General features: G+C 50.9%; 3 protein-coding genes across 4 annotated transcripts; 1 reads left to right on the top strand and 2 right to left on the bottom strand.

Moving 5' to 3' along the window:
• Window positions 1-38,423: 38,423 nt before the first annotated feature.
• On the bottom strand, window positions 38,424-40,899 carry MRPL46 (mitochondrial ribosomal protein L46). Its single transcript, XM_084213740.1, has 4 exons — window positions 40,682-40,899; window positions 40,148-40,340; window positions 39,449-39,622; window positions 38,424-38,864 (listed from the first exon to the last, which is right to left on the bottom strand). The coding sequence occupies exons 1-4, from the start codon at window positions 40,874-40,876 to the stop codon at window positions 38,614-38,616; spliced, it is 813 nt and encodes a 270-aa protein (XP_084069866.1). The 5' UTR covers window positions 40,877-40,899; the 3' UTR covers window positions 38,424-38,613.
• Window positions 40,876-44,591, top strand: MRPS11 (mitochondrial ribosomal protein S11). Its single transcript, XM_084213741.1, has 6 exons — window positions 40,876-40,988; window positions 41,130-41,240; window positions 41,477-41,566; window positions 42,259-42,388; window positions 43,734-43,799; window positions 44,232-44,591. The coding sequence occupies exons 1-6, from the start codon at window positions 40,954-40,956 to the stop codon at window positions 44,337-44,339; spliced, it is 540 nt and encodes a 179-aa protein (XP_084069867.1). The 5' UTR covers window positions 40,876-40,953; the 3' UTR covers window positions 44,340-44,591.
• Window positions 44,592-51,305: 6,714 nt separating this feature from the next.
• DET1 (DET1 partner of COP1 E3 ubiquitin ligase) lies at window positions 51,306-64,602 on the bottom strand. 2 transcript variants are annotated; one of them, XM_084213721.1, is made up of 5 exons: window positions 64,548-64,602; window positions 62,779-63,887; window positions 59,551-59,741; window positions 57,744-57,935; window positions 51,306-54,026 (listed from the first exon to the last, which is right to left on the bottom strand). In XM_084213721.1, the coding sequence occupies exons 2-5, from the start codon at window positions 63,859-63,861 to the stop codon at window positions 53,837-53,839; spliced, it is 1,656 nt and encodes a 551-aa protein (XP_084069847.1). In that variant the 5' UTR covers window positions 63,862-63,887; window positions 64,548-64,602; the 3' UTR covers window positions 51,306-53,836. The 2 variants fall into 2 exon arrangements, with proteins under 2 accessions (XP_084069847.1, XP_084069848.1); XM_084213722.1 differs by having other exon boundaries at window positions 64,350-64,593.
• Window positions 64,603-69,802: the final 5,200 nt, after the last annotated feature.

Raw genomic sequence — 69,802 nt, 5'->3', positions numbered from 1 at the left:
GACATTTAATAACTTCTGCCTAATAGTCTCCATATTTGTGTGGGAATCTGTGACACATGGAGGACTGGACATGGTTTCTCAGCACACGCAGCGTGGTTGCCCCATATGTCGTGCATCTTCCAAAGAAAGGAGGGGGACAAACAAACAGCATTCTGGAAAAAAAAATAATGTGAATTTTAATTAAATTTCATGTTGCTGATAAAATTAGGGCTGACAGCTCTGGAGATCAGGGTCTTCTCATTCTACAGTGGATATAAACAGCAGATGCTCATGGTTATGGTCAAATCCTGGCCTGGAGGGTCTGAGAGGACTTTCCTACGTGTTCATGGCAACTTCATTGCTCAGCCAGTGCAGTAACCAGGAGCAGGCTGGGGTTACCTGAGGATGCTCAGCTCTTGAGGGCTGTGCTTTGGCCATGCTGAAGCCACATGTGTGGTCTGCTCCGTGTACAGACAATAAACATCATCAGGAGCCAATGTGCATCCCAAGAGGGACAGCCAGAAGACACCCTGCGAGTCTGCTGAGTCTGCTGAGCAGTTAACAAGCTGGATGGCCCCCAAACCATGTCCTGTGCTCAGGAAGACACAGAGGGGTGTCTGCAGACAGCCCCAGAGGGGTTTGCCTCCACAAGGATGGAAGTCCTTGATGTCTCCCAAGGCGAGCACTGAAGGGCTGCTGGAGCTTCTCTGCCAGGTGCCCAGGCTGGATGGGGAAGGGAGGGGTTTGCCTCCACAAGGATGGAAGTCCTTGATGTCTCCCAAGGCGAGCACTGAAGGGCTGCTGGAGCTTCTCTGCCAGGTGCCCAGGCTGGATGGGGAAGGAGTCTCCTGAGAGGGTGTCAGGTGGAGACAGTGGAGGGGAAAAGCTGCTGGAAAGGTGCCCCCATGGCAGAGCCACGGGTTTCTCCTCCTTGAGCTCTTTACCATTTGCAGCCTTGCTCCTCTCAGCTGGAGTTCCAGCATGGGTTATACTTCTGGCTCTGCTCACCAAGTAATTAAAAACACTCACTTAAAACTAACAAAAACAAGCAAACTAGAAATCATTCAAACCTCATCGCTCAAGACTGCTCTGAAGCAACCAACTACAGCCACAGAGAGGCTTTGATGCACAGCCCACCACCTTGGCTTTGGCATGGGGGAAAAATCATCTTCCCCATGTAGGAGGCTGCTATTACAATTATTTTGAGCCAAAAATCTTTTCTGGGTGGAGCCACAGAAATCCCAGAGCACCTTTTGTTGTTGACAAGAAGGAGACACAACCCAAAGTGACTCATGGACTCCCAGGGTCTGGAGGAAGCCACCCCTCCAAACCATGCTGCCCACCCAGCCCTAATGATCCTGAGGACAACTGTGTCACATAAACTCCACACACGATGTTCCAACCACTGAAAACTCCTTCCTGTACCGTAAGTAGGTGAGGCTAGAAATAGTGGGGGTAGAAATGGTGATGTTGCTGAGAGAGGCTCAGATCTGATGATTCAGAGGTCTTCCTACAAAATCTTTCTAATTGGGCATCTGCCTAAGCTGCATTCCCTGCCACACAAAGCCGTTGCTTAAAACAGACATACAGTGAGGCAATTGCCTTTTTATTTTACTGGTTATTATTCCTCACTGCAAAAGGGGGAGGGGGAAAAAAGCTATCACTCTGTGGTTTTTATCAGGTTTCATCCACTCTGCCTGATGTTCAATAAAAGAAAACCTATCTCTGTTAGAGATGAGTAGCCCTTTACAGAACAGTCATTGCCTGCAAAGTAACCTTTAAGCACCCGGCTGTCTCTTAAGTTAATGCAGGCAGAGAGGATGGAGAGGAAGTTACAGTCACTCCTGTACGTTTGAAAATGCAGCTATTTCTCTTAAAATTCAGCAGCCAGCCACACATGCTTTGATTGCTTTCGTTGATGTTGTTGTTTGCAGTTTTCCTGAAATCACTACCTGCCACCTTTCCCCTACCCAGCTGTGCCACGTGAGTCCCCGGAGAGGAGAGGAGAGGAGAGGAGAGGAGAGGAGAGGAGAGGAGAGGAGAGGAGAGGAGAGGAGAGGAGAGGAGAGGAGAGGAGAGGAGAGGAGAGGAGAGGAGAGGAGAGGAGTCAGCCCACACCTGGGGACCAGTGTCGTGTCCCCTTGCCACCACTGATGCTCAGAGTGGAAACCCTTAAACCTTCCCTTTCAGCAGCTCCTTCAGGAGAGTGCAGAAGGAGCCAGGACTGAGGGTCTGGGCAGAAACAGGGGCTGCTGGAGGGGCTGGTGCTGCTCTCCAAGCCCTTGGTGTGCTGGTGTTCACCATCACAGCAGCTCGTGCCGAGTCACTCGTGCCCCTGCACATCTCTGTGTGTGACTGTGGCACTCAGGAGTGGCCTTGGGGTGACAAACCATCCCCTGGTGCTGCACACAGCACCTGGCTGGCAATCCCATCCCACCAGGAGGCTGGGATCTCTGAGTGCCTGCACCTCCAAACTCATCACACACTTTTCCTAGGGCATGCCATGACCGTCAGCTCTCGCAGCAAGGGCAGTTCACAGCCAGGCTGCCAAGATGGGCAGGGTTGGAGTGAGTCCTTCTGGTGGGGCCATGTTAGAGCCTTTGGAGGTCTTTGGCATGCAGGTATCCCTGTCCATGGAAGGGGGCTGGAACTAAATGGTCCTTAAAGTCCCTTCCAACCCAAACTAGTCTGTGATTCATCCCTTTGGCAACAGAGCTGGTTCCTGCTGTGCCACCCTCCTTCAGGGACCACCTCCAAACCCAGGAAGGAGAGAATTCAGCATAAGGGGCTGCAGGGTGGCCAAGAAAGAAGGACACATGTGTGTCACCCACTGCCTCCTTCCAGGCACATCCACCCACTCATGCTCTGAGCCTCATCAGCAGGAAGAAACCCCCCAGCTCCATGGAGAGGGGTGGCAGAGCCCAGCTAACAAATACACACGTGCCAGAGGAAACCTGAGACCTCCCCACAGGACTTGTGGCACGGCTGCATCCTGTTTTAGGAGATTGAGGATTTAGGGCACCCCTGGCACCCACTGCATAAGTGACAAGCAGCTGTCAGCAGCTTACGGGGGTCTCCAGCTGCCTGCAAATTCTGCATTAAAGCTGTACGCTCTCATGCCTCACTTGGGAGCAATAAAACGGGATAGGGTAGAGGCTGTCGTGATAAATGGGGCATAAATCACCTCCCCCTGCTTTTCCCCTTCCTTGGGGGGAGGTGGTGCTGCCAGAGCCTTTACCAGCCCTGCTTCAACGTGCTCAGACCAGTCCTCTTCTGCCTGTGCAGTCAATTAGAACTTCATCAGAAATCAATTTGTGAGGCCCAGCTGAGATGTACCTATAGATCAGGCGATGCCAAGTGATTATTACACTAATGGAATATTCCATTGATTAATTGAATATTTAAGTCCTGAAATGTAAGCCCCACTGTCTTATCTGTGGCTTGTTACGGAACTGAGCAAGAGAGATGTTGCACCAGTGCGAGAGGCCAACCTTGAGTCTCACTCTTTTGGGGCAAAAGGCAGAGGGTTTGGTCCTGGTCACAGAGGAAATATTTCTACCTCTTTGGTAGACTCCTCAGCCACACAGAGACACTCCTCTTTCTTGTGGCAGCAAAAATAATGTCCTATCTTTTCAAATGCTGAGGGCTTGGGAAATTCTCTGACTTGGGTGTTGTGCAAAACTGTGTGCAGTGGGAGATGGGTGAGGATGTCCATGGGGAATGAGAAACACCTACAAAAAGCATCTGGAGGAGCTAAGGGAGTTGAGAAGTGTGGGGACCACTATCTGGGCTGCTTCCCAGGGCTCTCCAGCTGCCCACCACGGCCAGGCAGCGCCCATCACTCCCACCTCTCCCTCCTGTGCAGAGCTTTGAAAAGTTCAGCCTTTTCCCAGCAGCTCCAGCTTGGATGGCCCAGCCCTGTCCCAGGTCTGCACTGCTCCCATTCCCCAAGCCCAGGGAGGAAATCCTCGGTGATTTATTTCATTTTTTACACACAAGCAGATGTCAGGACTGCAGATCACAGTTGGTGGGTCACCTAAGGGCTTTCCAAGCTGCTCTACCCACAGCCCAAGAGCTTTTCCATGCCAAAAAAAGCCCCAGGTGTCCAGAGGGCAAAGGTGGCTTCCAGATCCACCACATGGAGAGAGCCAGGTCACTTGTTCCCTGGAACACCTGGTTAAGTGCTTTGTTGGATAGAGGCCATAACCACCAAGAGAGAGCAACAAGGCAGAGGTGGGGGAGAAGGGAGGGGTGGGAGTGCCCAGTGAAGGGGGTGGGCTGCAGCTGCAGTGATCACCACCAAAGGGCCCAGCGGTGGGTTAAGGAGCATTATTCCCAAATGGCATTGTGTGAATAACTCAACAGAGAGCCATTAACTAAATGAGCAAGGGAGGGCTCCAGTTCTCTGCAGAGACACTGAGGTCTGCTTTCCCACCTCAAAGAGCACTGGATGCCCATGGCCAAACCATGCTGGGTTGCTGTAGGAAGAAGGAGCCATCCAAACCGGAACAGTGACCTCCATGGCACATGTCCAAAGGCTTGGAGAGCCATTTGCTTTCCTCCCATTTGGGTTCCAGGCATCTCCTTGAAGGCTACAACAGTGGTCACTATTTTCAGAGAAATCATTGCAAGGGTGAAACTGGATCCTTGTTCCTACCTGCTGCCTCTCTTCAAGGCCTAAAGCAATGGCTCTCATAAAACCACGGAAAGCAAGACAGGCTTCCCATCCTTCCCACCTTCCCTTCTCCCTGTGCACAGCATCTTCCTGCCCCAGGACTCAGAAAGGGCCCCAGAGCCAGCCAGGCTGAAGGGAGCACACAAAGGACAAGGAACATGCCTCACTTCTGGCTGGAAAAGATCAGATGTCCCCTCTGCACCCCAGCTTCACCCCAGCCTTTGCCCTGGCCCTGGTCAGCACTGCTCTCCAGTATTGTCCCCAAGGCGTGCTGAGGTCTTTGTTCTGGCCACTGGCAGAAAGAAGAAGCTGCTTAGCTGCTGACAAGGGAAGCAGCATTCTTTCCTCTCTTTGTGCATATTTTTCTGAACAGGAAGGTAAAAGTAAATGGAGAGGAAAAACAAGTATTGATGGAACAGCTAGAAGGAAGAAGAGAGGTTTTCGTCTCTCTGAGAGATCTGACCTTTCAGTGGTAGCTTCAAGAAACCTCAAGCAAATGTGCTTTGCTGGCATTTGCTGCAGGTGAATCATAGGGAGTTTTCATTCCCTCTCTCAGGGGATAACGTCCAGACATTTATTAACTTGCAGGTTCTGGGTGTCTCAGAGACCTGAGGAGTCTAGAAACCTGAAGTCATGGTCCTCAGTGTTTTCTCGAGCAGTGGATCCCTATGGAACCAGCATTTTCCCTGCTCAGCAGCCCCTCTCACCCTCAGCAGGGACCTGCAGTGGGACGTGGTTCTGCAGCAGCCTCGTGCACTGCTCCTGGTCTTCATGCCTTAGCTGCAAAACCCAGCAGACTTGTAAAAGCAGCACGGAGAGATGGGGCAGAAATGAAACACATTCCACTGAGTTTGGGGTTGTGCTTGCAAAAGAGAAGAGGAAAGTTCATTTGTGCTGGTGTAAAACCGTGCAGCTCCTCCCCTCCCATAGCCATGAGGAGCAAAGTATCCTCATCAGAGAAGGCAGGGTTCCAAGGCATGCTGCTGATGCCAGGGGCCAGGGGATGCTGGAGATCAGGCAGCAAATGGGGCTGTGCTGTTCTCACAGTGATGGAGAGCCCATTTATCCTTTTGGCCTTGAGTTGCCCTGGCCTCTCCTTGGCCAGAGGGATGGGGGAGGCCCATGGCAAAGGCATTACAGCAGGAGTGTCTAAAGAGCCATTTGTCCAGACATGTTCTCCATGTCCTGCTGTGCCAGGAGCAGGAATGTCTTTGGCAAGCCCCAGAACACAGCCCTGGGGCAAAGGGCAGCAGGAGCAGCCTGGAGCTGGCAGCACAGCATAGCTTGTGCAGGGTATCACAGCTGGTTAAAAGAGCAGCCACTGCTGGCCTGGGGAGAACAGAGAGCACCACCAGAGTGGGGTTTGCTGCCCCACAGCAGAGACCCTCCTCCTGTCCAGGGAACCTCAGCTACAAACCTCAGCTAGAAAATGGGAAGAAAAAATGGAAGTATGAAACTATGGCATGAATCGCAGGGAGATTTCAGACTGATAAATATTTCAGGCTGACAACTATTCCTGTCCTTGAAAGTTCATCCATCAAACTCTCAGCAAGGCCTTCACATCCCAGGACCATAAATACTAGGACCTATTTTAACAGCTGCTTTCATCATGGCCAATACCAAAGGATTGAAACCAGTTACAGATCAACCCATATCCTCATGTGCTGTGGTATAATTTACTGCACCTATAAAGACTGTATTCAAATATACTTCTTTAATTATAGTCCCTGGCTGTGCAGGATCCATTTCTGAGCTGATTTTACCTTGTTTAAGTCTGACTCCACACAATGATGACAATTCAGAAACAATGGCAGCATCAGTGATGCAAACAGCCTTGGTCTTATGTGCAGAAAGAGTTTTACTGTCTGTCTGTGGAAGGAAAATTTGATCAAAAACTAAGAAAACCTGTTTGCTGTCAGGAGAATAGAAATGCTGGTAATTTGGAGCTGTGATTCTCTCCCCTTCTTGGCTGTGACATAGCTTCTAAGTGATGCTGCAGCTGCATCTGGCCCCTGAAATGGGTATCACAAACTCCAGTAGGCAGACATAGGGCCTACACTGGTTTTTCTAGAAGTTCCAGACCCACAAGAGACTAGAGGGACTAGTTTTAGGAGGGAGGGGGGTGGATATTTGACAGTCTTCTCCTCAAAAGCCCTGAATTTTTGGGTTGCCCAGATGGTCCCTGCAGGATGGAGCAGAGCCAGGAGCCTCTTGCTCACACTATGAGGGAAGCACAGAGCCCCTCACTGTGCCACATCCCTGTTAGCAATGGCCCACAAGGATAAAGGGGGGAACTTGCTCTGCTCCTTTCAGCCCCAAACAGAAATTTCATCCCCAGATCCTTGCAGCAGCCCCAGGCTTGGCCATGCTGAGTAGCTGAGCAGCTGCTGGGACTCTCAGCTCCCAGCCCAGAGCACCATCCTGACGAGGAGCTCTTCGGGCAGAGCCCTTGCCTACTGGGCGCTCTTAAGCCCATTTCATTCATGAATTAAGTCCCTGACAGGCCATATCTCTATGATCAATATGTTTGTTTATTAGCAGCAGCTGCTGTGTTTTAGCAAAACTGGAGGACTCCAGCAGGAGCAGCGCGCTCTAACCGCAGAGCAGGGCTTGGGATGGGGAGGAGAAGGACCTCCTGCTGGCAAATGGGAGCTGGGCTGGATAAGATTTCACACTAATGACCCTTTAATTGAAATCAGTGCTCAGGACAGATTGCTGGGCTCAGGGAGAGCTGCACTGATGGCTCCTGGTTTGGCCACTCCTGAGATGAGTCCATTAAGTCGGCAGTGGTGAACAAAAGCAAGAGAAAGGGACAGCGAGGGGTCATCCATCCCCAGCAGAGCTGATCTGCACATCCAAGGAAGCCCAAAACAGCAGCTGGTGTAAATGGAGACCTGCACAAAGGGAGGAGAGGGGGTGCACTCACTGGAACTTGTGCTTCTGCTGCTCTATCTGCTGAGCCCAGGTGGATATGGCCCCGTCTCCTTCACTAGACAGCATTGTCCCTGTATGTTGGGCTGGTGCCTAGCAAGGGAAATCAGAACATTGGGGTGTCATCTTCAGCTCATGGTGTGACCTCAGCCTCCACTTGGCATCCACACCACCTTCTCTCTCAGTCTCACTACGTGGATGTTGCAAGGCAATAATATCTGCCTACCCCAACACACAGTAGGCAGGAAGAGGACACAGCAGAACAGGAGCTGGAGGAAAAGGAAAATCCTAAACTCCTGTCTCCTTGTACAAGTGGCAAAGTACCCTGAGATCCCTTTTCATTTTGCCTTCCCCTGCCGTAGCCTCAAGGCCAGCACTGCCCAGAAGCACAGGCACAGGTGGGGCTGGTCCTGGCTGGACTGGCAGCACAGTCCAGCAGCTCAGGACAAGGTGAGCTGTCCCCAGGTTCACCCCACCCATCTGAACATGGACCTATGCCCTGTAAAACTGGAAACCCTTCCCCACTCCCAGGGAAGGGCAGAACATGGCTCTCCTCCCCACAGATCCTGGGGAGCCATGATACAAAACTCAGGATTGGCAGAAAGTCCTGGGGAGACACGGAGGTGCTGCACAGGCATAGCTCCTGCTCTGTACATCAGCCTCATTCCCAGTCAGGAGGGAACACCCCTGTCCATGGGGAACCTTTGTATCACAAGGTTTATCATGGGACAGAGAGTGCTAATGAAGCCCAGGCTCGTTAGATGCAGGCAGATCTTTTGGGCCTGTTTTGTAAGTGGAAATGTTGATGTGTGTCTCTTGCAATGTGAAGAGATGTCTGAGTGCACAGAAAGGAGGGTTATGAACCTGCTTTGAATGCATTTATTATTCCCATTAATTACTATGCCTGCTAAAGAGGACCAGCTGTTCTAGGAGGCTGTGGTACCAATTTATCAGGAGAAGATTCCAACAGAAGTCGTAGAGAGTTTTCCTCTGAACTTGGGAGGATGGAAGATGGAGGGTTTTTAATTAGAACTTGTTATTAATGGGAACGTAGCAAATTAAAAATAGTCTCCCTCCCCCCATTCCTATTATACGAAGCTCTGATCTCAATTAGAAAGATCAGGGACTAACCATTGAATGGGAATTACTGAGATGAAAACTGATTGAAAGACAAAAAGTCACAGACAGACACATCACAGGGAGAGAATGGAGATGGGGAGAGGACCAGGGAACAATGAGCAGAGGCTGGCGGAGGCTGCCTGCAGCTGCCGGGCACCAGGACAAGAGCTGCCGGCTGTCTGCCTTCCCCTGCCGTGAGGACACCCTGCCAGGGCTGCTGCCAGCAGGGCTGTCCCTCCTAGAGCCATGGCAGCTCACCTCTGTTTGAGCAGTGCCCTGAATGCTGGCCATCGATGGTACCCCGGCTTTGTGGACTCGGCAGAGTGGGGCCGCAGGGTCTCTCCTACATGGGCACCGCTGTAGGAAGGGCAGGACACCTGGGGCCATCTGGGGTGTTTCTGGTGGGTACAGGCTCCTGTCTGCTTGTCATTGCACCTGCAGAAGTTTCCCTTCTCATCTTGCCTCATTTCCTTAACCCTCATCCTATCTCACCCCACCATCCCCAGATGCCCCTAGTACGTGGTTCTTCACCACAGGCTCTGCCCTTGTGCAGGCTATGAACAAGGCTACATCCCAGCCCCAGCTCTCTGGTCTTCTCCTGCTGGTCCCCAAACCCAGCAGCATTGAGGATGCCCTGAAGCTGCTGAGTTCTCAGCAAGGAATGATCAAATTGGTCCCCAGGCTCCCCACACCAGGAGCTGTAGCTCCGCTCTGCAGGCATGGAGTGCAGGGTCAGTCCCTGCCACCTCTGGGTGGGCAAAACCAGGTGGGTTGGGAAGAGGCTTTGTGCTCCATTTTGGCTTTACCAATCGGTTTGGGGAACAGGAGATCAGGACTAAAACCTGGGGTGATGCAAAGCGATGTCTGGGTCTGACCAAAACCATCTCCTGCCTCCCAGTGTTGATAAAACTTGGTTCATGATGACTTAATGAGAATCTCATCTGCTCCTTTCTCTGGTCACCTGTGGATCAGAGCCCCTGTCTTCCTTCCAGCAGATAATCCATGCCATATTCCAGGGCAGACAGGGACCTTAGGCTGAAATTACAGCCTTGCTTACTAATTGCTGCATGTTCTCTCTCCGTAGGTATATCATTGCCAGCAATTAGCACAAAATCCTTTCCCACTCTTGTTAAGTTCCTGTGCTGCAGTTAAATACTCCCAGATCCCATTTAAATGATTTCAAATGCAATTCATTCTGGCTCGTTAAATAATTCCACAGCAGTGTTTGTCGTTTTCTCTCTCTGTTTTCCAACAGACACTTTCTCCCAAGAAGAATACAACGACTGAAGAAGGGAGAAGGAGGGGGAAGGGGAAGTGATATGAAAGCTGAGAAATTTGGGGTCCATCATCTATGCCCATATTTTCTCTTCTTTTTTTTCCTTCTTCTTAGCCTGAGACTTCTCTTGGTAGCTGGATTTTGAGATCTAATGGCCCAGGGAGAACAGGACTCTGCCGGTGGCATGCTGCACCACGTAACCAACCACAGGGAGCTGCCTTGCTTTTCCTGCTGGATTTCCCCAGTCCAGGACAGTGGATCAGCAGGAATGAGGGTCAGTGAGACAACAAGCAGGTGCTCAGGTCCAACTCAGGCTGTGTTGGGGACAACCTGCCTGTTCCACGTGTGTTTCTCCCACTTCCAAGCCTTATCCCTTCTTCCCTCACCTTCTCTTCCTTCCTGCACCATCCACCTTCTGTCCTACATCTCCTTGCTGATGGTCCAGCACCCTACAGCACTGCCCACCTCTCCTAGAAGACGTGATCTGTACCTTGACTCCCGTGGTAGGAGCAGGGGTAGTGGACCCCCCAAACACAATCCCCATGCTGTCCTTCCCACCGTGGCTGGATGGCATCATCTTTGGGTTTTGTCATTGGTGGCATTGCCAAGTTTCCCACACACACACTGCACACTTCCCAATACTGGATACTTCCCTTAAAGCCCCAGTTCATGGAGACAAGTGATTCAGCAAGACTCTCAGCTTTTGGCTTACACTGAGAAAAAAAAAGATTTAAAAAGGAAAAGTCCTAGTTCTTGTGGTTGGGGAAAAATAAATAAAAGCTGTGAGTGCTATTTGAGTGCAACCTAATGGTTACAGGGCCAGAAGGCAAGTGAAAAGAAAACAGCACTTAATATCTTTGTTTGAATTTGGAGACCAGACTGGCAAACTCTGAGTGTCTGGGGTCAGCAGTGCAGCATCTGTTGTGCCTCTGTGCTGGAGAGCAGGTGAAGGACTCAGCTCATCTCCTCAGGCAGATCTTTGTGTCTCCCAGCCAAGACTCTGCTCACTACAAGGATGGATGCTGTAACAGCACAGAGTCCATCAGGAATATCCAAAGTCCCACGGCAATTTTAGTAGCTTTCTTATTCCCTCCTGTATCTGCATGAAATGGTGCTGCTAAATTTGATGGCTAGCCTATTCCCACCTGGAGACATTACCTGATTTGAACTCCATGTGCTGCCTGGTAAGTCAGAGGCTTGCAATCCGTGGTCCTTGAGACCCAGAGGTCCAGTGACTGCAGGGGTTTGTGAAAAGGTTGCAAAGAAAAGTAATTTCCTCTCTGACATTCAACAGTCCACGTCTGTGTTGCTGCCAGAATACTTGTAGTGGCCCTTAAGCTAACGAAGCTGAAAGCCACGGTGCTAAATGCATTAGGGATCCTGTGGGATGGAAGGTGGAGGAACAAGAGAGAGCCCTGTCAACAGGCTGGGAGCTGCCAGACTGCCTGTCAGGGAAGGAGGAGAAGGATATGTGAAGCAGGAAGCCAGAGGGTTCAAAACTTGACTCTGTGTTTATTCCTGCGGGCTTTTGTTTGTTTATGCCAGAATGAGTTTCAAGCGAGGTGTGTGGATGATCTCCTCAAGCCTTTCCAGAGTGGGAGCAGGAAACAAGGAGTGCTCACAGTTAACAGTCCTCCTGAAAGGCTTGGATGGAAAATGTGAGTTGGGTCAGAAGGGAATTACACTGAAAGGGGTGAAAGCAAACCAAAAATGTCACAGCAGTGTTCATGCAGTAAAGTTTCCTCCTGAAAATCAATTTGGCTAGCCACGAGCCTCAGACTGGGATGCCAGCTTACTCCCAGGCAGGCATGGCATTGCAAGGATGGTACTGAAAAACACCCTCTGAAATAAACGGGGCAATGTAAGGGAAATCTCTGCTTGAAAAATGTGTGTCCCCATCTGTTAAACAATATTCAGGTGCTCCTGCATTTACGCTTCCTCCAGATTTATGCAGCGATGGCTTTAAAGGCAGATTGTCAATGAGAAGAACAGATGGAGGGAACAATCCTCCCATCCAAGCTTTGCACCAGAACTGAAGAAGTTTGTAATCTGGTTCTTGTTTACAGAGCCAAGGCTTCAAATTAAGCCCCCTCTGGTCTGACTGAGTAGCTCAGGGAGCTGTGGAGCTGAGATACTCATGGTTTTACTTACTTTTTTCTGCTGGTTTCCCATTAAGGGATATTTTATAAAAGCAGCAACGGTGTCAAGGATTTTTTCTTCACAGGCACTCACTGAACATGGGCCAAAGATTATGGGGCAGCAGACCCAAAATTTCCTTCTTTCCCATAGATATGGCAGGAAATTTTCCAGATGTCTGAGCCAGCTTCCCAAGCTTCAAGGCCAACTAGTGAGCAAAGTCTCTCCACTACCCTGAATCTTTCATCAGCACAAAATCTGCTGTAAAATGAGAAAAGTTATTTCATGGAAGCAAAATAATACTCAGTCATATCGGCACCTCAGCTCCAAATCTCTGCTTTCTGTATCTCCGTCGATATTCAAAGGAAAACAATGAGATTGTTAATTACAAACTGTTTTGAATGCATGAAAGAAACTGTTTCAGAGCTGGAGCCTGCCGGAGGCAGGCAAGCTGAGAATATGATGTGTGCTGAGCTGCTTTAAAGGGCAGAAAGTCCCTTTGTAATTAAAGCTGATGCAATCATTGTAACAGACACAAGGTGGAAACATTACTTTGCTCAGCTTTCCACTTGTCTCCTCTCTGCCTGTTGGGTTTTGCTTTGGACTAGGTGGAAAATGCTGAAATATCAAGGGAGTGCTTTGCATTTCAAAGAAGTTAATGCATAAGTGATGTTGTGATTCATTGGTCATCTATGGATGTATTGGTGTTCCAGGGTCCACAGCCCTTACTGAAAGCTGGTGTTGCCCTCTGTTCATCTGTCCTGGCAAGCTGGAGGTGCTCAGGAAATAAAAGGCCAGCTGGAACCTGGCAACTAAACCCTGGTGGGAGATAAAACAGAGCTGGAGTTTGGTGCAACAGCTAATCCTCAAAACACAGTTTCTTTCCCCCACTCTAGACGATCTTTTTAATCCCACCATGATCCAGCCCAGCATGGGGAAAGTAATCCCAACAACCTGATGATGTACAGGATGAAAGCAAAGCTCACAGCTGTAAGCAGAGAAGTCCAGATGTAGTGCATGACTAAGGTAAAATAGAAATAGGCACAGAGTGAGGTGAGCAGAGTGTCCCAGTGAACGCTGGGCTAGGCAGGAATAGGCTCTGATGCACACACACACACAGGGTTCTCAGACCCCTGCAACTGCCTTGCTTTGCCCCTGTCCTGCTTTCTCACCCACATCACTAAGCCAAACCCCACTGGGGTGCTCTGCTTTTCCCTTTCCAGTCCATCTCCTCCAGTTTTATCCATCTGTCCTAATGATCACTCAAACCTAGCTCCTCCTCCCCAAAAAGGAATGCCCAGAAATGTGTTGGTGCCATTGCAGGCAAACACTTCTGTGAATCTGCCCCTCTCTGGACCTAATTCCAGACACACATCAGCATGACCTAGTCCTTCCCTCCTGGCCAGCTGCAATGCTCCCAGTGTGCTTTTTCTGCTCCATAGGAGCCGTGTCAGCATCGGTGCCCTGTAACAGCCTACTCAGAGTCCCCAGCCAGGCCGCTCCCGGTCCCTCCGGCTCCTGACACAAGGAGCAGGACAGTCAGCAGTGACAGGTTCCAAGGCAGTGGCTGTCGCTAGGACCGTGCACATTGTGGCTCCGCTCCTCCTCCGGTGCTGCCGAGCCTCCTCCCACGGGCGCGGTGAGTAATGCCGGCGGCCGCGCTGTCCCCGCACGCATCGCCGCGGCTCGTGGGAGTGCGAGGGTGCGGAGAGCGCTCGGAGCGGGGGCAGCGCCTTGGCCGGAGTGTCAGACGAGCTGCGGGAGCCTGCCTGGGACACTGGGAGGCGGGGACAGCCCGGGGACCGGCAGGGCATCCAGGTCGCCTCTCCGGGCGCGCTAAGAGCTGGGGATGCAAAGGGATGTCCAGGTGGGATGTTGCTCACCCAGAGCCAGTGAGGGCACAGACCTGGAGGAGCTGGAAGCGCCAGGCACGTTGGGAAGATGGGGATTCTCTTACAGGAGAAAACAGCAGCAGGCCAGGCAGAGCAGCTGAGACATTTCTGGGATCTGCTCTCCCCTCGGGCTGGCGTCTCATATCATTTCTGGTACTGGGGGCTCGTCGCACATCTGCCCGCTTTCGCCCATCCTGCCATGCTCCTGCCACCCGCACGCGGCCAGGACAGTCCTTGTCCCCTCCTGTCACTCCCACACACCTCCCTGTCACCCAGCCGGCTGCTGGGAGGCTGTCCCGAGGGGGGCAGGCAGTCCCTTAACCAGCCCGGCGAAGCATCCCTCTGTTTTCCAGGCACGTGGCTGATTTTTACAAACCCACTTAAGAGTGGAGGAAGGGGCGAGCTGCCAAGGGCATCCCGGCGAGCCCGCAGGAATGGGCTGAGGAGCGGCGGGAGAGCCGGAGCAGCCCGGGAAGGAGAGCCGAGCCGAGCCGAGCCGAGCCGGCTGCGAGCGCTGCGCTCCTCCCCCCGCCAGAGCCTAGCCCACAGCGGGAGCCCGGGAGGTCTGGTTTTCTCTCTTCCCCAAGGAGACCACACTCCCTGAGACCCCGATGGGGATGGAGGATCAGGATCAGGCCAGGGAAAGCCCATCCCACCCTGCATCCCACCGGTGGCTGCTCCAGCAGAGCTGTTCACTTCCCTGCCCTTGCCCTGCTGGCTGCACCCGAGCCACACTCGGGGACACAACGTCCTGCAGTAGTGAGGAGGGCAGCAGGATCAGGCCTCCTCAGCCAGTTTGGAGGCTGGGAACCATTTAATTGACCGAGGATTTAATTACCTGTGCACTGGATAGAGCCCATAGGGAAAAGAGTGATAGGCAGGCAGCTGGACCGGCAGGTACAGAACAGGGAAGGTCATTGCTGAAGGTGTTGAGAGCAATATTATAGAGCAAGTGTCACTGAAATGCACCTAACACGGGCCATGCTGCACACTGGGCATCCACAGGCAGGTATGAGCCATCCAATGGGACCCTCTTGCACCTTTCCTCCTGCAAACCTCACCAGGCAGACCCTACAAGGGGCTGGAAGCACCACCTCATCCTGGCAGGTTTTCTGAGCCTTTGAAGACTGAATGGGGATGCTGGAAGGCACAGCTCACTGACAGGTGACTTGGGCTGGAGAGGAGGAACCACTTGTGGTTGTTTGGAAGGGAATGGAAGTGGCAGCTGTTGGCAACTAAGGGCAGGAAGATGTGTAGGTGTAGTGTTCAGGGACATGGTTTACTGGGGGACTTGGCAGCTGGACTTGAAGGTCTTGGAGGCCTTTTTTAACCTAAACAATTCTATAATTCATGTCCATGCTAGTAGGATGGTGGGTTCAGTGGTAGCAGCCCTCCCATTTATTAGAGAAGTCTTGTCTTCATAGGGAATGGGGATGGGGAGGGATCCAGAGCACAGAGGGCAGAGACAGAAATTCCTCCCCCAAATCCTGCCCAGATCTCACCAGAAATGTGTTATGGGACAACAGGGACAAATTTAGGGATGCTGAAGGTGTTCAAGCCTATGTTTGCAAAGATTGAAGGCGTAACAATCAGCAAATGTCAAGGCTGCAGAGCAGCACCCATGTTGACTAAGAGGATTTCTTGAGGTCTAAAGAATCTCTTCAAAAGCCCCCAGACTTCAAACCCCATCACTGACACCAGGGGTAGCAGTGGCAGGTGTCACTACCTGGCAGCAGTGGTGATTTGTCACATCAACCTCATCCATTAGGAGCAGGATGGAGTCCCAAACAGGAGTTTTTACAGAGGGCTCTAAGCAGGTTTTGACATCCGCTTTCTGGACCAGAAACACAGTCCTCACAGGCAGCTCCAGCCATAAAAATGGGTGGGAGAAGCAATCAGTGTTGCTCAGACTTTGCCATAAAAGCACAGATAGAGGAAGAATGCAGAGGAAGAATCCCTCAGCCCAGCTGGCAAGGACAGAGCATCCACTGGACCCTCCAGCACAGCTCCCTGGGCTCAGCACAGCCCGTGCCCTCAGCCTCACCCCCCACCCATCCCAGCAAGGACACATTTCCCAGGCAGCCCTCATCTGCAAGGACCTCCAGCTCTTTGGCAGCTGCTGCAGCAGGGAGCATTTTCCTCCTGTGTGAAGTCTCCACTCCAGCAGAGCGCACAGAGAGCGGCAGCGGTTTCGGCGTCGGGGCAGACGCGCGCTGGAAGGCGCCGCCTGCCAATCCAGCACTGTGAGAGCCTCAGAGGGGGCTGCTGCAGGCACAGAGCTGGCCAAGTCCTGCTTATCTGATGGGATCTACCAACATCCCTGCTTGCAGCAGTACCACTTCAGGTTTTTCTGTCAGCTGATGATATGAGGCTGAAATGATGATAAATGAGAGTAAAAGAAGAAGAGAAATCCCTCCTCAAGAAACATTTGAATGCAGGATAAAAAGCAACCCAGTGACAAGGACTTCTTTTTTTCTTCTCCCCAAACTTTGGGAACTCGGATGTGGGTGTGAATATCACTTTAAGGATTTATAAAATGACACATGGCCTCACCTGTCAGCATGCCAAAATCTGAATGTCGGTTTTAATTACACCGAATATTTTACTTTCTTATGCAGAGGCATAATCAATTATCTTATTTAAAGGCATTACGATAATGTGTGTGTAAAATGGAGCCATTCCCTGTATTGCATTAGATTCTCTAATTATAGGAGAATGTTTGGAGCTAAAATGTCAGCCTGTCATCTGGCGGGTGTGTAATTCATGATCTGCATTTGCCGGCACGGATGGAGCTGACAAAAAATTGTATTCATTCTCTTCCACTGCTTTGGCCTCAAATTTGCCTGGCCTGGAGGTGACAAATCCCACCCTGTCTCCCTTCTGGAGCACAGTGAATCCATCCCACCCTGTGCCGGGGGGATGATGCTGTGAGGAGCTGAGTTTGACAAAGCGTTTTCTGTCGGTGGGTGTTTCTTAGTTAGACCTCGATGAGCCTAGAGAGTGAGTGTGGGGTTACAAATCAAGCTCTTGGGCAGTGGGGAGCTGTTTGGATGTGATCATAAGCTCAGCAAATGCTTCCTCATGTCCCACATGGCGGGAGGAGACTGAGGCGTGAGCAGAGCTGGAGGCAGAAGACAGAACCCACCAGGGACTTTTCAAAACAGCCTCATCTGAATTACGAATAATGAAAGCCCTCCAACTCTCAGTTATTAAAGCAGAGGGATTAGATAAAAATAGTGTGCTTGTTTCTTGGGATCTTAGTCTTTTCTCTAAGCATTACCCAAGTGAAAGCAGCCTGGATGATTTCGGTGCCTGTTTTGCAGGACAGTTCCTGATTGCATCCAGGATGTCACTTCTAGGTGGGCAACCACACAGAGGGAAGAGAGAAACCTCTTTTTCTTGGGGCAGGGGAAAAGGGGAGATTGTGGTTTGGGAAATTATGAAACTTTATCAGGAAATGGGAAACACTGCAGGGAGATTGCTGTGAGAGCACTGAAACAGAGACCACAATCCCTGGGGGTGAGGGGCAGCAAGAAGCATCACCTGGAGGTGACGCCCTAGCAGCAGCAACCCAAAAGGAAGGTCCTGATGAAGGAAATGCAGCTGGTGGCTGTGGCATTAACCAAAGGGACAAATCACAGAGGGCAGTGCCATTGCTGTGTCCAGCTCCAGGTGATGCTGCTTGACCTCCCAGTCAACCAAAAGCAGATGCTGTTGGACCAGACATGCCACCCTGTGCTGTGCCATGGGCTGTGGGCAGTGCAATCTCCTGGCCTGTCCTTGTGCCCCAGATTTCAGAGCAGACCCACCCTCTGGATTTCCTGGAGTGACCTGGATCGATGCAGCAGGGCAGGACCTGGGTCACCCCAGTGTTCCCCACGTCACTCACGCCTCCCCAGCCCTCACTGCCAGCCCTGCCTTCCCTGCATGCAGGTATCCTAACACAGCCTCATCCCCAGGCTGCCAAGGATGTGCACGATGCCATTAAGAGGCTTATTAAAAAGTGATGCTCCAATTTAACACCTATTAGCCAGCACGGTGCCCTTTAACGGCACGGGGGAACCTGCAAATGGAACCCCCAGCTCCCAGCAGAACCCTAAGAGGCTGAGTTTAACTTTATGGCTCCAATTAGAGCAACACTAAAGCAGCACCGACGCTGTGGATTTATTAACACTGAGCCCATCCCAGAGGGCTGCTGGCCAATGCCAACAGCAGGCACAGGCAGCGCTTTGCCAGCTGTGTTCAGGCCACCACAACGCCCCATCCCCCCCAAAGGGGAGATTTTGGGGAGTTTCTAGGGAAGGGATGGTGTCAAACAAAGGGGGATGAGGGAGAAAACAGGTTCAACCCATCCCTGGTCATTGCTGCAATTTGAGTTTCCTATTTTAGGGGATGTCACCAGCTGGTAGGATGCTAAGGCAAAGCAGGGGAATGTGTCTCTGGGTGTCAAACCTTCCTTTGGTCTGGATGAGCAGGGCCAGAGTGGGAGGGAGAGCAGCTGCCTGCACACAGGGGTTGGAGATGTTTAAAGCACTTGGTTATTCCGGGAGGTTTATAGGGTGCCTTTGCCTAATAAAGTCATTTTTTAGCATCCTGCGTCACCCTAGTCACTTGTGACAATAACGAGGCACAGCCCTCGTGTGCTGTGCTCCCTGGCCCAGGCAGGGGCAGCAGAGCCGGCGGGACAGACAGCAGGATGCACCAGCCTGCAGGGAGGGTGGAGACTCGGCGTCACTCATCCCCACCCTCAGCCCCTGAGGTCATTTCCCCACGCACCTGCTGGTTCCCATTTCCTCATGCTGCTCCCCAAAGCAACGCACAAATGCCTCGGGAGGGCCCCCCTTGCCGGGGTTGTGCTGCTGGAGGGAGCCTCTGCCAGCTGCAGGGATGGGAGCAGTGTTTCAGCAGTGCTTCAGGACCATAAATATCCCCTCCCTGGGACAGAGAGATGTTCCCAGCCCTGAGCCACTAGTGCTTATTAAGGACAGCTGGGGAAAGGCAGGACAGCAGGAGCAGGTCCTGTTTTGGATCTTCCAGCAGCACATTTTTCTCCATGCAAACCACCCATGGAGCTGCAGCCATGCCACAGCAGCTCCTACGTGCCCCAGGGAGCAGTCACTGCCCACATCCCTGCCTGCACTGGCAGAGGAGGCAGCCCAGCTCTCTCTGAAACTTTCTCCCACCCTACTCAGGCTGCTGTGAAAGCCCAGGAAGGATCTCATTGCTGCAATTTTCTCCCTGTGCCCATCACTGTCTCAGCACCCAGCATGCCCCCACCAGCACAGGCTGTCATTTCCTCACCATGAACCTCTAACAGCTCTTTTTTACTCTTCATTCAGACAAACAAACAAACAAACAAATCATTCCAAGCCTTTGTAATGAGAGGAAAATTAGTAGCAGGTGAAAGCAGATTTTAATGAGACAAAACTGTTCCCAGCATAGCCTAGGAACAGCAATTCCTTCCCTGCCCTTTTGCTCTTCCCTGGTTTGAGGGGGTAAAGAGCAAATTAGCATGGGGAAGGCACAAGGTTTTCCTGAGCAAAGTACAGGTCTAACAGAGAGCTTGCCCCAAGTCCCCACTTGCCCCCTGCATGGATTCTCCCATCATCCATCCTCTGTCTGTTCTCCAGGGACTGAATCCAGTCCTTCTTCCTGTGCAATGCTCACAAAGTGAGAACTTTTCAGGCTGAAGATCAAACAAACTCATTCTCGTTCAACATGAAATGTTTGATTTCATTCTCACATTACTTGTTTCTTATGCTAAAGAAAGAAAAAAAAAAAAAGAAAGGAAAAAAAAAAGAAAGAAAGAAGGAAGAACAATAGCAAGCACCAAAACCCCAGCATTTGGGAACAAAGAGTCTCAAGTTTGGGTTCTGGAGAGGCCTGGATGTGGTCACAGGCTGCCCAAGAAATGCCTCAACTTTGAGCCAAAGCAGGGTGTTTGACTTGAATTCATTAGTTCCTTTTGTTCCTCTTACCACTATTTTCTCTGCATTTGTTTACATGAAGAAAATCCCCCCCTTCCCATTCCCCAGCTCTCCTCACATATTAGAGGAACATTATAGGATATTTATAGCTCAGCTGAGCTTGCTAAATGCCTTCTTCTAGGAAAATAGTTAATCAAAGTGTCTATTTTGACTCTTTGTTTATTCTCCCTTTCCCATCTGTTCCTACTTCCATCACTGGGAGCTGGGCACCACCTGAGAGAGAGCGGGCAGGGGTGCAGGGCTCAGTGTGGGGAGGTCACCTGGCTTAGGCAGGAGCAGCAAGTGTGAGCACCAGCTCTGCCACTGCCTTTGTGGACATCCCTTCAGTGCCACTAAAACGTCCTCGATGCCACCACACACCTGGGTACAGCAGGGAGCTAAACCAGGCTCCAGCCAAGCCAGGACTAGCTGAGCTGAGCGCCCCAGCGATGGGGCAGCTCAGACGGGAATAAAGGGACTTGCAAAGAGGTTTCCAAAGGAAATCCCAGTCACGTGGAGCAGGCCTGGCTGGAGGACAGACAATGCACTCTCCCTGTGAGAGGGACAGCAATGTTTTAGCTGACTGCACCCATTTATCACACAGTGGGCAGTGCAGAGAGGGGAGCCCCCGGGCACTCAGGGCAACGTGCCGCTGCCACCCTGCCTGGGAGAGAGCATCCCCTGGCACGGAGCACTTCACTGCATGGCTCTTCTTTCATGGGAAGGCTGGCAAACTTGACAAACTTTGAAGAAAAATCCTCATGCCCTCAGGCTGCAGAGACAGCTGTAGTGTTTGCAGAGCAGGAAGGGGGGATGCCTCTGAGAATCCCACAGAGACACAGCGGGAACAACACGATGTGGGAAGCCTCCACTTTTTACCACCAGAGATTATTCAGACAATTTCAGAAAGGTGACAGGAGTACCAGCCTGCTCCCAGCTCCTTGCTGTCCCCAGGGCAGCTCTGGAGCCACATCTGTACCAGCACATCTGGCAGGTGTCCCTCAGAGCAAAAGCTGAGCTCATCACCCAAGCACAGACTGGGGCATCCCACCAGTCCCTCTGCACCCCCACCTTTGGCCACATGGCCAACATCTCCTCTGCTCCCCTTTCTCTTAATATATAGAAGGAAAACATCTGAGATCACTGCAGTTTTATTGTCAGATTTGGCAGCCTTTTCATATTTGCTTGGATTGAGATATAAATTGAATTTGGTTTTCTCCCGCTGACTCAGTTATTTGTTATAGGAATAAGCATGTGGTAATGGATTAGACAGGGGAAAGAGATTTCTCTTTCAGGCGTGTGCACAAGGTGGGATTTGCCATGCCCTGTCCCACGTTTTCCTGGTGTGGCTTTGCATCATCAATGACTTTGCAAGCACCTGCCCCTCATTGTCTGGCCACAGCTGGATGTGGGATCCTTTTCATGGCAGACTTGTGCTTCTTTTCCCAAATCCTGCAATGTTTTAGTGCAGAATAAAATTTAACCAATGGTGAAGTCATTTGCTAGGTCTGCTCCCCACCCATATCCTTCCCTCTTCCCTAGTCCCCATCACTCACTTTGCTGGAAACAGTGCAAAGAATTTCTGCAGCTCCTCAGCTGTGCCTGCAGCAACCTCCCTGCCTGAGGAGCTGTCAAGCTCGCTTTGTCCTTCCATCTTCCATTTGTGCAGGCCAGGAATGGCACAGGAAGATCTCTGCACCCCAGCCACATCCTTCCCACCTCCCCGCTGGCAGCAGGGCCATGCTGCACCCCCAGCAACCCTGCAGGGACAGTGGCAGGGAGCAGGGCAGCATATGTGGCATTTTCCCTGGATTTGCCCACCAGCTTTGGCATTTCTACATTTCCCATCCCAGTATTGCAGTTTCATCTATGGTATGGCACCCCTGGTCTTCCTCCAGCACCGCCTGCCCACCTGGGGGCAAACAGAGCCCCCCAAATCCCAAGCATGTTGCAGGCAGCAGAGCCCGGCTCTGGCTCCTCAGCATCCCTCCTCCATGGCATCTGTGGGAAGCTGTCGTGGCAAACACACAGGAACTGCTGTCCCTGGCACCTGACAGGGATGCAGGTCACTGCAGCATCCCTGAAGCCACAGCACACTCTGCAGGCACTCCCACCACAGCACCGACCCCAAACCCTCCGCCTGGTCCCTCCCCACAAGCACCACAGCCTCAAGCCCCCCACACTCCAGCTGTCCCCAGGGATGGTGGCCCTGGGCTGCAGAGGAGCCTGTGCCCACAGCCCAGCAGGTGCTGGGAACTGGGGCCATGAGGAGCCCATGTCCACAGACACCAGCAGGCAAAGGCATCAAAGAGAGCCAGCCCATCCTCCCACCTTCCCCAACAGCCCTGCTGCCCACTGCACCCCCTCTCTAGAAACCACCAGGGACCCACTGCCTGCAGCCCAGCCCCACCCCCAGTGGGGTTTGGCAGCTGAGGGCAGCTGCTGCAGGGCTTGGCCCCTTCGGATGCTCATTCCAGCTGCAGGGCTCCAGCACAGCGCGGCCACGGCTCCGCTAATTCTATCAGCATAAACATGGTTTATAGGGCTGCCACTGCCGCATGTCAGCTTTTCTAAATCACCCTGTGCAATGGTCTCCATCCCTCACCAGAGCACCAGCCCCTCTCCTGAGGTCAGAGGTGCTCAGAGATCCCCCTCAGCAGCAAACAGCACCCAAGGAAAGTTGGCATCTGGCAGGGATGTGACAGGCTGGAGGCATCAAGAGCAGCCTCCAGCAAGGAAACCTCCACACCAGCCAGAGAGCAGGTCAGCCTCTGCACACCCTGGGAGCACACCCTGCAGGGAGGCATTAAGGGGAAAATAAAATCAAACAAGCAAGCAAACAAAGCCCTCAGAGGAAAGAAAATACAAGCTACACAGCTCTATGAAGTAAAAAAGCAGAATGGCCACAGAGCAAGCTTCCCACCAACCCAACTGCTGCCAGTACCCCCATCCCTGAGCATTTTGGTGGTGGTGCTGGTGGTTTTGATTTTTTTGTTGTTGTTGTTAATACTCTGCTCGGCTCCCCCAGGACATCCCCAGGACTTGGATTGAGATATAAATTAGGGCAAACACCATTTTTTGAGCTTGAGCCCCCATAAAGCTGGATATGAAGCACCAGTGGTTCCTGACCCCCACACCAGGCCCCAAAAGCCCTCACATCAGTGGTTTCATCTGCAGTGGTTTTCATCTGACCCCAGCTCTTAGGCATCTCCCTGTCCCAGTGGCACCCATCCTGGGGCAGGGAAGGAGGCCAGAGCTTGCCAGTCAGCAGCAGCATTTCTGAGCAGAGCTCTTGCAACATTCCCATCCTTTCCCACATGCTGGGCGGCAGAAGCAGCCACAGCATCCCCACCTCGGAGGAAAGGAGCCACGAGGCAGACAGAGCCTCTAGGCAGTGCAGCTCTGCAGTGCAGGCTGCCAGGAGCCAGCCAGGATGCTCCTGAAGAGCATCCAGCAAGCCTCAATAACACAAAGCCTGGTGTGGCAGCAAAGCCTTGGCTGGCATTCCCACTGGGAATCTCCTGATGGCCAGGAGAGACACTAGGATGTCCCAGGGCTGGACCAGTCCCATCAAGGGCTGCTCTGGGGTGACTCTTGATCTCTAAGGAAGCCTCCCCCAAAATAAGTGTGAGTGGTCCCAGGAGGGAGTGAGGATGATGGGGGCTCTGGGGAGCTGGGCGCTGGGGAAATGTAGCTTGAACTAATCCACATGGGGAAGCGTGGGCTGCCAGCTCTCTGCCTGAGGCTCTGAGCCTCCAGAGACACGTGTGTGGGGGTTAAAACCCACTCCTCAGCTGGCACTGGCTGGCAGAGCCAGGGGGGTCCCCTGGGCTCCTGCAGGACCCTGCTGGAGTCACACACTGATGGAGCTCAGCGTCCTCCTGCTGCTCCCATCACAGCCTGCATTGCCCAGAGCCTGCCACCTTCACTCCCCAAATCTGCCCCAGATGTGGCAAAATAAACAGCAAAGCCAGCAAAGGGATTTTGTTGCTGCAGCAGGGCCTCTAAGCTGGCCTGGTCCACCCCTCGTGTCTTACCTGGGCTGAGCCTCCGCTCAAGCACATGTGCCTCTCACAGATATTTAAAAATAGAAATAATAACAACATCCTCTCTTTCCTGCCTGGTTGGAGAAATAGCTTAATTAGTTAATAAGGGGTATAATTTGTTGTGTAGCTGTGTGAAGAACTTGCAGAGGGCAAGCTAAGTCACAAAGTCCAAGCAACAAGCCTTAGAGGTAGGCTGGGGAGGGGAAAGTGCCCCAGCTGTGACCAGCCATGTCCTCTGGGGAGACCCAGCTCTGCCTCCAGCATCACAAGAATTTCCAGGACAGGCTTGAGGATCTTCTCTTGGTGGTGAAATAGCTGTGTCCAGGGGGAAAAGTTGTGGCAAATCAATTTTTTTTGTGTTTTAGAACAATTTCTGCCTGCGTTAGCAGTGCAGCTGGATCTTAAGCAAGAGGCTGCTGCCCCCAGACATGGGGGTCTCCCTTCTTTGCACTGAGGTGTGGGGTCCAGCACCCCCCTGGGATTTCCCCTTTCCTTTTTCCTGGGGAAAGGCAGGAAGGGGACCTGAGGATGGTTCTTTATTCCCACACACTCAAACCCAACAGCAGTGAAGATGCTGGCTCCCGAACATGGGTTCCAAAGGCTCTCTCTCCAAATGCACTGGCCTAGTACACCTGGGGACACTGCCCTTGTCTCCTGTCCCCCTGTCCCAGCTGCAGGGGCAGGACCTGGTCACCCAACACCCAAACAGAGGCGAACTCCTGCCTGATCCAAAACAACCTGGCAATTGTTTATCCACAGCAGCATTCACAAAGGCACAAACAAAATGGATCTTTCTACGGAGCCACAGCCAGGCTGCAGAAGAGGCTTCAGGGCTCCTCATCCCCAAGCCTGGGGCAGGGGCAGGGACCCAGCGGTGGCAGGCAGGATGCTGCAGCAGTCACAGCTCTCAGGAATGTCCTTACAGCCCTGCTTTCTGCTGGATCTTGCTGAGGGTGAGCTCTTACACTCTCTTGACCCCACTGAGCAGCAGCTGATATCCGACCAAGGGCAAGGGCCAGTGCTGAGCTGCTGATGGACACAGAGACAGGGAAGGCTCCTGGGGTCCACCAAGAGCCACACTGGGAGATACTGGAGGAGCCAAGGGATTTTCCCCAGGTATCAAAGGCAAAGCCAAAGCAAATTTGTCTTTCTTCCCCCATGGCAGCTCTCTGCATCCCGTTTGGGTGTCATTATAGGTAATTCCCTGCTTGATGTCTCGTCAGAGGTGGGGGAGGGAGACACCATTTCAAGAAAAGACAAAAGGCCTCTTTCTTCATCAGCATTAACCTCAGGCAGCTCTTGAGAAAAATTCTGGGCAATTAGTGGAGCATAAGAAGATTTATAATTGAAATCTAGTTTGTAGCACTACAGGCAGCTCCCTCGAAAGACGTTTCTCAGAGACCAAAAAAATAGGGGGGAAGAAAATAATAGAGAGAGACAGAGGGGGAGAGGGAACTGGTTAAAGAGTTTTAAAATCTCGCTGAAAACTCCATTTAGTTTAACATTGCATGATAGCTTTCATAATTCAGAACAAAGTGCAAAGCTCTTTAATGAGGCCATTAATGACCCTTTAATTTACTCCACCAGGGCTGAATTCATAAAACATTTATGTTCCATTTACACAGGATTTTCCTGAGACTGTTCGGGGCAAGTCACCATCACAGAGCAGGTGGGATGAAACAGAGGATTCTTCTTTTCTGTTCCCACTCTTCTTCACCTCAGCACTGAAGCTCCACATGTACCTTTTAATTCTGCCAGAGAAGCTGCAGGGACCCAGGAGGGAGGAGAGCCATTTTTGACTCTTCTGCATGGTAAACAGATGCAGAGTGCTCTCTTGGATTCTGCTCTAGGAACAGTGAAATCCTTTTAAAGATTGAGCTGTGGCATCGACAGCCAGCCTCAGAAAATGTTTTTAGAAATCATTACAGCCCAGCTCCAATTCATTACTGACTTGTGATATCAGATTTGCTCTTGGGGTAGCTGTTGAGAGCATCTAGGGAGATATGGCCCCCCAGCTTTCCAGGCTGCTTTCCGTGCTTTGGGTGGTGATGGGGGAAGGCTCAAAGAATGCAGGTACAGGGATGAGGGCTGAGGATGCTGCTGCTGACTGCTCTGCTTGCTGCTGAGGGTGGGCTGGACTGGGAGCTGCTGCCAGGCTGCTGGTAGGGGTGGTCACTGAGATTGCCTCCTGCCATCTCAGTATCTCCTGTCCTGCAGCTGTGGGAAGCTCAGAGAGCTGTCAAGGACACACAGGGTGAGGATGGGCTGGTTCATTGCCCCCATTCAGCACTTCCTGAAAGCCATGTGAGCTGCAGGTCATGCTCCAGTCTGGTTGTTCCATGATCCAAACTGAACTATTTGTCTCTCCATTTTTTTTTTCTTCTGTTACAGACTGCAAGCAGGAAGAAGCACCAAGGAATGCTTAATTGCTTGTATTGGCTGAAACATCTCTTTTTATTAAAAAAATCTAAACAACTCTTCCTAGTTTATTCCAAAGACCTCACTCTCATTTCTTCAGTAAATGTCAGTTTCTGAACATCTTCATATAAAAGGAGCCATTAATCATTGCAACGAGGTTTACAGCATCTTAATTTTGCTTTGACCAGCCTTCTCAGCTGCTTGCTCAGCTTCAGGACTGTTAAGCACTTCTCATCTGCTTCCCTCTGCAGTTTTGACCTAAGGAGGGTTTGTTGCACCAGCAAACAAAATAATAATGGCAAAACCAGAAGATCAGAGGTGCCAACCCACAAGAATCAGCCCCTCAAAAGCCTCTGCAGAGAAAGGTGAGGAAGGTGCTCCAAAGCTCTCAGCGTGGTAAGAAAGTTGGTGAACATGTCCGGAGTCAATGTTTCCAGCATCTAAAAATAACAGCAGCAGTTCACAGGTCACAGCCTGGAGCTGGGTCTACCTGCAGCTTGTGCCTGGTAGGGTGTGGGGACTGTGGGGACACAGGCTCAGAGGGAGATGCACTTTCCATCTCACCTGCTCCCTGCCCCTCGGATTCAGGTTCGGTTGTCATTCCCGTTTCCTTTCTCCACCCCTCATTCTGCTGACGCAGGTTAGAAACCTGCTGGCCCATGGAGGCACTGGCACTGCCTGTGTCAGTGCAGCCCATGAGTCACCCTCCTCATGTCACAGCTAACAGGGCTGCTGATGCTGATGCCCTCAGAAAGGACACACCAGCAGCAGCATCAGTACCTCTGAAACCATATCAGCACACGTCAACCAGGGCTGTGTGCACTCTGGTTTGGTACTGTAGGGTCTCTGGGTGCACTGAGTTCTACACACTGAGTTTGCACTTGTAGGGGCATTTTTTACTTCAGGGGAAAGAGGCAGAGAGGAAGATGCTTGACCTACTTGGATCACTCATGCAGAACTGCTTTGCAGCATAGGGTCAAGTTTGTCAGAACACTTACATCACAAGAAGAAATTATGGCCAAAAGAAACTTTAAACATGTTCAAGGAAAAAATAACAAAACTCCCACTCCGATGGAGAGAAAAAAATGGACTCTGTTTTTCAAGTATTTTAAAGTATTTTGGAATCTCACAATCAAAACTGACCTGAGCTCTAAAGGCACCAGGACTGTGACAGGGCAAAGAGGAAACTGGTCCCAGTTCAAGCCTAAAGTGTCAGCAAAGTGACACTTGCAGGAGATCAGTGAATGAGAGGGGAGGGAACCTGCAGCAAGAAGAGGAGGCTAAACAGAAGTGGCTGCCCAAGGGACCAGCACCTCTGGCAGCAGCAGGTCACTCACGCTGAAGGGATGCTCTCCATCCCAGTGTGGAGGTGGGATACCCCTAGGTGGATGCATTTTGGGGACCACAGAGGTAGGAAAAGTCAAATTTCCTCACTGAAATCACCCTCAAAGGGAGAGGCCGGAGTGCTAAGGGGAACCCATGGAGGGAGCTGGCTGCCTCCAGCACTGGGATCATTCCTGGGATGCTGTGACAGCTGACTGACAGCAGGGAAAGGACAACATCAGAGCAGAACAGGGACATCCTGCTGTCCCACAGAGCTTCCTGCAGCCCTGGATGCTCCAGGGGCTCTTCACTCCCTTTGGCCCAATAAACAAACATCTCTGGGCAGCTCCAGGAACAAGCTGCCTTATTCAACTTACTTGATTTCCAGAAACATCAATGCAGGGATCCCATCCAAACTGGACCCTGGGTTGTTTGCTAAGCACAGGCTGCCATTTAGTTAGAAACACATGGGCTCTTATTACATTTCCCTGGAAAAAACCACAATGGTTTAAACTAAAGGGGAAAATATTTAGTAAAAATCAAAACTTGTACTCATACACATAGAGGCTCTAAAATCTCATAACCACTCAATTCCTGCTGCTCCATCCAAGTTTCTTGCTCAGCACAACTCTGCTTACAAAGGCCACCTCTGGGGAAGCTTACAGCCAAGGGATGGGGTTTGCTAAGGTTACCCACACACTGACAGTCACGGGGGGGTCAAGACTTGCAGGCTTTGAAATACAGGCAGGCTCTTGCAGCTTTCCACATTTGCATCAAATTCTTTACACCTCCAAGTAGCTCACACAGCTCTGGGGCTCCCAGAGCTAAGCCCTGCCAGCTACTGTCCTTGAGGACATGCAGTGCTCAAAGCCAGCAGATACACCACCTTGATGAGGATCCTTTTGTATTCCAGCTAAAACCAGAAACACAGCTTCAGCCACACTGAAAGACCCCTGCACATATATCCATGAGTGATCCAACCTCTTCTGAGCAATCCAAGATCTCTCTCCACCATTACAGCTGAGTGCACACACTTGAGGATCCTCATGCATCTATTTTCTTGCTGCTACTTTAAAACCCACAGGACAGGGCAGCTGAAACACTAAAAACCTCCATGTGGTCACTTCCACAGGCCCAGGAGGTGGGCCAGTGCTCACAGGGTGTCTGTCCTACTGGTGGTGTTGATGCTGTCTGAAAACCAACGTGTTTTTGAGGCAAACCATGAGGTACTAACGGGAGAGGATCAGCAGGCTTACAGGAATGCCCTGGTTTCCTTTGTACAGCTGCTGGGTCTTCTAATCAAGACTATCTGATACACTGATGTCATGCTGGTAATGGTATAACTCTATATCAGCCTAATGGCACAATGGGTTTACAAAAGGAGCACTATATGCAGAAATATGCATTCATGCTTGCTAATCCTTCATAAGCCTGTAATCCTGATTTTCTTTTCCAAATAATAAGTGCAGATCTATTAAGATCTATCCCTATCACTAGCTGCATGCTAAATTCCCCTTTTCCTGCCTGGGATCTGCAGTGTCCCCTGCACATGGTGGGGCATGGGGTGACATGCCATCCCCACCAGCTCACAGCCCCCTAGGGTTTTTTCCTTCCTTTCCTTCCTTTCCTTTCCACCTGTAGCAGGGGGAGCACACAGAAGCAGCCACAGCTTCACTGCCATTCACCTCCTGTCTGGAGGGTCTGAGGATGTCTTCTAGAGGGCATTTCTGCATCAAAATTAAATGTATTTCTTCACAAACATGCAAATAAGCAAGGGGATAACCAGCAGTGTTTGACAGATTCCTCCATCCAGCCCTAGCATCTCCTTCTTGCCATTTGTGCCCCAGCAAATCTCCCCAAATTTCTTCACCAGCATCCCCAGTCACAGATTTCCCAGGAGTCTTGGTATCAAACAACATTTCACAACCATTCTCCAGCCCCTTCATACAAACAACCTGGAAATAACCCTTTCAGGAGTGACAATGTAAAAGTCACTAATTACACAATTAATTTATTCTTTGGCACTAAAAAAAATTACTTTGTGTTACAGAGGAGGAGAAAAAAGAAGAATCTAAGGATTGATTTAATTAAAGCTACAATGTATTGAAAAACCAAGTAATTGTAATGATGCAGACAATGCCGAGATTGTATAATTAGTAATTAATTACCTACAGAAATGACAATTTCTTTTCTTTAAAGCTATTCATTTTTCTTTTTCTTGTTTTTCTTTTTTTTTTTTTTTTTATTTGCATGCAGCTGTCTTCAGGGCACACAAATCATGGGAGCAAATTGCTGCCTGGCACAGCAGCTACCAACCTGGTTCTGTGTGCATTTTTACCTGTGGACAGGGGTGCTGCATTCTCACCTTCCTCATCCTGATCCCCACGGAGCAGCAGTCACAGAGCTCCCTGCCTGTAACAACTGCTCACCACACCAAAAGCCCTGCAAAAAATGGGCAACAGGGCAAATTTTTACTCCAGCCATGAAGAGCCACTGGGCCAGAACTGACAGGCAGAACAGCTACAGCCTTCTGTGGAGGGAGCCAAGGCACAGACTGTTAGCCCAGTGCTATATATATATATTATGCTTATAAGTCCTGATGTTAACCAATGTTATATATATATTTTAAGTATTCATGTATTCACAGCCATAAAGGCCTTTTCTCTACTTGAGCTAAATTGTATAACCGTGACCTATTGTCCCAGAAGGCTTTTTATTCATGTTAAATGGGTACTGAGATTAGAGCGCTCCTTGGTAGTAGGTACAGAAGTGTTCTGGAGGAGACAGGAGAAGATGGATGGTTGTATTGAGGCTCAGCACAGAAACCAAAAACAGGAGAACCAAGCAGCTCTGCAGCCCAGCTGGTCTGGCATCTGAAAAATCAGATGCGAAGCTGGAGTGGGGACGATAGTGTCCAGCACACACCACTCACTCACTCACTCACTCACTCACTCACTCACTCACTCACTCATGCCCAGTTCTGGTAGCTCCAGCTTCCCATAGGGATCCCTCACCACCCTCCATCCCTCTATTCCTTGACCTGTGAGCCAGGGAGAGGGAGCCAGGGTGGGCTCTGTGGTGCTGTCCATGGCAATGCCTCACGAGTGCTCCACGCTGCACCTCTGGTGGGCTGTCCCACCCTGCCCTGCCCTTCAGGGACACCATTCCTGCCTGTACTGCCCCTGGCAAACAGCACAAGTGCTCCCTGCCTCTCTGGTCCCCATGGAGCCTCCAGCCCCACCACTGGGCACAGATGCACCCTGGCAGCTCCCAGTTAATATCCACAAGGAAACCTCCCTGGAAAAAACTCTGCGTCAGCATCCTGCAGCTTCATCCCTCCCTGCCCAGCCAGGAGATCACTGCAAATCCCCTTAGTGAGACTGGCAGTTCCCCTGCTCTGACCTTAACTTTTATCCAAGGCCAGGGAACCCCTCTGGCTTTGAGTCTCATGGTCACACAGGCACAAGCAGTGAAATGTTCCTCGTCCGTCTGTTCATTCCCAGTGCGTGCCAAGGCCTCCCTCCAGTTCCTCAGAGACACATTCTCTCCACGCTGTCTTGGGAAGAAATCAGGACAAGGCAGGACTGGGTGCTGGTGCCAGGATGCAGGGTGACAGCCAGGGATGCTGGTGTCCCCTCACTGGCTGTGACACTTTCAGTCACTCCGACACAGTCAGGGTGGAAGCGGCAGCGAGCTGGCTGCTGGCTGTTACGCTGGTGCCAGATGGTGGATGAGATTAAAAGAATTTGATTTTCAAATAATCCATAAACCTGGCTGAGCTAATGTCGTTTCATATGCATTATCTTGTAATCCCAAGGAAGAGAACGTTTCAGAGCAAAGAGCCTTATTCTCCCTCCCTGCAAGGACTCTAACAAGCTAAAGATAATCCCCTTTTTGTTGGAAGGTGCTTACAGAGGACCTACAACACCCAGAGTGTGGCACAGGGGCTGTGGCTCTGTGCTGGTGACTGGGAACAGGACAGCCAGGCACCTGGAACCATGGGTGCTGTCTTGTCCTGAGCTCCACAGAGGTGGGAGCAGCACACAGCAGGGTCCGGAGACATGCTGAATATAGACCCCTGGCCAATAAAGAAGGGATTTTGCACTCCTGCCTCCTAAGAGTGCATGGGAGCACATGCTGCTGCATCACTGAGGTAGAGTAGGGCATACATATATTCTTCTAGGTGAGTCCACTTCTATGTGTACTTTTGGGGATAAACCCCCAAGCCCAGCCCAAGTAAATCAAGGGCAAACTGTGCCAGTCTGGAGAGAGGATCAGGCCCTGCCCAGTGACTAAGCCCCACAGCCAGAGTCTGGTGACCACCCTCCCCCTTGCAAGTGAGGAACAGCATGTGGCTGAAACCTCAACACTGCCCTCTCCAAAGCAACTGCTGCACAGCTAGGCTTATAGGAAATTCATCCTTAGGGACTGCTTGACTTCCCCTTGTTTGCATCAAATGCACACAATCATTTTTTTGCCTCTATCCCTATTCCATATGGATGCACCCCTATCCCTCCCTAACCCCTGCACAGTGCCCTGGGCAGACCTCAGCACCTGCCCTCCATCCACCTTCTATTCTCACATGCTGCCTGCCTGCTCCCTGCCTCTTTTCCCTGCACTAGAAGCTCCTTGGACTCTCCTGCTTCTTGTGGAGCAAAGACAACCATCTGCCAATCACTGGGATCCTTCAACGTGAGAGGTACAAGCTTGAGCGCAGCAGTTAAAAATTGTTGATCCTTATTCCATGCTCCAGGTTCCCACGCTGGAGTGTGCCAGCGCTAGAGCAGGAGGTTATTTTAAGGGGAAAGGGAAATAAAACTCCACTGGAAGGATTTCCCAGTCACTGCCTGCCATCTAGTGCCTAGCACCGAGCTGTTTCACAGGCAGCAAGCAGCATCTACCTCCATCCTCAGGGGAATTTAGCTCGTAGATTAGAGCCAGCGACATTTGAGCATCAAGCTCCCGGCACTGATAATTCCCCACCACGCTCCTCAGTCTGGGCCAGAGCCAGGGAATGGGTTTGGAGTCAAATAGCCCAAGTCCTGGTGGCAGCTATCAGGGAAAACAGCATGGGAGTGAGGAGAGGTGATGCTGTGTGCCTGCCTGGGCTGTGACACCATGCCCAGCTACAAGAAGCTAACTAAATACAACACAGCTTGACTTGCTGCAAGCTGCTGCCTTCAAGGTCATGTCATCATTGTCAGCAGCTCTGATCAAAGCAGTGCACACAGGCATTGTGTGAAGAGTGCCATAGACAGGCTAAAAATAGGGAGACAAATGGAAGGATGAGGGAAAAGGGTGAAGGGTGAGGCTTATCAGCTGTGCAGGAGACTGAAAACTTAGAGAAAATCAGGAAACAAAAGTAATCAAGAAACCCTGACTTTGTGACCTGGAATATTCTGGTACTTGGACATACCTCTGAAGATTCCCACCCAGTTCAATCCATGGGTAATCACTGCAGCAGGAACACAGTCACTGCCAAGCCCATGTAGCTGGTGATTTTAACTTTGTCTTCAGGCAATCTCAGGAGCTGATTCTCTCCCTTCCTTCCTTCAGCAGGATGTATCTAGTATCACCTTAGGGGGTGTCTGGCAGCTTCTTGTTCCTCTGAAAGGGTTCAGATAACTACCTACCCACATGGGCAGGAGAGAACAGGCGAGACAGGTACAGATCACCATAATCCTATTTGCAGGCAGAGAAAATTAAGGGATATGAAATCCAGAAAGATCTGGGACAGGTAATGCCCATCTTGCTCACTGCCTCCTGCCCCTGCTAACCCCGGAGCCTCCAGCATTCCGGGGGGGGGAACTGTCTGTTGCATCACATTCCCTAAGGAGGGACAAAACTGGATGTTGAGCTGTGAGTGCTGATGGAGCAGAGGCTGAAAAGTGGGTCCCCATGGGTGCCACCCCCTAAAATGGGGGACTCACTGCCCTCCACACAGGGCAGTGGTGGGATAAGTCACCCTGAACACCCAATTTCCCTCCTCTCCAAACCCCTTACATCTTGCCTGCCCACTCCCCACCAGATCCCTCTTTCCTCAAGCTCATCCAACATTTGCAGCCTGTGCCATTTAAGCTTGAAACCCTGCCACTTCCCAGCTTGGGAAGCAATTTCTGGTCTGCAGAGGGGAGCTGTGGGTCTGACACAGACAGGCTGCACCGGGCATCTGGAAAGGGCAGGCGGGGCAGGGCAGCGGCTTCGGAACCCGCAGAACCAGATTTACTGATTAGCACATGGCTCCGATTTCTTCCAGTGCTTCCAGAAAAGCAATGGGCAACATTAACAAAAGGATTACTCAGAATTCAAAAGCAAATGGGATTTGTGACCCATTATATTAACTGGGGGCTGGGGAAAGCTCTACACAGAGAGAATACTGCCAGCAGGTCACCAAACCAATTATTAAGAGCTCACAGATCACGAAACTAGATATATACACACATCAAGATAAATTTCTATTTGCCTGCAGAAGCAGGACGCTAGCTGAGCCACCCTCCAAACCCAGTGTGTTTTTTCTATGTGCCCATTAAACCTGGATTATACCTAGCTTTTTTCCCCAATAATTCACTCACCCCACAGGTTTACTGCTGAGGAATAACATTTGGGAGGGTAAAACCTGAAAAGAGAAATGTAATGGGTATAATTACTTTGATAGATGAGAGGGAGCAGAAAGCCGGCAGGCAGCAGCAGTGCTGGCCCATGCCTCATGTCATGATGTCCCCAATCTCCCTCTGCCCAGATGCCTGAGAGGAAGAGCAGCCCCTCAGAAGTTGATCTGCCTTCAATATCAACTCTCACCTTAAGCTCCAACAGAGTTCAGCTTAAAATTCAAACTGTTAGCTGAAAAATCTTTTCCTCAACTTTTGCATCAGTTAATTATGAAATTGGACGCTCAGCAGCCAGGTAAAGAGCCAGTTGCTGGCACTGCACTGTCCTGCTCCTGGAGCGGGCTGTGATGGTGAGTCCTAAAGCCCTGCATTCTCTCCATAGAGGCTTCATTGCTTTGTCTTGGTTTTGAAGCTTCATTTTAATATTGCTGAAAGACCCTTCATAATTCAATTGAGAAATTCCCCCAGGTCTTCAAGCATTGCTTATGAAGTCCTGAAAAAGGATTTTATACCCCACAAGATCTGTTAGGGAAAAGTAGTCTTGACAGCAAAGCTGTAGCTGGAACTACCTGAAAGGTGTTCCTGCAGTCAGCATTTCACACTCACCTCAAAAACTCCTGGCTTTCCTTTTAGAGGGATGGATGTCAAGGATTGGGTAGTATCAACAAAGCCTCTGGGCAAATTTGACCCTGAGTACAAGTTTTTCAGCAGCATCCTTATTTTATATCCATTCTTAATTTGCAGAGATTCACTCAAGCCTTGCCTCCTGACTGCCCCACTCTGTCTTTCCAACATTCTGGTTATACCAATCCACAGCGGATTCACAAGAAAAGGGAGGGAAAAGGTGTCCTCAAAAACAAAAAGATGGGATCTAGTCCACTCGTGTCACTGGTGACCTCAAGCAGATTTCCCACCAACTTTCTGCTGGGTATCTGGGCTGCCATGAGCAGAGCAGCCCATGCTGCATCCCCTGCCGACAGCAGAGCACAGCAGGAAAGGGCAGCACCTGCACAAAAAATCCTTCCAAAGAGACAGATCCCTTCCAACACAAGAATGGGAGCTTGAACATAAAGGCAAAGGGACTGATGCTGCTGGAGATGATTAATCCTCCAGGCCAGGGAGTGAGCCCAAAGGCTGCAGCAGCTGGGACAGCACAATTCCCATCATCCCTGAGCTGGCAGTCAGGGATGCCTCAGGATGCTACCTGCACCCCCAGCATGCATCCCTGCTCATAGCTATATTTGGGAGAATACCATCTTCCTCCTACAGGGTTTCAGAGGGCCAGGACATCTTCAGATGCTTCCTTCCCCCTTGGAGACAGAAAGGATGAGGCTTTTTGTGTATGACCCTCAAGAATGGAAGCATCCTATGCCAAAAATGGCTTTGAGGAGCAGAAAGCCTCTGCAGCCTGAGCAGTCAGGAGTGGGTAACAGCAGCATGGATCTTACCTGGGACTAGCAAAGAGTTACAGGTACTTTCCAAAACTCCTCTCTGCAGTGCACCCTTCACAGAGGAGCTCTTCAGCTGATCTCACCCTGCCTTGCACTGAAGAGCAACAACAAACTCAGTTTCTTTCCCAGGCACTTGCTGCAGCCTCAGGTTCTGGCAGAGATCTCATGTAAGGGGGACTTTGTGAAGGTGAGAAAAACCCTCCGGGGTTTGAGTGCAAACAAGCTCCAGCCTCCCTCAACACCCAGACAAACACTCTGGTGGCTCTCCATCACATTTGCAAGGGGAGTTTTGTGCTTCATGTTCAACAAAAGTAAAATGCTCCCCCTGCTCTTTGTGCTGGACAGCAGCTCTCACACAGTCACAACTCCACTCTTCTGCTCTCTCAGGCTTTGTGTTGCCCTTTCAGCAGTTACCAGCAAAATATATCCCACCAGCCTGCTCAGACTTCTGCAGCTCCAAGTCTGGGAATAGGTTCACACTGAGTGGAAAGACAGCCTGCAGCCACCAAGTTCCCAAAGGAAAAGAACAACCTCTGTGACCTACTGCAGGAGTTTGGGAGTAGAGGAAATGAGAAGATTCAAACCACCCTCTAGGATCCTCCAGCTTCTCTCTCCCCAAGGCTGGGGAAGAAAAGAGACCACACAGGAGAACTGAGCTGCAGGATCTGTGATTGTTTGCAGCAACTGGCTGAGTAGCTTTAAATAAAATCAACTACAGGAAAAATAAAAATAATTTAAATAAATAAATAGATGGTGCTGTTCCCACACAGGTTGCAAGAAGGAATTTTTATTTCAGGCGAAGAAAAAACACTTTCAGCTTTCAGAAAAGACCAAGCTTCTCACACACATGCTACCTGTAAGAAGGTCTGAGGACAAGGAAAAAACATTAAAAAATGAAGGATGCTGTTGATTCTGACCTTTCCACAGCTGAAGGAGCTACACATCTCTCAGCACAGACAATGCCCAAAGACTTGCAGCTTGAGTAATCCAGAAATAGGAACTGCCTGGGTCTGAAGATCAGCAAGGTTTCAGTACAGCCTTTTCTTTCATTTGTGCTCTGTCTTTTGGGAGCAAGCACAGATTAAACAGCATTTTCTATGCTTTGAAAGTTTTGTCCCAGCAATACAAAACCTGCCTTGGTGTGGGAAACAGGGCAGACTCTTTAGCTAAGGGCATTTCTTAAACCTGTGGCCACAAGGTCTCAGCTGCATCTTCTGGAGCCAGTGACAGCCTGAAACAAGAGTGGCAAAGAAAACCTGTACTGACTGCACCCACGATCCCCCACAGGAGGGGCACAGCCTGAGGGGAAGGACTTGCCTCCTCCTGCCTCTGGAGCTTCCAGTCCTGGAGAAGGCAATAGGGCTCCCTTCAGCAATGCTGACCTCAGAGAGAAGCCAAAAATCTGCAGTTTTTCAGGCACGTGTTCTGCTCCACATTTATTTCCTCTTTGCCACTGCTCTCTGCTGCAGACTCAGCCTCCTTGCCAGGCCTGTGAGGATGCTTCTAGGAGCCAAATTTTGTTGGTAATTTATGGCAAACCTGCAGCTCCCAAACTGTCCAGCATTGGAAAACAGAAGGCTGCTGTGCTACCCTCCACCCCAGTGTCTTGCAGAGTGATTAAGGATAACTTTAATTTGAAGCCTGGAGCTCAACAGCTCCCAAAGGATTGATAAAGTACATACAGCAATCTCCAGTCCCACCTCTGGAGTCCAAACTCTCTCTGGATGATTTATGACAGTTATTTCCTCCCTCTCTCCCTGCTGCTGGAGGAAGCTCATTCCCTGTGAGATCCAGCAGCACTCTTGACTACTAAACAGCCACATTTACAACCAGAAAAAACCTCCAACAACAGAACCAGCCCCAGAGGGCCAAGGCAGCACCACATAAGCCCAGGATAGATCCTCTAATAAAGAAACTGGGGTAATAGGGTCAGGCTACCTGAGGCAGACCCAGCTGTGCTGGTTAGCAGTGCTGGCCTGACACAGTGGGAATGGGAGCCAAGAACTCCCTAGAGACACCTTTGAGGCTGCTCCCATGAGACAGCAATGCTAAAGCACCTTCCCCTTCCAGGAAAAATGAGCCTCAAGCCCAGACAGAGAGCAGCTGCTGTTGCTGTTACCCTCCCTTAGTGTCTGCTGCTGTAACCTGAGGCTCACAGGGAGGCAGTGTGAGTGGGAAGGCAGCTGCCCATTCCTCATGGATCCGTGTCCTCCACAGCCACTGTGCACCACAGACTCCAGGCCAGAGGCAGCTAACACTAGAAGTTAATAAGCTGTGAATACCCCTGCTTACATCTCCCCAGAAACTCGTCTTGTCCTGGCCGGTGTTCAGGAGAGTCTGTTCCCACCTGGACACACAGATAACCCTCCAGTGCTGCTCTTATCAGAGAGCAGGTACCAGTGATAAGCATTAGCTACAGCAAGGAGAAACCCTTTGAGGTTGAGCCTGTGGCAGGAGTCTGGAGAGGAAAGCAAACCTTCTGGGCACCACAGCCCCAGGGAACCACACTCTTGGGAGAGGAAAGGATCACAACATGCATATCCAGAAGAGATGGAGGAGGAGAATTCAACAACAGCAAAGAACTCCCTCAGGAAAGCTTCACTTCCGAGTATAGATTTTAATATTTATTAAGTACAAGGCCAGTGAAGGGAACTGGGAAATAAGGCAAAGGCAAATTATCCTCCAGAGCCCAAGAGAACATCTCATACACCCAGACCATGCAAAGCAGCAGCCGTGCTCCTCCCTGGAGCCACGTCCCACACCTTCCCCATCTGCTGGAGCACAGGCCATTGCTCACAAGTCCAGGAGGAATCTATTGACTTTTTTCAGGTATTCTGACTGCAGGTAATCTCCCAGCTCCTTCTTTGTGACCCACAGATAATCTGCCTTCAGCTCTGCCTGGGACAAATCACTGCTTTGGAGGAAGGCTTTGAAGAAGAAGACTTTGGCTCCCACGTTATTCTCAGTTCTGATGGCCCTGGGGAATTTATACTTGTAAATCCCATATGGTGCATTCCCTAGGACTTTGGCTTGAATGTGATCTCCTGCAAGAAGGCAGCAATGAAAGAGAAAGAGAGTAAGACAAAAGAACACAAAACAACAATAACTGCTTCCCTGTATAACAACAGTACTGCATAAGCCATTCCTTGTATGTGGTTAGACTGACTGTTCCCTCTTTGGCAGAAATACTGACAACTGTGAAAAAACTGTGGTTTTTTTCTCATGAAAAACCACTTCATTTGGAGACCAGAGAGTCCTCTCAGAGTGGGAGAGGGAGGAAGGGAAGGAGAGGGTATCCAGCTTTGCCAATCTTGAGTGAAAAGCAAGGACACGTGTTTGCATTCATCACCCATCTGCCACAAAAGCTACAAGGGGGCAACAAGAGGGAAAGAGAAGCCCAAAGCAACCCCAGACATTCAGGGGTGTCCGGTGATACCCCAAAATGGCCCATAACGGCCAGACGTGGCAGCCAGAAACCCCAACTCCCAGTGTGCCAGCCCTCTGCCACAACATGCCTTTTCCCAGCAGATGGGAGAAGATTTCACTACAGCAGATGGCAAATATCCCTCAGACAGGGCACTGGAAGAAAACCACTGGGACAAACAAGAGGAAGGGTCAAACTACACACCCAAAAACGCAGCCATGGCTCGCTCAGCTGTGCTCCGTAGCGTCTCTCCAGGCTGCCACTCCACTTGAGGCAGGAGCCATAGCTCCTGGTTACCAATTTTCTGTTTCACCAGAAGCATCAGGTTGCTGTCCAGCTTCCTGTTCAATGACGTTCGATTGTTGCTTTTGTCAGCATCTGCCAAAAACCAACACATGCTGGAAACAAAGTCTCCTGGCAGCATGCTCTGACCCCCTTGGTTATTAACTCCCTGTGCCTCCACCCAGAAACAATACACAAATGTGGATACATGGAATATGGCAGAAATCTCGACAGGAATGTTCTCAGTCACTCAAGAAGTCATTGCAGGATTCAGCTGCTATTTTCCTTTACAGAAAGACTCTGTAACAAGCAGCCTGGATCTCCACCTTCACAGAAATCAACAAGAGCACTAAGCAGAGCTTGCGAACCAAATGACCAAACATTTCTCTTGTCTGGAAACCACATTTATGTTCATCATTTTGCCCTAGTGAAAACACACTTTTTTGCAGCATGGAAACACTGATTTCCCTGTCAGACTGTTAATTGCACATGTGCTACCACAGAGTCAAGACTCTCTTTAAAACAAACAAAAAAAGAGACACAAAAATGCCTTCCTTCTACTGAATTGCACTCTGGCAAACAATCTGGGTGTTCTCACCCACCACGAACTCCAGGCTGTACCTGTTATCCGTGGGGCAGCTTTGAACCGCAGAAACTTCTGCTCCCACTTCTCCTCCAGGTCTTGAGCCATCATAACTGCCTTGCCACGAGCTTCATCCTCATCATACAAGCTTTCCATCTTCCTCTTGAGCTGCTCCTCCTCCTCCAGCTTACGCATTTCATGATCTGAATAGAGGCTCTTCTCCAGCTCTATCTAGAAAAGCAACAAAAAGAATTCTTAAGCCACAAGCACTATAGGTATTAACAAGCAGAATTAAATTATTTCCAACTCAGCAAAAGCAAGGCAATAGGAATTTCCTGAGGCAGAGCAGGGCTTCCCTGCTTGCAGCAGGAGCGTGAGACAGGGACACCAACACCACGGAGGCGACCATGGGGACACCACCAACACCCACGAGGTGTGGTGCAAATCGCACGCAGGGCACTGGGGGAGCAACATCACAGACAGCGTGTGCGAGGCCACCAGCCCCTGATGCTCCTCTCCCCTCATGCCTGAGGGCGCCATTTCCCCACCCACACCCCCACATCCCCCTCTACCTGCACCATGAGCGCCGCCACTTCTTCCTCCTCCTTTTCCAGAGGCTGCGTGATTCGAGGAAGCCTCAACAAGCACATCGCCCCAAAAAGCCTCCACGGGCGCGGCGCTGCAGCGCTACAAGCCCACCGAGCGCTGCCCGCCGCCCGCGGCCGCAGGTGCGCCGCCATAGCCCGCGCCCCACAATGCCCCGCCATGTCCCCTCCTCGCTCCCGGCGTGCTCCGCGGCGGCCGCTCCCCGCCGCGGGCCGGGGCCGCCGCCATCAGCGCGGCCATGGCGCTCGCCGGGCTACGCGTGCTGGGCTGCGGGTGAGCCGAGAGGGCGGGACGGGCTGCGGGGAGCGGGGGGACAGCGGGGAGGGCCTCCCTCGCAGCGGGGTGGCCGCTGGGGGCTGCCCGCTATCGCTGGAGCCGATCCGCCCCAGCGCTCAGCCGCTGTTGTCTCCTCAGGGGCCGCGCCGCCGCCCTGTGCCGCGGGCTCCGCACCGGCCCCCCGAGGCTGCAGGACGTGGCGGGGGCGGCTGCCAAGGAGACGGAGAAGCAGAGCGCGACCGAGCAGAGGTGAGAGCCGAGGCCAGGCCGCGCCGGGAGGGCGCTGCTATCTGCCTCTTGCTGCGAGGTTTTATCGCCTTCGGTGGGTTTTCAGCCGAGGAATGGGAGGGAGCCGCTTGACTCAATCAGAAACGCAGCTTGTGTTTTTCGGAGGTTTGCTCCCTTCTTTCTTTATTTCCCGATATGAAATGAAACTTTGTAATATTTAAAGAGCGAGGCCTGATAACTCTTACTTTGCTCCTCAGCTCTTTAATCCTGCAGAGGAACTCCATGAGATGGGATGGCAAGGTTTATGAAGAGGTCCCGATAGCTCACATCAAAGCAAGTTACAACAAGTAAGCAAATGAGCTGCTCCGTTCCTGCTCTCGTGTGAAATCAAAGCTTAGAACCCGGGGTTTGGCCTGTCATCGTTTTGATCTAAAGGCTCAAAGGAAAACAGCCAAGGGAATGGTGTTCATGGCTGGGAAGATGATACTGATTTAAACCTTAGTGGTGTTCAGGGAGCATACCTGTTTTCTTGGAGTCTCTTAAAAGCACTGAGACTGTTTTTATATATTTTGATTACATTCTGATATGAATAATCAGATGCTGGTAGTTTTAACAGCAGGTTACTTCCAGCCCACTGCTGTTGCACTATTTCTGTGCAGGTGTTGAAAAAATTACCATATTCTCCGTGAGACAGTTGTGTTTCATCAGTGATTGCTCCTGTGATATGTTACTGCTTAAGGCTCTTCCAAGTTCTAAAAGTGTCTTGTGCATTTTTTTTTTTTTAATAGAAGAGATAAAATGCAGTGAGAGGTGGATCTGAAAGAGCTGAGGGACATAAAGCACACCTTCTCCAGAAAGGTTCTGCTGGGGTCTGTAAGATGACCAGGTCACTGCTGGGTGGTCTCTGCAGTGGGTTTGAGTAGGATACTTTGAAAGAGAGACAGAAGTCCTGTAGTCAGCTGTGCCAGTAAGGTGAGCGAGAAACTGGAGAATAAAGCTTTGTTCAGCTTGCTGCTTCCCTCCGCCCGTCCCTCCGCAGCACGCACATCCAGGTGGTGAGCTTTGACAACCAGCCGTTCTCCCGCACGTCCTGCGGCACAGAGGGCTTCCAGAACGCCAAGAAGGGCACGGCCATCGCAGCACAGACCGCAGCCATGGCAGCGGCAGTGGTGAGTGCCCACCGTGACCCCCACCTCCACAGGGCAGCTCTGGCTACCTGCACCTGGGCACAGCCCTGGCTCGCAGGCAGCACTCTGGTGCTGGAGCACTGTCCCAGGTTTCATTTGCACACCAAGTGTGTTTGAAAAAGCTGTCAGAAATGCCCCAAGTGGGAGCTGAGCTGTGCAGGTTGTGATTGGAAATGTGTGATTGTAACTTGGAGCCTGTCCTTTCCTACCACCCGTCTGCGTAGCCTCCTGTTTTCCTAAGTGAACATTTCTCAGTCATCTGAGGAATGTAGACCCTGAATCAGCAGCAGTTCAAGTTTTGCACCATAGGGGACTGAGAAGTAGCTGTAGTTATTGTCTGGATATTTTATATCTGCTCTCTGCCACAGAACTGAGCTCCAGCCAGCAGTTCCAGTCAGAGAAAGTGATGTTCTTGCACCTGTTCATTCCAGCTGCATGTAGTTTATTGTAACTCTTTCTGAAAAAAAGCATGTGGGTGTCCATGTGGAGGAGCTGAGGCTGGCTGTATCACAGTCCTCATTACAGCAGAATGAGGCAAGGTTAAACTGAAAATCCTTACCCTAAATTAGGTGGAACTCACTTCAGCCTTTCATGCCAGAGGAGTTTGGTGCCACTGCCGGCCAACAGCTTATTGTGGTTGACTCAGAGGGGTATAAGAACATCTTCACTATTAATCTGTGCTCGTTGGAGCCTCATAATAGCTGCGTAGCTGTGCTTGGACAGATTGATTCTGTCACTGTTGAAGTAGTTAGTACGTTAATTGCACCAGAGCACAATGAGAAAGAGAGCCAGAGGTGGCTCCCTCCACGTGGTGGCAGCAGGGCTGTGCTGTACAGCAGTTCTTCATTTGCAGTTTGAAAGCCCCTAGAATTTTTGCCCTGGAGGTGTGGACTCCTGCATAGCAAATCTAAAGCTTGCCTGCTCTTCTCATTTACCCTCCAGAAAGAATCCACTGGTCACAGGGGAGAAGTCGCACATTAGAGAAGGGAAAACAACTTAGAATTAGTCATTGTTAGTCCCTTGCCACTTCAGTCACGTATCCATGGATATGTCCTTTTTTGCTCTGACTTTGGGTCACAGATAGTTTGATTTGAGAGCTTTCTCTATGTGCTGAGCTCACAGTCTAGCACAGAAGTTTTCTGAACTGCCATGACCATACCCCAGCCTGGTTTGCTCTTTGTGTCTCTGCACTAATCCCCATCTATGTCTTCTCTATCCATTACTACCTAATCTTTATTTTTACTTAAATACTACTATGAAAATGAAAGACACCAGGGGAGCCAGAGTTTATGTCAGAGAGAACACTAACCAGTTGTTCTTTTTACAGAAAGCACGTGGGAAGGGTGTACTGCACGTGCGAGTCATGGTGAAAGGACTGGGACCAGGACGCAAAGTAGGTGTTGGAGTTTCTTTTCTATACTTTTATTTTCTCAGCTATCATGGATGTTTTCCAAACTCAGGCTGGTTTCAATTAACTTGGTTTTTCTGAAGCTGATATAAAGGATTCCTCACCCGAGTGCCCAGAAATGACTTTTTAAGAGTCAGTATAATTTTAGAGTAATACCATGTTGGAGGTAGAATAAAAGCTGTATTTGGGGCTTCTTATGGCTAAAGTAGGAAAATCAGTAGGAATACTCAAGAAAGGACTAGAGCAGATAAGTTTAAACTGTGTTTTCTGAATGAGTTACTTATTTTTAAGAATTAAGAAGTAAGAAGCATTGGAACAAGTTGATTTTCAGATGGGGGACAAACTGTTTTGCCCTGAGCTTTTTTCCTTCTCTGCAGTTCTGTGTATTGATAGCTGTCATCTGCTGTCTCATTGCAGGCTGCCATCAAGGGGCTGACAATGGGAGGTTTGGAGATCATCTCCATCACTGACAACAGCCCGGTCCCCCACAACGGCTGCCGCCCACGGAAAGCCAGGAGACTGTGAGGGGCAGTCCAAGGGACACAGCTTTCAACGTCAGTGCACCAGGGACTGAGTTGAATGTTGCTTCTGTGACTGATTCTGGAAGGCCACCCTCCCTGGAAATACTTGTTGAGGGAAGCTTGAAGAGACCATGCTGAGCCTTGAAAATGCAGGAGGTAGAAGCTGCCGGTGAAAGGAGGAATCCGTGTATTCCCTTAGTGGGAAGCCTCTTGTCTACAAAGTTTCTTGATTAAAATGTTGGTCTTTTGACAGCCATTCCTGCTGTGTTCCTAGAAGTATTTCGGCTTATTACTTCCTTTTGACTGCTCTCTTCCTCTTAGCACCATATGTGGCTCTTGTCTAGCCCTCCATGCCATTAGTGCCCTTTTCAAGCAGAAGGAGAGCCTGAGATCTCAATCTCCTTGTAGTCATTTGTAGTAAACAACTGCACAGGGTCAGGTCATCTTCCTTCCCTCTTCGTCTCACCGCTTAGATTGGGAAATAAGGCATGGGGTAACTTTCCTTCCCCCTGGCTCACAGAGCAACATGTGCCCTATGAGAGGCTGCTCTCCCTGTTCACAGAGCACCAGCCTGGATCTATTCCTGGCACAGATCTGTTGCAGTGCTTTGTTTCACCCAAGCTGTACTGACCTGCCACTGCTCTTGGCAAAGGAAAGCACCTCACTTTCTAAAGGGGCTGCTGGGATCTTGCCAGGTTTGGTACTTGCAGTCTCTTTGGCCCTGCCCTGTGCAGCACAAACTGGATTTTCCAGGGTCCTGGGGAAAGCAAGCAGGGGTTAGTAGGTGCAAGGAATAATGAAATGCTGCCAAGGAGATACAAAGCACTTAAGTCTTGAACTGTACCTCTGTGTATCCACAAGCAGCAGGAGCTTGTTGTGGGTCTGTGATGTATTATCGCTGTCCAGCTCCATCCAGTATTTCTGCCAAGGAAATATGTCAGGAGCAATAAGCAGGGAAGGTAAAAGCAGAAACTGACTACAGGATGGATTTGCTGGATGGCAGAGGCACAGTGCCTAGCAAAGGGCATCTCACTGAAATCCCTGCAGCCAGAGAAGCCCTGGCACTATACAATGTGCTCTGGGCAAGTATTTCACCTGTAAACATGGTGTATTTCAGAGCAACCAGCAATTCTATTGCAAATGCAGAATCTTCCTTTCTATTATTTCTCATTCTGTCATTACTCTGTAGTTTCTTAAATTGCATAGTTAACTATTTTCTTCCTCTTTAGAGAAAGGGTACCATAGCAACGAGGCAGTGAACCTCCTTCATGGGGCTGAATGGCATACGGCAGGTTTTGAAAGAAATCACTCTGCTTAGAAAAGCCTGTTGAGTTGCATTTGACAGGAGAAAACAAGATTCAGACAAATCTCCTACTTTAGTCCAACTCTCTGAATTTGAAGGGAGGGTAGCTGATCTTAAAGGGAAGTTCCTTGAGCTGTCACAGATTTGACAGTGAGGAAGAGAGGCTCTTTCATAGATGTTTGCCACACTAGAAGAGTTTCCCCCTCACTCCAGAAATGCAGCTGCACTAAGCACTTAATATTCTGCTTTTTAAGAAGATAGCAGGTCAGCCATAAACTGCCAAGATGAACTCTCTGAGTATGCAGTCAGCTGGCTGGGGAAGGGATGTGTGATGTGCTTACAGCAAGGCTAGGCTGGTGTCTGTGCCCAGCACAGCAGCCAGCCTGACAAAGGAGGGGCACCAGGCTGTGCTAGCAGGTTTGTCTAACACACAGAAGACCAAACACTGCTGTTCTCTACTACAGCCTGTTCTTTGCATCAATGCAGAGGTGCCCAAGTCACATGAAGATGGTAGAACAAATTGAAAAGTAAAATTGTGAAGAGATCTGTGGTCCTCCTGGAATTTGTGAAAGAGTATGTGTAAAAAGTGAAGACACTCTTGGTTTCTTGGTGTTTGTGAAGGTTTTAGGAGGTCTGCCAGTGTATCACCACTGCTTACACAGTGGGAAGCTTTATGTCCCTCCCTGCTCTGCCTATTTCTGGTAGCTACCCCCACTCCTTCCTTTGACTGGCAGTCCTGTAGCACCCTCTGTGCTGGACAGAAGAGGCTGACGATGTTCTTCATGGCTCAGTGGCTGGGATCTGTACAATATGATGCAAATCTTACAGACCCCCAGCTCCCTGTACTCTGTACAGCTTTTTACTGAAATCACGTTTTCCATCCACCTTTTCTCCTGCCCTGATGGAGCACTCCCAAAACCATGTCCTAACTTAGTGCACAGTCCGAGCTGTTTATCCTGCAACACATCCTGCAGCTCTGGGGCAGTCAGTGAGGTGAGGGAGCACAGCTGCACAAAACAAGGGCTGGGGTGCTCCTTCCTGCACACACTGTACAGTGAAAGAAGGTTTAAAACTCTATTGTGGTTTGTGTTGCAGGGAATTAATAGACACCAATAGTGCTTAACGATTTCCTTACCCTTCAAATGAAACTATTAATTAAGGGCCTGGTTTTAGTCAGCCACTGGTGTTTACGAGTTCTAATTGCTTTTCTTGGCATCTGGGTGGAAAGCTGTTTTCTACTGGCTCACATTCCTCCTGAGCAGCAATTACTTTATTTGTCAGTAGCACGGCCACAGCATTAGCACTCTCATTAGGAGCATATCCTCTCCCTCTGGGCTTCCCTGTTGCTTTTGGACATTTTGCTCTCCGTTCCCTCCTAACTTTTGATTCCCTACATTCAAAGATTACTTTTTCTGAGAAACAATCTCAGAAATTGCTTCTGACTGCAAAGCTTCATCCCTGGCCTTTCCTGGGATTCTGCGTTCCGTTCTAAATAAACGGACACATGGACCTCTCTCCACTGTATCCCTGTAAATCCCCGTGGAAAATTCAGAACAGTCTCCTGACTTACAGATAAAATGCTGCCTCAGGTCTGTTTACCCCTTACTGAGTGCCACACCACCTTGGGGAGTTAGTTTAACTTAGTTACCCTTCCTATGGACCTGGGATGGCACCTGGTGGCCTGGAAAAATAGCCCTCAGCCATCTCCCTAATAGTGTATTATTCTGCAAAGAGGAATTACTTCCCTAACCCCAGCAACAAGGACCTTCTGCCCAGAGCTGCAGCTTTATCTGCTGAATTGGTGATTTACTATTTCTTCCATGAGCATCTCAGTGACAAGAGTGAGGCAGCCAATTTGGATCCCTTTGTGAGATTCAATTAAACCACAAAGTGATGTCAGTGTCCTTTAACAGCTGACTGTACACACAAGCAGACAAGGAGAAGGGGGAGAAGGGGACAGACCCTGCAGTGCAAATAAACTGTAGCAGCAGGGGTGGCTTACGGCAGCCTGGTTGCAGCTGCTAAAGACATCTGTGCAGGTTTTGCTGGCTTTCCCTCTGGTGTGGGAATACCTGGCTCGAGATGTGCACAAAGAAGGTCACTGAGTAGGTGTTTATAACCCTAAAGCACCCCCGGGAGTTTTGAAGAAGTAACAGTTCAAATCAGGTTCTGTTTTTGCACTCAGACTTCAGCAGATAATCACGGTGCTGCTTTCATGCCTAGCATCCCCACCTGGCCCCTCTTCCCCTCCAACCTCAGCCCATGACCTCTCAGACCAAAAAGAGATAAAGGGCCCTCAGATTGGTTTTCTGCTTTCCCAATGTTCTCCTCTCCCTGAAGAGGCATTAATGGGTACTCGATGGCAGTAGGAACTGCTCAGAGGTTTTACTAATGAACAGCCTAAGAGCATCCAAATCCCTACACTGAAGGCGAAGTGGAACTGCAGAGTCCTCTTGGGGAGATGTAGAGGGGAGCCAAGCCTCGATGTTATTTGTTTTTTTGAAACCACTCACACCTCCTCTGCTGAGTTCTCCAAGCTTCTCCTGCACTAGTGCCACTTGGCAGGGTCCTCCAATTTCTCCAGAGTCCATAACCCTCCTCCTGTGCCCACATCTACTGAGAGTGGAGGCTGTGCACCTGGACCCAAACGTCTCAGCAGCTCTGGAGCCCCAACAGCCATTGTTTGGGAAAGCTGCTTCCAGCAGCAACCTCACCACTTGTTTTTCTAAAAAAAAAGCAGAAGGGAGAAAGGATTGGGCAAAAAGGGGTTCCTCTGCACAGCAGCAGGCCAGGCTTCCCACCCACACAGGGCTCCAGGTAACAAATAAAACTTGGGGCCCCAGGCAGAATGACATATTTCACCCACCAGTCTCCCATCCTCTGCCCCCTCTGCAGATCCCAAGGTGAGGGGAAACAGGACTCATCTCTTCATGCACCAGCCTGCAGGCACAGACCTTGCTCTCCTAATTGGCAAGATCTGGGCGCTGCCTTCATTTTGCTCCTGCCAAATCCACAGAAATAGTAATTTCCTGACCTGCCAGGGTCAAACTGACCAAGAAATGGAAATTACTGTCAACTGGCCAGCCCTGTGGACTTCTTAGTAAGGCTGATAGCTGGAAAGCAGCTTCCTCTAGTACTGGGAGATGCTCTGGAACAATCTGTCCTTGGACAGGGTTGTAAAACCAGACCTGTTTACCAAAATATGTCCAAAGAAGTGATGCTGCCTGGGGAGATCCCTTCCAAGTGATCCTGCAGCCAAGAGACACAGTCACCAAAGGGCCAGTGTAAAACTGGAACAAACCCTGTTTGGCCACTGTGCAGCTGCACAGCAGAGCTGCTCTCCCCAGCCCTTATCAGAGCCAGCAGATCAGCACCAACATCACCTTCAAACCTGAGCCCTCTCTGGGGAAGCAGCTGATGGGGGATTTAAGGGGTAGGAGGCAGGATGAGGAGAGATTAACTCAGACTTTGCTGCCCAAAGCCAGACAGGCTGCACTGCACAATCATGCTGTCGAGATGACATTTGTCTGTCCTATGTTACAGGAGACCCTGTTTAGCTGCCAGTTGCTCCTTTTTCCTTACAAAGAGGGATTTTACAAGCATTAAGTACTAACCAGTCAGGGGTGAACCAGTGACCTACCTACGCTGCTGCAGGTATCAGCACAGATAATCTGGACCTTACCCTGACTTCAGGACAAGCCCCCCCAAAAAAATAGGGCAGCAGCAATGAAAATTATCCATCACGGTCAGAGACAACGGGGCACGTGCTGGCTCTGCACTGGGGCAGTGCTTTGGGATGGCAGTCCCACATGCAGGGACAGTGCCAGCACTGCAGTAACCCACAGGATGTGTGTGCAGCTCGGGACAAGGCTGCCTGCTGGTCGCCACAGAGGTGCTGGTGCCCCTCACCTCTCCGAGCTGGCCGTTTGAGCCGCTCTCCCCAGGCGGCTGGCGGGCACAGCAAGGCCGTTTCCATGCGGATGGGCTGCTTCTCCCCGTTGCTGTGGCGACGGCACTGGGCGCCAGCAGGTCGGAGGCGGGAGGGCGAGGATCGTATCTCCGCGGAGCTCACCAAGGGCACTGGGTACATCTAATCCGGCACTGCTCCATTTCAGGCCTCCGAGGAGCACCGAGGAGCTATCAAATGACCAGCGAGCAGGCGCTCACAGGGATGCAGCGCTGTGCACCGCGATTAAAAACACCCTAAAATCACATCCAACCGCAGCCAGATGGCCCTGGCAGGGCTCCCCTGCCACCTGCCTGGTTCTCACCCCTCCAAGCCCCTTGAGCAACTGGTCCCACACATCCCAGCTCCAGCAGCCCCAGGGATCCAGCCCAGGGCGGATGTCAGCGCTGCCGTGCACCCTCACCTGTCCCATACAAGGTCACCAGTCAGGCACTGGGACAGTGACAGTGTGCTCAGCCACCCAGCTCTCTCTACCCTTCTGCCTCCATACCTGATGCTGTGGAACACACCTGAATAGAGGAAGGACACTGGCAGAGGGAAGGATGAACTTGTGCAGGAGTAGCTTTCAGAGGGACAATTCACTGCCAAAAACAGGAGCTTAGGGAGTCCTCTGGGCAAAGTCAGGGCTGCTCTCAACTACATTTGGCATTTTGCAAATCTGCTGGGTAGAAGGGAAGAAGACAGCCACGGAAAGTGGAAATAACATGTTCCTGCCTTTAAAAAGATGGCACTCAAACTAGTTTTGTCATCCACAGAAAATAAACTCCTACAAAGGAGGAGTTGTGCAATTCATACCTGGACAAAGCAGAATGCAGCAAATGCTGGGGAATTGGTAGTGTTATCTAAGGGCCCTGGGCATCCATGAGCCATCCCATCACATTCCTCCATAACTGTCCTCAACTCATTAGTCAAGTGAGGACCCACATGTCACCCAGGTGCTACAGCACAGCCCTGAGTGGCAGGAACCAAGGGCAATGTGTCACTTTGCAGTTCTCCTCACAGACAAGACCACAGCAGTTGGCCATGAATTACCAGTTTCTGCATTGCTAGTTTAAAACTGTAGTATTTTTATGTCAAAACATCATTAAAAAAAAAAAGGTCCCATCCATTCAGTGTTTTTCCCACACCAGTATTTTTCTGAGAATTTATTTCCTTAAAGACTAAGTATAGACCTTCCACAAGAGAAAAAAAAATCACATCAGACCATGGTTAGCAAAAAGCTCAAGCAGGGCTTGACTACAACAAGCTTTCATCCCTTGATCATGCAGAAAATGACCAAAAGATTAGATAAATGCTGGAAATTAAATAAAGGAAGAGTCCCTGAGTACAAGCTGGGCTAGTAATAATATGCAAAGGGAAAAATGTAACCAAGAATTCCTCTCCCAGCATTAGTTCATGTAGACAAGAATTTGAGAAATCTGCAGGAACTACAGAAATGCCTCAGGTGGGAACATTCTTAAGGACACTTGTACTCCAAGTGCCTAGAAGAAGCAGCAAGCTCCCATGGGATGTCTACACAGTCCAAGGTCCTGCCATCTCTTCTTACCAAAAGAATTCCCATCTATATAATTCAGATTTTGGAAGACAAAGACAATAAATCAGAGTTTTAAAGCAAAATCTGTTTATTCTGTTTTCGTCTTGTGTTGGTAACAAATCTTTGCCCTAACCTAGGAAAAATATCAGATAGAAAATATCTCCCCTTTTCTCCCACCTTCCCCACCACACGCACTTTTTGTTTCTTAAATAAAAGCATCAAAATTTCAAGCATGAGAGACTTTTCTTTCCATACATTTCTGTAACAAAATTAACTCTGTTGTTGATATAAAATGCAGCAGCCAAGACCACAGGATCTGCTATGCTACTCCAAGGCAATTAGTACCCAGTATGATCAGTTTGTCTGCAAACATAATAAGAAAATACTTAGCACTTATCCAGCACTTTTTATCCATGAATCTCAAAGTGTTTTACAAAAGCTGAAAATATGTTTTTGGCCTCATTTATGGAAAAGAAAACACCAGCTGGAGAAGGAAGAGATTTGCCCCCAGCCTCAGAATTTAATAGCAGAGCTAAGAACAGATCTCTTTCTCAGCCCCAAGTCCAACAATCCATGCCACACTCTCTGCTTCACACAGGGAAGCCTGAATTTGGCAAAAGTCCCTACTACAGAAATGCTGAAGTTTATATTTTTGCCACTGAAAAAAGAGTCTCAATAGAGATCAGACAGCTAATTTAGTAAGCACTGACTTCCTGAGGCTGTGACACCAAGGAGTAAACAGAGTCTCAGATGGAGCAGCTGGAAGCTTGGGGGAATAAAAAAAAGTCTCATACTGAAGTGCGAACAGCTGTGAGAGTGGTGCGCAGGGAGGTAAATCCATGATCTACAGTGTGCAAACGATTCTCCACTTGGAGCTTTAATTGAATGTTTGAGGAACAGATCACAGGATAAAACCCTAAAACCTTGACAAATAGTGTTATTAGATGAGAGGAACCTGCAGCTAAAGCACTGACACCTCCTCTGTTAGCAGTCTCCTGACCTGCCGGCACTCCCGACAGACCTGAAACACCAACAGTGCAAACACCAGGAAAAGAGCAGTGAAATGCAATGTCTTGCCTAGAAATAATGTTTAGCAAGGCCAGGAGAGAAGTACGGTGAGGCAGAGAGCGAAGGCTGATTCAAAGACCTCAGGACACCCTTAACTTTGAGGTTCACCACTCATACCATGAGCAGGCACCCTCACCCACACAGCTCTTCTCCAGTGCATCACCAGCAAAATGAATGCATGACTCCAACACTCCTCTTCACAGGCATGTGGCCACAACACATCACCCACAGCTCATTTTGGTCCAATTTAGACACCCACAGGGTCCTTTAAAGGAGAGGGTCTCCTGTGTATTAGCACCAATTTTCTATTGCGCCCACTGTACCTCCTAAAGGAATGGGACAAGAACAGGCTCCAGCTTCTGATGGAGCACATCATGATGCTGGGATGGTTGTGCTGCCTGGCACATCCAGCCCTCATGTAAAAACCCCCAAATGCTGGCCTACAACCAAAAACTCCATTTTTAAGAGAGAAGGGTAGGCCAGCATCCTCACCAGCCCACAGTGGCAGGTAATTACACACAGGAGCTTAATTTATCAGCAGCGTGGTCCAGCCAACACTGCCATACTGGCCAGATGTGCTCTAAAGCCTGGAAACAGCATCTGGGTTCTCACAGAGAACAGTGCATCAAACAGACAGAGGTAAGCAACCTAAGTCAACAGACTGCCCACCCACAGCCGTGAACATGAATTCAGGTCTCCACCCTTCTTCCTGGGCAAATCCTACTCATTTTCTATGCTGGTACTCCAACACACAGGAGGGCGCCAGCAGCTGGGTATCCCTCTTCTCAGCAGCAGAACCTGCAGATGGCCATGAGGATTAACCCCCACACTGCAGAAGAGTCCTGACATGACCAAGGAGCTGCTTGTCCCCACACCCTTCCCAGACACCCATCTCCCTCCTGCACCCACCTCCTTGTGCATTACAGACACAACCGACTGCCCTGGCCTGCTGGTGTAACACCACCTGTCACTTAGGAGCTTTTACTAAGGCACAAAGATTAAGTGACTTGCATAAGGGTCAGGAACACACCTCATGTCTCTCAGCTGTAGCGATTTCTCACACCCTTTTTTTCCTGATCTCTTGCATATTAAAATGACATGAATAGATTGTGTGGATGAGAGCAGGATCTCATTTCCTTAGCAATTCTGAAGATACAAACAAGGATAGCTGGATCCAAGCCCTCCCCATGGCTCCCATCCCTTCCCTCTGTGACAGGTCATTTGTCCAACACGGTAGGAGAGCACCAGTGCGGAAGGGAGTGTGCAAGTGTGATGCAAAGCTCCATCTCTGCCATCCTAAGACCCACAGCTGGATAGCCAACAGCCATGCCTCTGAGAAACCAGAAAATGAACCTCAGCTATGCTTTGTTCATCAACAGGAGCAGGGAAGGACAGCGGGGGAATATCCACAGTACAAAGAGGATCAGAAGAAGCCCCCGCCCCCCTTAACTGGGGTGGATCAGCTTTCCACAGCTGAGGCTGAGGGCCCTGCGAGATGCCGCTGGTAGAAGCCCCCAGGTGAGGCTTCTTTCCACGAGCGATGGTTTGGTTTCCCAGAAGGTGTGAGTGCCTGGCTTTGGTGCACCTGTGGCAGAGGCCCAGCGCCAAGGAGAGCAGCCCCGAGTCCCTCTAGGTGCAGCTGTGCCTCATGTGGAAGTTGACCACGTACTCGGCGTTGGTGCGCTGCACCGAGATGGCGAAGGGCTCGAAGGGGTGGAAGGTGAAGGCCACCAGGCGCCGCACCGTGTGGTTGATGGGGCGCCCCAGGAGGCCCGCCTGGATCTCGAACTTCAGCAGGCCAGAGTCACGAGCGTAAAATCTGAAAGGAAGAGAAAGTCAATTATGGCTGTTCCCCGCTATTGACTTTGCCATCTGGGCTCTTCACACGCAGAGACAAGTGCCTTGTTCGAGCGCTGGTGCTCCCTGAGGAGCAGAAGGTCCTTAGCTGGGTGCCTGGCTCTTGGCTTCACAGGGGAGTCCCTCTCAGGGCAGTTGTTTTCCACTGTCTACAGAAACATTGCTTTTATTTTATTATTAGCAGTGAGAGAACTCTGCCTGTCACTTTGATGGACAAAGCTGACTTCACAAGAGGAAGTCCGTTTGATTCACCACCTCTGCTGGCTCTCCATCCTCTCTTAATGCAAGCTGCTCCCTTGATCCCCAAAGCAGATGTACTGTACAGAACTGAGCTCCCTTCCCTTAGCAATGGCCTTCACTGAGAGTGTCAGGTCACCTTTTCCTCCTTGTGGTACTGCCAGTGAAGGCTTTACACTGCTGTCCTTGTGCCTGTTCAGTCAAGGAAGTCGCTGCAATCCTGCTCAAGGGTGCCATGTGGTAGTGTACAGCTCAAGAAAGGCTTTGCAATTCCTTTTAGATTGTCACCAATAAAGCATTAATGAGATAGGCAGTGCAGGAGGTACCTGATGAATTGGATTCAATAGCTACTGCAAGGACAGAGGTCAAGAAAACCCTTATGACCTTCAGCTGTCACCCACACACCTGCCTGTGGGTCAAGCTCGTATGCATCTCCAAACAGGTGACCTCTGGAACACAGCTCCAGCACAGAGGGAACATCTTCAGGGGGATGAGACAAACAGTGCTGAAGAGACAGGTGAGCCTAGGGAAGCTCTTTGTTTCTTGAACCTCCCCTGCACACTCTGTGTAACTGACATAAGCCTAGGTAACACCACTGTCCTCTGCTGCTGAACACAGAACTCTCTGTGAGGATCCCACCCTCCCCAAGACTTTGGAGAAGGCTTCTGGGACGTAGTGGTGGAGGTTTCTGGATGTGATACCTTCACCAAGTAGCTGGGCTGTAACTCAAGTCCTCCCCCTGAAGCTGTCTCTATTTGTTAGACCATTTTCATTAGACCTCTTCCAACTTCAGGCACAGAATTGCCATTATGCCTCCCAGCTGTTTTCTTTTCCTTCTTTTCCACCAACACTTAGTGCATGCGGGTATTTTGCATTTTCCTCCGATTTTAACTCCAAGAATGCTTTTAATGTCTGAGCACATCTCCCCCCCGCCAGCAATACAATGCACTCTCAGCTCTCAGCCTGGAAGAATGGATGATGACAGATACCAGCGATGCTGTTTCAGGAGCAGACATACTCCACATTTTAACAACACAGCCTATTGAGAACCTCATGTTCCTCCTGGAGGGCCACTCTCCTCTCCCTTCCTCTGAATCAAAGTGCCAGCTAGCCCTGCCTGAAAATTGCACACAAGAACCCAGCAAGAGAGTCACAATCTTGGTATTTGGCTTTTCAAAAAGCCCTTTCCCTCCTACACAAGGCTGGGTATGCAGAGGGTCATTCTTTAAATAAAGCACAGTCCCCCATCTGTTCCTCTCTCCCCCAATTCACAACAATTTACTACTCAAGATGAAGCTCCCTGTAATCTTAAAAGATGTGCTCAGTTTGGTATTTTTAAATGTATTTTTAAAAGTGCTCTGCAATCAGAGGCCATTTCCATGGGCTCTCATTCTGGGGATAAATTAGACACTGCAATATAAAATTGTATGTCAACAGAAACAGCAAGACCAGCCTTTTCAAACCATAGGAAAATGGAAGATTTATCTGCAGACCATTTCTTTGGTTAAATGGCTCCTTATTAGCCATCTAGATGGATTTTAGAGACCCCCTGCTATAGGTAGAGCTGTGTTAGAGCATCTTCCCTCAAGTGCCATTATTTCCCCCATTGAATATCTCTTCAGAGACTGGAAGGCAGTGATGATGGGGAACCTAAAGTCCTTCCCACCTGACAGCAAACAACCACTGGTCTCTTAAGTAGACAGAATTGAACCTTCTGGGATGCAGAAAAGCACTAAGGGTTAAAAGAACACAGTGCACAGAAATATTGAATTGATGTAGAAAAGGTCTGGAAGCCTTCCTAGCTCACACATCGTGCCAGGAAACTGCACACAGATTATAACAACCTTAGCTACTGAAGGGTTTTCCATTCCAGACAATTACAGGACTTACATTACAAATCCTGTGGTCCCTCATTTCCAAGCTCTCTAACCCCAACAGGCAGCTGGCATTATTTTATTAATCCCTTTGTTTTGCATGTGAGAACCACAGCAGTACTATTTCAGCTACTGAATGGTTAAGGTTAGCGCCTCATCTTCTGCTTACTTTCCAAAAAACCAGGAGCCCCACTGCTCCGAGGCTCTATTCAAGTCCTAATTGACTCTGCACAGCTTTGAGCTTTAAAAGCTCTGGCTCTGAAACGCTGGTTTGCTCAGGGGAGGGAGGGAAGGTGGCACTTGGCTTTGTTTACTACAAAGACTCCACCGCAGCACATGACTGCGGTTCTGCTGCCTTTTGTCTGCGGGAGCCCGGCGCAGGTTGGCGCTGGCAGACAACTGCCACCCTGCAAGTTTTCCCAACATCAAGCATGACAAGGGGGAAAAGGGCAGGCTTTCTTTGCAGATAACATGGAAGCTGGAGATCAAACCAAATCATACAGGCAGAAGAATCAATTAAATATACATAATTTGGGAATTGAGAGCGCAGGAATAATCAGAAGTTCCCTGCCACCTGAGTCAGGGCCAGGGGAGATATGAAACCACTTTTTGAGAATGCATTGATGAAAATAAAGTTGGGAAGTGGTCCAGAATGATCTCGCTAGGCTGCCTGAGCCCAGTCACTAAACAAAGCACTCAGGCACTGAAGGCTCTCTTTGTTTTCAGAGCATAGGTTTGCTTCTGCAGTACCAGGAGCAGAAAGACTATTCTGCCTGGGTAACTCAAGCTCCTTGAGCCTGTCAAGCTGGAGATGTTGGATTTTTAACCACTTCCTCTTGCAGCCATGGCTGCAGCCAACAAAAAGAAATAAATAGTCCTGATATTTCTTTAAGAAGCATTGCAAACCACCTTATTCTCAAGCTCAGACTTACTCCCTTTGCCAGCATTGGAGACTCTGACAGAAGAGGCACAGAACGGCCCTGGCGCCTGGCTAAAATTCCTACTACAGACAGAGATTTCCTACAGATCACAGAGAGAAGGGAGTATGACAAGGAGTACAGCTCCCAGGGTGAGAACAGTAAACAAGGGAAGTCTGAGAAGAGCTCAATCAATACCACAAGCTTTCTGAGTAACACCTAGCCCAGATACTATTTTATTCACAGGACAAACCAGACAATCCTTGCCAACTAAACCCACATGCTCAGAGAGGATCCTTCCAGCTTAGGAAAGCAGACATCAGAGCTGTATCACTCTGCAACCCAAACACAGCGGCAGCACTGCAAGAAGAGGAGGAGGAACAAGACCATTCATATGGAAAAGGCTGAGACTTCACCACCCAAACCTTCCCCAGAGCAGAGCAGCTCAGCAAGGAAACATGAAGAGCCCTCCCACACATCCACATCACTGTAAAGGAGAGAGGCCAAGTTTTGTGAAATAAATCCCCTGGTGAAAGGATTTCCTAAGAGAAAGGCTTCCATCTACTCCCTATTCTGCACACTTGACGCCCCATGGCAGAGGCGATTTGCAGCGACTCCTCGCACTCTCTCCCCACATACAGCTCCCCATACCTTATGGGGTGATCACCACAGGTCTTGGGCCGCTCCATGACTGACACCCACTTGTCATCGTAGCTGAAGAGGGACAGGTCGAGGTAGGGGCTGCCGCTGTAGGACTGGGCGCTGATGGGGAGCTGCCCCAGCAGGCGCCGCACGGCCTCCGTGTGCCCTCCGTACTTGGCATTCACAATCGTGTCTTTGAACCTGCAGCAAAGCAAGAGACACCTTCTGTTCACAAAGGCCACAGCTGAACAGCACATCTTAAATAAACTAAGCAGGAAAACTAACAGGGAGAGAAAACAGCTGCAGTGTAAGAACTAAAGCAGCTCGTTTCCAAAGATGTATCACAGTGATTCAAACATCAACCAGCTCTGCTAACCTTTTCATCCTCCCTTGTCATTACTGTCTCACTCAAAATGTCCAGAGTGACAGAAGGAGAAGAATGTGCCTACCCACAATGTCTGAACCCAGCTGCTCTGCAGTACAGGAAATGAACAGGATCAGAAACAGTCAGCTTATCAGTCAATCCAAGTTTTACCACAAAGCCTGGAAACAGCATGAGCAAAAGCCAGGGGGCTTTCACAGCAACAGTTGAGCCCTTAACATTGATTTGACAATCCTCCTCTCTCCACTCATTGTTCCTAATGCATAAAGGGAGAAACCTTAGATGAAGAAGAACCTTGATGAGGAGCATAAAGCCCTCCAGAAACTACAGTGAGCTGAAAGTTCTTCCTGGTGGAGAGATTAACACAGGCTGGATTTCTCTTTCCAAGTAAGATTTGAAACTTTACATGTGCAAAAACAGTCAGATCAGCTGCAGGGACAATAAGGAGGGTAAACACTCAGCCAGAAGCCAGCTCACTGTGGACTATGCTCTATGGTACTTTGCTGTAGAAGTTACAGCACTCCTGTTACAGGCCCTTGTAGCAAGGGGAGGAAAAGACTCTCCTTTCTACTCTAACAAAAGGCAGAAGTTGTTCTTCGTGAGTCTTCAGTGAGTCCTCTCATTCTCTCTCCCATTAAGCATTATGGATTTCCTGACAGGTTGCTCTAGAAAGTTACAGACATAGTCAATTTCGTCAGACTTATGTGACATCAGCCTAAAGTCAACAGTAGCTTGATGCCCATAAGTGGATGGCAAGTACTTCAGATGATGAGAAACAAGTCACTGGAAGAACAAAACACCCTGAGTCACAACAAAATTTTCCTAGAGAAATAACACACTCTGCCTCATTAAAACCACATCTGACTGTTAAAGCATATTCTGGAAACCCAAGTTATTTTGGTATTTTGTTCAGCTTTCACAACAGATCTAAGCAGATGAGTTTCCCTCCTCCTAGTACAGTGATGAGAACCATGAGCTGGTGACTGATGTTGAGGAAATGCTACAGAACACATTTGGTACATGCTAAATTCAGAGAATGTCAGTTGGCAAAATACACACAACTGGATCATGCCAGCATCTTGACAAATCCTATCTTCAGGGACCAAAGTTACTGGGCAGTAACACTTTTGTAACTTCCAAAAGAGTTACTGCTCAAGGAGAGACAGAAACATCTTTCTCTCAAAATCCTTTCCTTTCTTCTAAGCAGCAGTCTGCAACTGCTTTGTTCCTTCCTCTAACAAGGTAAATGCTGTGGAATATAAAATCACATGCACGAGGCTGCAAGATGAACCATGTATAGTCCTGACCCTTGCACCACCTGACAAAGGGGGCCAAAGGAACTGGTTTTCTCAGGGTTGGTATTTGATACTGGCCTTCAGCAGACGGGGCTGAGCGTGTGTCTATACGGAATAAAGCATGCTCCGAATGGCTCACCGGCGCTGGATCTGCCTCGCAAAGTTGTTGCTGGAAGCTGAGCAGGGGAACTGGACAGCCTCACTGTGCAGGGTGGCATTCCTGAAGAGGTCACAGAAGTTCTCAAACAGCTCCAGCAGCTCATCAGACGTGTTCTCAAACACGGCAATGACCTCTGTGGTCACCATGTTGTACACGACGAAGAACGAGGGCTGGGGAGAGAGGCAGAGGTTACCCAGGAGGGCACAGGTGGGGAAGCTGTCCCTTCCTTCTCCCCACATCACACCACAGACCCTATCCAAATTTCTTACAGCACAGGAGAACCCTACATCCTCACACTAATCCCTTCTCCTATTGGAATGCTTCAACATTACCCCATTATCCACCTCTCAGCTGTGATTATTTAAGAAAACTTAACGGGCTTCCAATTTTTCAGCTCAAGCTAGATGCAACCGTACTGTGTTCTCTTCTTCTCTGTCCTCCACCAAACCCAAAACACTTACTCAAGTGCCAAATTTAATTTTCATTCCTGCTGAAAAAATTACTTCAGATCCAATGCTAGCTGACCTTAAATCATTTTTACTTCTGCACAGATATATTATTTTCTTCTCCTTAATATCTGCATCACACAGAGATGAGCCTTTTTATCTACTGTGCACTACATCACTGGCCACAAAAAGCTGGGCCCTCTAGGTACCTTGCCAACACAGAAATGAAAATGTGAAAGACATTAATGACTCCTTAATGCTGACATTCTCGTGCAAGATGGGCCTTGTACCATGCTGTGGACTGGCAATGGCAATGAATCCTGGCATGCATGAGCAAGAAATTAGGAAAAAGGTGACAGTGTGTCAGCACAGCTACAGCAAAGGGAAATGACATTCCCATCCCATTGGGAAAGGGCATATTTAATTCTTGGTCATTAAAAGTAGCTTTCACTACAGACAGGAGTGCTGGCACCCCAAAGTAGGAACCTGTCCCCACTTCAAAGGGAATTAATTCCTGTGGCATCTGATTAAATCTTCTGCCAATAGAGGCAATTCCTAAATGCTTCACCTCCTGCTCCCAAACAATGCTCAGGGATGATGGCAGGCACTCTGCCCACCCTACCCACCTGCAAATATCACAAGTTCATTTGTTTTACAGCCCCAAAATAAACTATGATAATACAATCCAGGCCCCAAATGTCCAAACAAAACACACAAGATGAGGTTACTCACTAGACTACTGCCTGAGGAAAGGGAAGCCCTTCTGAAATAAAGGGTTGGAGCAGAGAGAAAATAACAGAAGACAGCAGAAGGAAAATCTATTTAAATCACTGAAGACTGCAGGAAATATCCTCCAACTTTAAACTAAAAAAAATTTCTTTGCCAGGTTAGCATAGAGATACATCTACAGGATGTTCCTGAGCAGGGAAACCCTCACTGCTTTTGCAGCACCTGTAACACCACCAAAACATCATCACAGCATGGGAGGCAGCAGCTGAGTGCCACAAAAACACACAGCAATGCTTTTAAGCCCATCAACACAGGCCTACAACAGCAACAAACCCCCAAGCTACCTATGCAGAGCACATTCTTAAAGATCTCAAAGGATACAGCACAGACCCAGACAAAAACCACACAACCACGAACAGCAACTCCTCAACCTTCTTGGCAGAGAAGCCAGTGGGGAGAAAGGATCCTGAAATTGGAACCTCATGTTCCTTGTCTGACAGACTGAAGAGAAATGGGAGCTGTAGTTATTTTGTGAGCCGAGTTTTATTCAGGAAGCCCTAACACAACGCCTACCTTCAGACAGGCCTGTGGGGACTGCTCTGCATCTGGAATTACCTCTGGAAGAACTGAGAAATGAGGCACTTTTCTTCCCCCAGCACAAAACCCAGTGCCTGAGGCACACTGCAAACAAACCACAAACTGCATCTTAAAGTAACCCTGGGGTGAAAAGAGTGGAGAGTTCCCTGCAGCAAACCTGGCACTAAACCCTACTAACCGCAGCAGAGTGCAGAGCTGAGCCAGCCACAAACATTTACATCAGGGCCAGGAGCTCATTCCAGACACCAGCAACGAGCAGAACCCTGCAGGCCACTTCCACAGGGCCTTCATATTTCTGAGACAGACATTCAGCTTTACACCAATGAGCAATATGGATTAGATAAAGCGTTACCTATTTCTTCCCAAAGCAACTCCCCCAAACAAACACCACAGAAGAGGAAAATAAAACAAAACAAAACAGAGACATCTCCCAGGAAGAACTCGACAAAAGCAACACAGGAAGAGCTACTGTTTATTTCTTCTAGGACCTAAGTCCTGGCAAAGATGTGGGGAAGAGAAGTGCATGAGAGAAAACAAACCTCTGGGCAACAATCAGACCTACATGCTGCATTGAAGATTTATCACAAATTCTTGCTAAATACTTTCAACAGAATAAAAACAGTCTGATTAAAGGAATAAAAATAAGCTAAAAAAAACCCCTCTTAGTTTCACAGCGCTCAAAACGTGACCAACCACTCTAAAAGCAGTAAAAAGAGATGATCAACTTGCAGGGTTGTGAAACATCTGGAGGGACCCAGCACTGGCTGAGCTACATTTGCTCTAATTCCACTTCTTTAGTAATAAATTGAAAAGAGAAGCAATTGGCCCATTAGCCTGATCTAAAAGCTGCTACTCCAATTTGGAGAGATCATAAATACTACCTCTTACTGAAGCTTGAAAGACTAAGTACATAGGCAGAACAGAAATGGTAATTGTACCAGGGAAAATGAAGACTATTATATTTGAAAAACATGCTTGAAGATACATGAGAAAAGGGAGAGACTACCTCTACAATTTAAATGGACTATATAAAATATCAGCTAAAATTAAATTCATTTGGGAATTTGGGGAGGGAAAGAGGATTGGACAGTATTTGTGAGCATGGGGAACAATCCTTGGAGAAAGGAACTTACTAACACATCAGATCTTTCTCATTTTGCAGGTGAGATGGAAGGAAGCAATGAAATTAAGAAAACAGAAGATACAGAAGTTATTCAATGACAGAGGCATCAAAAAAGACTCAGGTACTAGGGATCCTAAATAACCTTTAGAGGCTCATTAAGGAACAGTTCACAGCATTTGTCCCAAAGCAATGAGCAGCCTGAAGAGGGAGGCAGTACCTGAGACCCCTGGTGTGATGGACCCCTAGCAGGGCAGCTGGAATTAGATGATGTTTAAGGCCCCTGCCAACCCAAACCACTGTGTGATTCTGTACCTGGGAAGGATCTGTCACCCGCAGCGTGACCACATCCTCACTCGTGTATTTGATAAACAGATGGTTCTCATCCAAGAGCTGCATCTTCCACATGCGGAGCTGCCTCAGCTGGTCAAAGTACTGGAAGAACCTTCTTTTTGCTATAGCACTTCCGTCCTGCTCGGCCCTTCTCCACAGGTACACCAGCAGCCTGTGCTTCAGGGAGTTGATGAAGGGCTCCTTGTAAGGGTTGGCCATCCCCGTCTGCGTGTCCCGCTGCACCTCGGGGTACACGGCAGACAGGGTCAGCAGATCATCCTCGTAGCAGAAGCGGCCGATGGTCCTCACGTCGATGAATGTCCCCTCGGGCGTCACCTGGAAGACGTGAATGGTCTGCTGCTGCACGGAGAGGATGGCCAGGATGTTCTTGTACAGGTACAGCCCCTGGTTGTGAGACAGGATGACTTTGTCGCACTTGAAGGCGCGCGTGTCGCACAGCCTGCCCGTGTGCAGGTCTATGATGTGCAGGGAGTAGTCCTCCAGCGGGGAGCGCGGGTTGGGGGTCACGGACTCGCTGTTGCGGTACACCTCGAAGAAGGGCGGGTGCGGCTCCTCGGGCAGGTAGGCGGCCGAGCCCACGATCACGTAGCGGCAGTCGTCCGTGAACAGGCTGCACTCCCGGTTCAGGTGCTCCCCGTTGGAGGCCACGTTGGTGATGTGCAGCAGCACGAAGAAACGCTCGAAGAGCCGCCCCCGGATGTTGACAGACCTCTGGTCGTTGCCGTTGGCCAGGATCTCCCCCTCGTAGCCCTGCAGGAGGTCCTCGGCCGCCTGGCAGCCCTGGTACTCGTAGATCTCCAGCGAGGTCTGGTCCGAGGAGAAGGCGATGAAGTAGCGGCCGTCGGGGGAGAACTTGCGCAGGAAGCAGGGCGGCTTCTCCACGTTGACCACGGTGAAGTTGGGGAAGACGTTCTGGTGGAAGACGCGCACCTGGTGCCAGTGGGTGCCCGCCTTGCCCGAGCTGATCCGGCGGCGCTCCAGGCGGTGGATGACGTTCTGGTTCTGGATGCGCCGGGGCCTGATGGTGGGGGCCTCATGGTCCATGGTCAGAGCTCTACTTCATCTTCATCCTGCAGGGACAGCACACGTGCCCTGGGACTGTGTGGAATTCAGGGTACGGGGAACCTGCTCACATGGACCCACAGCACCCAGCAAAGAGGGGGTTGGCTAAAAGGGATGGAGGGAGATGGGGAATAGCACGGGAGAACACGGGGAGCAGGGAGAGGGACTGGGAGAAAGATCTCCGTGCGAGGCACCAGGGCAGTCCAGAGATGCCTCCAGAGCAGTCCTGCCTGCTGAACAGAGACACAGCGGGGAACAAGGAGGGGAAGGAGGGAGCCTGGAAAGGGCACAGGCACAGCTGGACACCAAGGGAATAAAAGGAGCCTCCATACACCGGGAAGGGAGCCCAGGATGCCAGGGATAAATGCAGACATGACAAGCAGCAAGCATAGGATACAGCCTGTAAAGAACTGAGGGGTGTGGGGGAGAGGGGGCACAGGAGAGATCACCCGCGATGTGTCCGGGCCCACCTGCCGAGAGGGAAGCTCCGGTCCCCCGGGCTGAGGAGAGACTGAGCTCCAGGGAAGCCCGGGGGCAGCTGAGGGCCCGCCCGCCAAAAGTATTATGGATCTCCCGCTGGCCCGAGGGGTAAAGTCACACAGAGGACCGGGGGCCGCGGTGGTCTCCACGCCGGTGTAAGACCGGGGCGAGATCTCGGCCACTCTCACCACTGGGGCCGCGCCGGGTCCTGTTCATGCCATGGCCGCCGCCATCTTTCCGCCACGGCACAGCGGCGGGAGGGCGTCCCCGCACTTCCTCTTCCGGCTCTGCACCAGCGAGATGGGGCCTGCCGGGCCAGAGTGCCGCGAACGGCCTGGCGCGCCCCCTGGCGGCGGGGAGAACCCCTGCGCCGGGCATCCCCCGCGCCCATCCTGCACCGCAGCACCCCAAAACCCATCCTGAGCCCCAGCACCCCAAAACAAACACATCCTGCATCCATCCTGACCCCTCTGCACCCCAAAACCCATCCTGCTTCCATCCTGAGCCCCAGCACCTACCCTGACCCCCAGCACCCACCCTGACCACCCTGAGCCCCAAAACCCACCCTGCATGCATCCTGAGCCACAGCACCCACCCTGACCCCTCTGCACCCTAAAAACCATCCTGCATCCATCCTGCACCCAGCACCCGCCCTTCCCCCCCTGCACCCTAATGCCCATCCTACATCCATCCTGAACCCCAAAACCCATCCTGCCCCCCCTGCACCCACACTGCACCCATCCTGCACCCCAGCACCCCTCCCGGATCCCCAGAATCCATCTTGCATCCCAGAACCCCTCCTGCATCCATCCTGAACCCCAGCACCTATTCTGAACCCCTGCCCTTCCAGCTGCCTTCACCCACCCTGCACCCTCTGCCACCCTCCTGTACCCCCCTAGACCCACCCTGCACCCTCCTCCACCCCGGCCACCTCATCCCAGCATGCTCTGCAAACCCCATCCACCATCCCCAAGTCCCCTACATTAACCTCCACCCCCTCCCTGCCCCTGAACCCCCTGAGCCCCTCCATGCCTGGAGCATCCCGGGCTCCTCCATCCCCAGGAAGGGTCTGGCACGGCCCCACCACTCCCTGCACCCCCTGTACCCCAAGTCTCAGCAGGGGGACACTGCAGGGGGACACCACACCTCCCTCCAGCATTTTGGGGTACACCCCAACACCGACAGCAGAGACTGGGGTCACCCCGGGGCGCCTCTCGGGCCTTCCCAAGGGTTTGAAAGCCTTTTGCTAGCCTTGGCTTTTAGCAGCTCCCCTCCGCCCCGTGCATTAGCGCCGAGGGCAGCTCGGAGGGGCTCTTCTCCTTCAAAGGCAGGGAAGCAGGAATGTCAGGCGGCCCTTGAGATCCATTTGCCGGCCTCTCGCCGGGGCTGAGCCCACGCAGGGCTCTCGGAGCCACTCCAGCGGCAGGCGTGGGAGCGGGGACGGGGAGCGGGGCAGGGCGCTCGGAGCGGGGTGCTGGGGAGCCCGGGGATCCCATCCCTGCATCCCGGGGCTGTGCTCCCTCTGCTCTGGGGCAGCTGGACCCAGGGGTGCTGGGGAGCCCGAGGATCCCGGGGATCCCATCCCTGCATCCCGGGGCTGTGCTCCCTCTGTCGTGGGACGGCTGGAGCCAGGGGTGCTGGGGAGCCCGGGGATCCCATCCCTGCATCCCGGGGCTGTGCTCCCTGGCAGGGCTGTGACAGCAGCACCCATTTGGTGTCACCTGCATGGAGGGGGGATCCCCGTGTGTTTTTATGGGATGCTTTAGGGTCTCAGCAGCGCTGGGACAGAGCTGGACCCCACTGCCCCAGGGGATGAGAGCTGAGTGGCTCCAGCTGCCTTCCTGTGGGGTGCAGCCTGCTGGCATCCCTGAGCAGCGGGGACCTTGGGGGTGAGCCCAGTGCCACCCCAGCTGCCTGCCCCGTTCCCATTCCCAGTGGTTTGGGGCCCAGCAGCCTCAGCCCGACCCTGCCCGCTGTCCCCCTGCCTGACGGTGGCACAGGGTGCGATGACAAGGCTAAAACGAATGGCCCCGGCGTCCCTCTTTGTCTCTCTGCCTCCTGCCTAATTAATTGAGATCCACCTTAATAGGATCAAGCTAAACACCGGAGAACATCCAAGCACACAGCAGCTGGCAGGAAAACGAGCGGCACCACGGAAAGGCAGCTCCCCAGCTCCTCGCCGGACAAAAGAGCCGCTAACGCAGCAGCAATTGGTGCTCCCAGAGCTCTGAACTTCATCCCACAACCTGCTCACAGCTCAGCCCCGTCCCGCGGCTGGGGAGGGGTCGGAAGACCCTCACTGGGGCGGTTCCAGCCAGTGGCAAGGACTGGAATCCCGTGCAATAAATCTCAGTGCAGGCACAAGGCTGGGGACAAAGTTAGTCCTGGTTTATCTCGGCCTGGGGGTAGGCAGGAGGTGTGGGGTCAGTGCCAGACCCCCAGCCAGGGGGTTGCTGAGGGCTCAGAACTCCTGGGACATTTCCCACCCCCCACAGCGTTTTGTGGGACCCTTTGGGGTCCAGCAATGGAGGTCACACAGCTGTCCCCATCCTCCTGTGCTGGCACACAGGTGGGGTGTCCCTCTGCACGTCCCCAGCCAGAGGAACGGAGCAAGCCCCAGCCTAACACCCAGAGCTCTGATCCTGGGGCTGGTGGGGATGCTCCTGGGGCATTGAGGGTCCCTGGCGACTGGGGGCTGGCCCAGGGGGCTGCAGGGCTCCTCCAGCCTTGCAGGGACACTCTGGGTCCTTGGCTTTGGATGTCACTGCGCTGCTTCTGGTGGAAGTCCCTTCAGCAGTGTGCCAAGGAAAGAGGTGCTCCATGCCTTTGTGGCACCACCAGCCCCACCAGCGCCCTGCCAGGGCCACATCCACCCCCAGCTGATTTCTCTAGAGCCAGTAGATGGGTTAAAAAAAAAAAAAAAAAAGAAAGAAAGAAAATAATATAATGCAGCTCATTTGGGCTGCTTTGGATGTTTTTTTCCTGTTCCTGAAGCAAGGACCCTTCTGCTGTTGTTGCTTTGGCTGTTTCTCAAGAGCTTCCCATCCCTGGATCCCGTGGCTGCTTTCCCAGGACTGGAGAGGGCGTGTGAGGAGAACAGTGCTGGGGAGGTCACAGGGGTGGGCTGCTCCCATCCTGGCTGCCCCCAGCCAGACACAACCCCCAGCACAAAATCCCTGTGGGAAAACTTGGACCATTCCTCACAGAGATGCTTGTGGAGGAAGAAAACCCTCCAAGTCCTGAGCCAAGCCCCTCTCATGGCCACTGGGCTTGGTGGCTTCAACTTCTTCATCGAGCTGAGGGCAGGGGAAAAGAAAATGACCCCTATTTTTAAAATTTTTCTTAATATGTAAAATAAGAGGGTGAAGTTTGCACAGGGTCCTGGTGTGGGGAAGGAATGCTGCAGCCCTGAGGTGCTCAGGGTATGCAGGGATAAGTGAGGCTATTCTGTGGGAACTGGCTGCTTCCATGGGGTCCTTTTTAGGGTGAAGCATCCTAAGGATCATTACTAAGGAAAACCCTTGTTGGTGTGAGAAAAGACCAAAGGAAACAGAGAGAGTCCTTGGGTGTATCTCATCTCTCCAATAAGAAGAGGGTGTAATTAAATATTTGATTCTTCCCCACGCCTGAGGAGTGACTTTATTCACATTTGCAGAGTTTGGGACTCCCATTGCAGGGAGATTCATGTTCACATTCACACATTTTCATAGAGGGGTGAACAGGTCCTATCCAGCACAGCCAGGACTTGGACACCCCCTCTCTCCACACTGGGCAGGTCTCAGTGGGATCAGGCTCCAGCAAAGCCAAGTTTGCAGGATGCAGCACTGGTGGACCTTCACAGCTCTAAGGAAATCTTTTTTTGTCACCAAAACATCCCTTGCTCTGGTTTTAACCGGTGTCAGAGGCTCATTTTGGAGTGGAACTGGGCAAATTGTAGAGGCTGTTCATGGAATCACCGCCACTGGGATGTGGTCGGCATCCAGTCTGGGACCTGTGGGTTCAGGGCTGGGCCCCCTTTTCTTGCTCCACAGCACCAGTTGTCACTGCTTGAAGGCAAAATCTGCTTTAAACACCCTCCAAAACTTCCCTGGCTTATGCAAAACATCCCCTTGTAGGGGCAGAGCCAGGCAGGACCAGAGGGGCAGGAGATGGGGCTCACTGGGGTGCCCACGGGATGGCTGCGGGTGGTTGTCACTGCTGGGAATCACAGGGGACATGGGGACAAGCCGTGACAGCACCTCCTGGGCGGGGGCACACAGCACTACCCCTGCTGCAGCGTCCAGGCTGGGGGGGCCCCCAAGGGCTGCACACCCATTATGAGAGCTGGAGCTGCCCCCCTGCTTCACCCACAGCCAGGTGCCCGCGCGGGTGACAGCCCTGTCCCCACCCATACACCAGCCACGGGAGAACCATCCTGTCCCCGCCGTGCCACCGTGGGGTGACAAACCTGTCCCCTACAACACACCCGTCACAGGGTGACGGCTCTGCCCACCCCCGTGCCACCCGTGGGGGTGACAGCCCCGTGTCCCCCGTGGCACCCGTGGCGTGACAGCCCCGTCCCCCCGCCGTGCCGCCCGTGGGGGGCAGCCCGGCAGCTCCTCCCGGCTGATGCGCAGTGACATTTGCAATCTGTTGCCATGGGCGCTCGGGGACTTTTGCTGTGGAGGGGGATCGCGTTTCTCCCCCCTCCTCCTCCTCCCCTTCCCTCCCTCCCGATGACGTCATGGATGACCACGGTGGTGACAGGGCCACCTGTGGGCTGATGAGGGGTTTAAAGAGACAGTCTGCAGCTGCAACAGGAGCCCTGGCTATTGTCTCCGCACCTGAGAGCGGGGAAACCTGCAGCCCCCAAACCATCCATCCATCCATCCATCCATCCATCCATCCATCCATCCATCCATCCATCCATCCATCCATCCATCCATCCACCCACCCGCCGCATCCCGTCCCATCCCGTCTGTGTCACCTCATCCCTGCATCCCCTGCCTCCACCACCGCAGCTCTCCCGGGACCGGGGCGTCCCGAGCTGGCTCCCGTGTCCCTCCCCTGTAGCGGCTCCTCCAAGGTAAGGCTGCGCTCCGTGCCCCCCCGTCCCGCCGGGGACCCCGGTGCGCTGCAGCCCCAAATGCCGCCGGCAGTGTTCGGGGCTGCAGCCTCAAGGGACCCCCGGGAATCCAAAGCCTGGATGGGTGCCCCCAGCTCGGACACAACAACAGAACCACCCCTGGGACAACAAACCCCCGGAGGTGGCGGGTGCCTCCCGGCGTGAAGGGGCAGGGATGCTCCTGCCGGGGAGGTGTGGGGGTCTGCAGCGTCTTCATCCCTTGCCAGCCAGCATTCCCAGACCACCTCAGAAGGTGCCCACCACTGGGTATCTGCCTGCTTCTATGCCAGCTTCCTGGAATAAAGCTTGTCCCTGCTGTGGTCCTCATCAAGGGGACCC

This window comes from Fringilla coelebs (assembly GCF_963513975.1).
Source record: "Fringilla coelebs genome assembly, chromosome: 12".
In the NCBI taxonomy this organism is placed as follows: domain Eukaryota; kingdom Metazoa; phylum Chordata; class Aves; order Passeriformes; family Fringillidae; genus Fringilla; species Fringilla coelebs.
This window is presented reverse-complemented; position numbering and strand designations above follow the sequence as displayed.

Excerpts from the sequence above, each read along its gene's own strand:
- MRPL46 (XM_084213740.1), bottom strand. The coding sequence starts at position 40,876 with ATGGCGGGGCATTGTGGGGCGCGGGCTATGGCGGCGCACCTGCGGCCG. Across the intron at positions 40,341-40,681 it reads TGGCGGCGCTCATGGTGCAG|ATAGAGCTGGAGAAGAGCCT; the intron begins GTAGAGGGGGAT and ends TTGCTTTTCTAG. Across the intron at positions 39,623-40,147 it reads AGCTGCCCCACGGATAACAG|ATGCTGACAAAAGCAACAAT; the intron begins GTACAGCCTGGA and ends GGTTTTTGGCAG.
- MRPS11 (XM_084213741.1), top strand. The coding sequence starts at position 40,954 with ATGGCGCTCGCCGGGCTACGCGTGCTGGGCTGCGG. Across the intron at positions 40,989-41,129 it reads CTACGCGTGCTGGGCTGCGG|GGGCCGCGCCGCCGCCCTGT; the intron begins GTGAGCCGAGAG and ends TTGTCTCCTCAG. Across the intron at positions 41,241-41,476 it reads CAGAGCGCGACCGAGCAGAG|CTCTTTAATCCTGCAGAGGA; the intron begins GTGAGAGCCGAG and ends TTTGCTCCTCAG.
- DET1 (XM_084213721.1), bottom strand. The coding sequence starts at position 63,861 with ATGGACCATGAGGCCCCCACCATCAGGCCCCGGCGCATCCAGAACCAG. Across the intron at positions 59,742-62,778 it reads GGGTGACAGATCCTTCCCAG|CCCTCGTTCTTCGTCGTGTA; the intron begins GTACAGAATCAC and ends CTCTCTCCCCAG. Across the intron at positions 57,936-59,550 it reads GCGAGGCAGATCCAGCGCCG|GTTCAAAGACACGATTGTGA; the intron begins GTGAGCCATTCG and ends GCTTTGCTGCAG.